At 42.4% G+C, this 60,948-nt stretch overlaps 1 protein-coding gene across 6 annotated transcripts; it reads right to left on the bottom strand.

The window, feature by feature from the left end:
• Positions 1–9,940: 9,940 nt before the first annotated feature.
• On the bottom strand, positions 9,941–60,268 carry NPNT (nephronectin). Of its 6 annotated transcripts, none has more exons than XM_086464187.1 (14): positions 60,198–60,268; positions 58,686–58,786; positions 44,099–44,191; positions 41,078–41,170; positions 36,013–36,132; positions 35,051–35,170; positions 29,766–29,900; positions 28,408–28,530; positions 26,422–26,631; positions 26,146–26,334; positions 16,585–16,680; positions 16,108–16,206; positions 12,379–12,635; positions 9,941–10,036 (listed from the first exon to the last, which is right to left on the bottom strand). In XM_086464187.1, the coding sequence occupies exons 1-14, from the start codon at positions 60,266–60,268 to the stop codon at positions 9,941–9,943; spliced, it is 1,803 nt and encodes a 600-aa protein (XP_086320313.1). The 6 variants fall into 6 exon arrangements, with proteins under 6 accessions (XP_086320313.1, XP_086320315.1, XP_086320316.1 ...); XM_086464189.1 differs by lacking the exon at positions 41,078–41,170 and adding an exon at positions 50,579–50,629; XM_086464190.1 differs by lacking the exon at positions 41,078–41,170.
• Positions 60,269–60,948: the final 680 nt, after the last annotated feature.

A 60,948-nucleotide genomic window follows, 5' to 3' on the forward strand; every position in this document is an offset into this window, starting at 1 on the left:
TAACAAAGGATCAGATCTTGAGCCACAGAAGCCAAAGGCAGCTGGGACCGAAGTGTCTTCAGGACCTTGCCTATCTGTGGCGGTGGCAAAAGGGCCAAGTCAGAGGTCCAGACCTCTGAAAGTTATACACAAATTAAACTTCCCCCATTCAGTAATGGATGCTGAATAATGGAGACTTTTAATTGTGCTGCTGCCTTTAACTATCTGCTGTTGCAGGTTAGGCTAGTTGACCTCTCTCTGTGTATCAAGAGGACAGTGTGTAGCAGTAGGATTTGTGAGTAAGTTCAAGTAAATGGTGTTTACCTACCTCTGGGTGCACAATGTAAGCTTCTGCCCACTTCTCTTATCTGCCACGTGGGTGGGTTTACTCACCTTACTTGTAGCAGTATAAATAGGGGTGTGGAGAGGTGCAAACAGAATATTCCTATCGGTTCCTTGAACATGTTTGGGAAGGCAGCTTCACCCCTCGGCCGAGAGGCTGGTGGGCAAAGCCTGAGACCACTGGAGCAGCCTGTGCCTGTTCTGCTGCAGCTCTGTACAGTTCCCTCACGGGTGCAAGACATTTGTCTTCCCAAAAGCACAGTCATCAAAGGGTAGAGCTCCATTGTGTAGTCCGTACTCATCTCCTAAGGGACTTGTGCCCTGTCACTGAGATGTGAAGCATGGGTTGTCCATGCTGAGTGTGGGGATGCAGCCATCAATCCAAGGATGTTTTTAATAGTAAGGTTTGAAAATTCCCCTTGTGTATTGTTTTGCATGCCACAAGATTACCTTGCAGTCACTGTTGGCAGCCTCGTGTGGTTTGGAGATGCTGTGTTCCTGGGCTGTCTCAGGCAGACCAGTCATTGGAAAACTCACCAGTTGAAGTGGGAGTCAGTGCCTTTCAGGGCCAGAAATGGAGTCCAGTTGTTTTGCAGCCCCGTACTGACGAGTGCAGATGCAGGACTGCTTGCGTTCCCCATTTGTGCCTCCTGTGGTTTCACCTGTAGTTGCCTCATGAAGGGTCATGGTTCAGATCCGTTTGCCAAACGCTCAGGATATTGCCCTCTTTGGGTTTTTTGTGGAGTTTGCTACCTGTGCGCTAGGACCTAGTTGCAGCACGCAGGGGATTTCAGTTGGAGCAGGTGCTGCAGAGGGTGGTACTGAATGGGTCTCCTCTGTTGAGGGTCCCTCATGAGGAAGGAAGCAGACTTGCATGTCAGGGAGGGAAAATCTCCTCCTTACCTTCATCAGGGAACATGAAAGTTTGAATTTGCCCAACGTCTTTCGCAGCACAGCTCATACCTCTGACAGCTCATACCTCTGACAAAACTTGAGAGGAAAATTAAGAGAGTTGCACACATTAGGGATCACCCAGTCCCAGCCAGCCACAGAGGGTTAGTCATCGTTCATGTGTTTGCTGCGATGCCAAACACACTCTTCAGACTAAGTGGTGTCCTGGGAGGGGTGGCTGAGTAGAAGATGAGGAAGTGTTACGAAGAGCCTGAGTGAGAGGCCTGTGGACTGGAGCTCTGTGCCTGAGCCATGTTTGAACTCTTTCAATTTTTGTCTAGCTCTCTAACTGCCTGTGTGAGCTGCTCAAAGGCCATGTGGTGATGAAGGCATCCCTTGATGTACCATGTACTTTCTCTGCCTATTTTTCATATCAATGAAATGTTCTTTTTAAGCCCTGGTCACATATCTTTATTTGGCAAACAGATTACTCCAATGAAAACTGGCAGGAGTAGCTCACAGTGAGTTTCCCAGCAAGTGTGTGAGCATGCCAGGGCTGCTTGCTGATATGTAGCTGAGCTGCCAAAATGCCGAGGTCTCCTAACACCCCACAAAACTGCCTGATGTACCTTGTGGGTCATTAAACCTCACTCGATTTTAGCAGTCAGCCTTTGGTAATGGATTTCAGCCAATTAAAATATCTTTTTATAAGCAGGATAGAACCAGTGGCGTATGCCAGGAGGGTGACTGTATTGCTCACAGTTTAATGACACCTCTAACTACTCAATAAAGGTGCCTAGTTTCTGTGTAAATTGGTGTACGCTATAGAGCTGTGGGGTTTAGTATTGGTGAGCAGTTTCAGTGTCTTTGAGCCCTGTTTATTCACTCCAAGGCACGATGACTAAAGGGGTCCCCTAGACTGTTAACAAGAATCACGTGTATTTGGTATTTAAGACAGAGCACTAAAAGTCCAGTCTGGGCATGGAAACTTTGAAAAGTCCCATGGGATCACAACTTCTTCTGTCCTCCAACTGGTCCAAGAAACTGAGGTAAGATGATAGTATTTCCCGAGCTAACTCAGAACTTCAGAGGGATGGAAGTCAAAAGTGTCTCTCTTGGACACTCCTCTGAATCCTACTAATCAGATTTATTGCCTTGGACAGTCTACCTGTTCTTGTCCTCATTTAAAAGCATAACTGGCACTGCTTGGTGCTTATTTGTGTTTAGTTCTCTGCTCACATCAGGCTGGATGCCAAGATGGTCTTTGCTGAGAACTCTGGTGTTGTCATCGCCAGCTGAGGTGGCACACATCGCGTGAGCTCCCGGATGAGGAGCTCTTGCTCTTGTGCTAGGAGTGTAAAAGTGCATTTCACTGTGCCGCTTTCAATATTTATATCTAGATGGAAAGGTCTGGGAAAAGGGGGGAAACTTTACTTGCACTTGGCGTCCCAAAATACTGGTATTAAAATGCAATGAGTAAGTTCCAACATTTGCTGAAGTAAAATAATAGGCAAGAGACTTGTTCTTTTAAGTCAGCCAGCTTTTATTTTCTTAATTTAAAGTCTGGATGCTGCCTTTGATCTGTTACCGATCCCCTGTCAGGGTATACTTTTGGCTGCTTACCTTTTTCTCTGGGCACTTGCGCTACTTGTGTATTATTGTGCTCAGCTGGGAATAGAATTGTGTAAAAAACATACTTTAAATTGGCAGTGGTTCCTTTTTTTGGCAGAACCACTGTGGAGCAGCTGTGTGACAACTTGAGACACAGGATCTGAGGAAAACATGATTTAGGAGTGGACTGTGCAGCTGTTTCAGCAGGAGTGTCCATGGGGCTTCCTGTCGTGCTGCCTCTGTGGATGGGGAACGTGCCATAAGAGGGAAGACTGATAAGATGCCGTTCAAGGGCAGGAGGGGGACCAAGGACAACTCTTCCTTCTTCCATGTCGGGCTGTTGCGTGGGCCCAGAGCACCTTAGAGGTACAGCCAAGAAACACAGCTGTTTGTCCCCCTGTTGATTTCACTAGCTTGCAGGACCTGAGGGTTGTAGCCACTGTCAGTGTGTTTTCCCAGGGCTGTGATCACATTTGAGGACACCAGTCACAACCCCTGCTAGGGACCAGACCCTGGTGCAGGGGTGGTAGATCCAAGCATTCTTGGGATTTTTGTCACTGTCCCACAGCTGCATCTCAGCATCTGTGGTGTCTGTGTAGAAAGAGGTAGTGCACGGGGCGGCGAGTTGGGGGGACAGCAACTTCTCTCTGTCCCCTGTGCCCACTCCTCTTGCTCTGATGCCACCTGCCCTTGCTCTGGCCTTTTATGACTGGTTTCTTTTTTGCTGCCTCTGTTGTATACGTAGGTCTGCCAAGTACTTTTTGCAAAGCAGCCACGCTAAGAGCAGGCCAGCTCTTGAAGAGCTGAGGCCAGCTGAGCAAACTGAGAGGTAAACTGCGTGCGTTTGTGTCGAGGGGTTGGCAGAGCATTTCTGAAGGAAAGGATGTGTTTTACTATTCCTGTCACACTGCTATGTCCTCAGAAAGCGCTCTCTTCACCTGCCTACAGTGCCCAGGGTGCACCTCATGGCTTCGTGGGGCTGTGGCTGGGTGGGTTTGGGACTGTTTCTGCAGGTGCCGCTCTGGGGAGTCAGGACCTGCAGCCCCGCAGGCTCCAGCTCTCCCAGCAAGCGCTGGCACAGCGTCAGCCCTCACCAGCCCGCTCTGCTCCAAAAGGCTCCTGGTGTGGCTGGCAGTCAGCTCACTCTGGGCTCAGCTGTCTACAGAGTGCACATCAATGCCCCACTGGGGAGAAGGGGATTTAATAGCATGGATGCATGGACAGAGATGTAAAAGTATGGATACAGGCATGACATGCTGTCTAACCCCCAGGCCAGAGGGCAGTCCCAGGCATGTTTAATTGACTGAGAAAGCAGTGGCCTCTCTGGAGTTCAGGGAGACTTAATTTCTAAGTTGATATTGTTACAAACTGAGCCATTTTGAAAGAAGAATCTTTCTTAAACCAAGTGGAATATTATGTGACTACGCCACTAGATTCAAGAGGTTTTGCATTGTCTGTGGAAGCTTTACATTATCAGCTTCCTTGCAGAGGAGAAAGATGGCCACTCGCTAAGATACACACCTGGTCCTTTTGTTGTTTCAAAGGCAATTTTCTTGGAAAGGGTTTTTTTTGTTGTTTGCAGTAAGAAGCCACAGGCAGTGAAGCGGAGTGCATGCGTGCCACAGTAATCCTGCTTCATACATGGGGGGATTCTGTGTTGGACCATCTTGGCAGGGCCAAAAATCTGGTGAGTCCATTCTTTTGAGTTTTTGACCTAAAGGGGAGGCAGGGGCAGAAGGCAAGGGAAAAGGTGATGTGGTTCCCCCCGACTCCTGCTGGGGCACCAATGGTATCAGAGCAATGATGGTGTCTCCCTAAAACCCCATGTAAGTGGCAATCCCAAACTTCGGTGCTACTGTTGCATGCAGATGCAGTAAAATCATTCTCTGAGCACACACTGTACCTTGTCTTTCCAGGCGTTTGCCAAACTCAGGACTATAAAAAGAATTCTGGATGAGAGTCTGGGATGAGAACATGGGCTGTTGAAATGCATGACAAGGAAAAACCTGGGAGAAGAGCGTGAAAGAGGACTGTTCCTGACCTGAACAGAAGGTAGAAAGTCACAAAGTAGAAGGCTAACAAAAATTACTGGCAAAGTACTGTAGTACCTTGTGTGGTCAGAGGCAGGCAGGGTTTGGCTGTGTCGCAGAGAGAGGAGCGTCCTTATTCTGTGGCCTAGGTAACTACTGGGCTTCCTTGCCCAAACACCTAATACTGGCCTCAGCCTGTCGGCTGCAGTACGCACGTGTGCGCACAGAGTACACGCAGTCACACGCAGGGTTTCCTGGTACACAGAGTGCAGAGGTGCTGTGCAGGCGGCCCTTTTGCTCTCAGGATGCGGTGTCTGTGGCACCTGTGGAAGAGCAGTTTGATGGCTTGTTCCTGGGGAGTCCTTTAATAGCTGGATTACAGGAAAAGTGGCAAAGATCTGCCCGTGTACTACAGAATGAGGTTAAATATTACTAAGAGTAAAGAAAGAATTGGTTGATTCTTAACAGCTATTGGGAAGCTACCTGAGGAAAAATAATGATGGAGTGCCTGATCTATAGAGCAGGAAATTATTTCTGTCTTCATCCAGAAAATTCGGGTCAACTTTGCTTTGTTGTTTGACACGTTATTAAGAAAACAAGGGATAGATCTGTGCTTTTGACATGTATCAAGCATGTGTAAGCATGATGTCCCATCTGGTATGCTGGAGTTAAATCAGAGATTTCTTAGGACAAAAAAAGGCAACCTAACATCAACAGTCCAGTGAGCACGCACAGCCAGCAACTGGATCAACTATCCTGATCTCAGTAATGTTACCCAGGCTGTTTGTCAAGTTTAAGAAGAGAAACAAATAAAAAATAAACCATTTGGGGGTTGGGTTTTTTTGTTTGGTTGGTGGTTGTGGGGTTTTTTTTTTTAAAATAAGACTCTCAGCCCAAAGCAACCAGCAAGAGCACAATTTGTTTCGAATCAAAGCAACAGGGTTTGCGTTTGGAAGAGGTCGTACAAGTGCATGAGGAGAATTCGTAGAGCAGAACAGCTAGCGTGTGGTTTGGTTCGTTGTGAACTACTCAGTCCTGAAAACCTGCACGGAGCTGGTGTCTGACCTCTATAGGTGCTTCAGTCTGTCCTGTTAAAGTTATCTTTGACTGAAGGTCCTCAGTCCGTTGACATCTTCCTCTCAACCGAATAAACCATTACGGACATTCAAAATGGATTTCCTCACTTACCGCTGGGCCGGTTTGTTGCAGCAGGTGTGCTCTGGGAATGCGTTAACTTTCAGAGCTTGAGGAGGTGGCTGTGTTCTTTCAAACCACTATGGGAACTTAGCACTAAAATGTCTCCTATGGCTTTCTAAAGTTTCAGGTTTACACCAATGTGTCACTCATCTTGATTATTTTTTTTTTATTGGTGTGGAAAATCTGAAGTCATAAAACCTTGTGTGAATACAGGACAACGTTAAGATAAAACAGCAGGTAAGAAAGAGTTTTAACTACCAGGAAAATTTTGATAATTTGGTGTTTGAGAGAGAGATCTATAGAAATAAAAATTGCGCAGGATTTACCTGGGTCTCAGTTGCCAATTAAGGGCTCTATCTTTCTAAGGTTCACAAATAAAATTGTAAAGTCAGCCAGCCAGCTCTAAGTTTATCTTGTCTATCTTTAAATACGAACAGGTTTCAAGGTGACTGTCACAATGCACAGCTTGAGCCAAGGTCACTCGTTTTAGCAGTCTTTGTGCCATTGCTCTGCCTCCCTCACAGGGAGGAACAACCTACAATGGGGCATATATAGCGAGGCCTGGCACTTGGCTTGGAGGCGGGTGCTCCCGCTATGTCTTTTCTCCAGGAGGCCAGAGAAGAGGATGGGGGCTGCTGTCGTGAGCAGTCTTTTTCTCAGGGTTGTCTCCTCATGACTAATCTGACTTTCATTATTGGGGTTGTTATTGTAATCTCCAACTATATTAAAAGCAGTGTTTTGACCTCCAAGTCCAGGGTAAATTACAGAAGGAAACCTAGGGAAGCTTTTCTCCAGGCTGAATGGGCTCTACTGAAAGAGCTCACTAGTGACATCATGACATGGCTCTGAGGTGAGGTGACTGTATAGAATGGAACCTGGAAAATAAATGTTGTATTGGTCCCTTCCACTTTGATGTCAGCAAATGCAGTAAAGACACACTCCCACTGGTACCTGTAATTCATGAAGAATCTTTATTTTCCATCTTTTTTGGGGAAAAAAGCCTTTTAAAAGCATTAAATTGTAAGCTGGCAAGAGGCTGATCTAGTGCAATGTCTTCTGCTTGCCCAAGTATTTAAGCAGGAATCTCTTTTGGCACAGTTACCTATTTATTAAGCCCGCAGCAGGCAGGGCAGCTCTACCCTGCTTCACAGGACGGCCTCAGGCCCTGTTCCCATCTCCTTCTCGAGGCTCAGATGAACATGGCCGTATCTGCTTGGCCCTGGCTGAAGCGAGGGGCCGGCCGGAGCTGCCCCAAAGGGCAGGAGAAGGATCGTGACCACAGAACCACTGACCGACCTCACCTCGCCTCGTCAGAAACACCACGAGAGGGTGACACGCACAGCGTCGCGGCACAACTGGCCGCAGAGGTGAGCGACCTACAGCCCCAGCAGAGCCAGACCCACAGACCACTGCTGTGTCCACGGGGGCGATGAAATGCATTCATAAAACAGACAGACACACACCCACCCACACACACACCCCCCATCCTCCTCCTGTCACCTGAGTGCTTATTTCTGTTCACCTTCTGAATTCAGGCAAGTTCTAAGGGCCATTTCTAGAGGGGGAAAAACCTTCTTTCAGTCTTGCATAGACAGGAGGTGGATTTCTGTTTTCACCAGGGAGCCTCGATCCCAGAAAGCTCTAGTCCTGTGGGGTAAAGGCCATCTTCATCCACACCAAAACGTGTTAATCTTGCTAGCGGCCAAAGAATGTAACAGTTTGTGCAGGCTCAGTTCTGTGCGCAACTACAGTAGCTGCTGCTTCTTGTGAAATGACGTTTTCTACTGCAGAAGCTCTTAAATTACCTGTGAAACTGTTCTTTAAAAAAGCAAGGTTGAAAATTGTCATTCTTCCTTTTGAATAATACAGATAATGCTCTTGTCCTATTACAGTGAAATGTACTTTTATTTTTAAATCTGGTAACAAGAGCTACTTCACTGTGGTTTAATTGTCATCTTTTGGTTCATTTCACTGCAATAAAAATGAGATTTTAAATCTAGAAATGAAAACAAGATTCCTAATTAGTAGAGCAAGTAACAAGTTCCTTTACTGATTACTTTAAAATAAGGACTAGGTATTTCAACTATTCACAAATATTTCTGACATATTACAAAGTAACGTAAAAGATCATGATCATATCTGAAGCAAAACAGTTTAAAAATGTTTACAAATGCATTGGTTTTTCCTTTTCAAAATGTGAGTTGATACCATTTTGGAAGAGACTTCTGCCTGACACACTGCCCTTTGTCCTAGGGGACAAGTTGGAAAAAATATTTTCAAAACAGTACCTTGTCAGAATCAGGAGTTTGGAATATGACCTCTAATGGTCTCCCAATTTTGTCTCTGTGGCTTTGTACAAAGCTTAACATGATGATTTTTTTTTTTAATGATGGTTTTATAACATGATATGAAGCTGATATTTATTTTACATTGTATTTAAGTATCTAAAAGATCTGAGACTTATTTCTACTGTATATACATTTCTGAAGCTTTAAGGCTGCGCCACCAATAACATTTTTATCAATCTTTTGTCATTTTCTTAAATGTTGCAATTACTTTGACAAATTTAGAATTGCTAGCAGCGATGATGATGATGACGTTCCTCACTTTAAAAACCCCAAACCAAACAGAAAATTCCCTGGGAAACTGCACACCACATGCATGATACATAACTAAAAAATTAGTCCAAAGTTCTGGTAACTATTTAGTTCCAGCTCGAGCTAATAGTTGTTCTAAAGAATTAAATGTATATTGGATACAGAAGGGCTGGAGGGAATATGACACTTGACAAAGGTCACTCGAGGCATTTCAGGGTCCGAAGTGCCCGCCCAGCACTAACGCAGCTGCCCTTTCGCTTACACGTAGGCGGGTGCCACCCGCGGAAGGGAACAATCCGGGCGGCCTCAGCTCAGCCTCGCGAGGGACAAGTTGTCCTCTCCAGGCTGCTCCGTCTTCAGCTGAACCAGGGCTTCCCGGCAGGACGGAGAGCCCTTTGGGGCTGGCTCCTGAGCTACACACAAACCTGTACAGCACGATCAGATGCCAGTTTACGGCAGGTGAGGGTTTGGTCTTTCGCCTGCAGCGCGTTACAGCATGAAAAACTGCCCCAGCATTTGTCAATGAGCACCATTAACTGCCTTTGGTAACTGAACTATTGGCACGGCCAGCGGGATCAGAGAACAGGCTGAACTCCCGTCTTGTACCACAGGAAAGCAGAGCTGCCCCTTACCTTGCAACTAGAGCCTGTCAATACCGGAAACATCAATATGTTAACAACCCTACCCCTGCACACAACACGCAGCGGTAGCAATGCGCCAGGGTGCAGAGCCTACTCTACGTACCCGCTGGTTGTTAATACAGACGCAACACCAAACTAATGCTATTTAATGTGAAGCAAACCCTTCTTCAAAGGTCAGGGGCAGTAAGCCACAGCTCAGGCCCAGGCCCAGGCTCCCTGATCTGGAGGTGACCCTGAAGGTAGGTCAGTCCCACTGTCCATCAAATCTAATCAATGACAGAGTAGCACAATGGGAAGATAATGACTATCAGCTAACACTACAGCTTTCTGAGCTGGAGCTTTCTTTTGCCACCATCTGTAATTCTCCCTTTTTCACAAGCGGTCTCTGTGGGAGCGCTCACACCACATACCAAGCGTGACGTAGGGGTAAGGGTCAATAGAAACAACCAGCAGGGGACTGGAGTTCCTGAATCCTGGGAGGTGCTCTCCAGGTTTTTAAGCCAAGTTTCAGTGAGATTGCACTTAGCAGACCACTGAGACGTTGTCGCTCTCCAAATTTTTCTCTTTTTTCGTGCAGTTCTGTTTCAGAGCTCGGTAGGAATAGCACGAGAAGGGCTAGAGGAGATTGACTGTGCTGGTCCCACTGTCCCTGCTAATGCTCTTCAGAGCAGCGTCCTCTCCTCAAGATCACGTCATCTAGTCCAATATCCCCAGTTCTTCCTTTCCCTTTCTCCCCTCTGAAGATAACCTGGGAAGAGAAATAGAACGATTTGAGTGCAAAACTAAAGTAAAATGAAAGAAGCTTTGGCTGAGAGAGAGGTCTCAACAGTAAGAAAGCAAAAGCATAAGGAAGTTCAGGTAATCGTAACTGGCTCACAAACCCTATCTATTCTGCTCAGAGTTATGGCTGGTTTTCCTATTTCGGATCCTCTCCCTTCTTCACTTTGGCAGGAACTTTGTGAAGAACCAGCAGTTCAGGACAGAGTTGCTCCAGTTGCACCATCTGCTGAGGTGAGATGAACTTCCACCTAAAAGAATCTCTGGTGCTTTCTACATATCATCTCTGCACTGTTTTCATTGTCCCTCATGACAAACACATAAAATCCTCTGTATTCTGAAAAATATTGTCTAATAGAGGAGCTCTCCCTTGCTAAAGCACCTTGCAGCTGCCTTAGCTGTGTGAACTAGAAACACCCGTCTTTTATTTAACAAACTCTGGCTCCTGCAGACTCATGGTAACCTACAGAAGCGCTGGGTCCTCAAAAAATGGCAGCAGAAGTTTGGGCATGGATTTACACAGCTCATGGGCAGTCCAGCTTTAGCCCGAGTAGGAGAAATTCCACAACTACGAAGCTTGACTGGGAGTGGCAGGTAAATCAGATGATACACAGAATGGCCAGCTGACTTTTAAGAATCTCTTCCCGTAAATCAGTATTGCTCACCTGCGCTACTGCTGTGGATTCAGAAGCCTGAACTCTTTAGTATGGTCAGTTTTGGCCATGTCTTAAAAATTATTCAAAGCCTACAGCAAAACTTTGTAAGAGTCTCCTGTTATCACTGAGCTGGGAAGGGTTAAAACAGATTCAAGGATCAGAACTTCAGCTGTGTGGTTAAAAGTAATTTGGATGCTTCCTGACAGCACGCTTTTAAATAAGGTCAGAGAAACTATGTTGAACAGACTGAATTATTTTTTTTAGGAATGAATGATTTTGGGTGTACTTTAGAAATAATTTACACAGAGCTAATTCATTAAAAAGTGTGATGAAGAATTACGGTCTCCTCATGTTTCCAGCAGGCCCCCCTAAAATCCCTAGTGTTTAGTTGCTTTTGGTTTTTAATCGGCTAGAAAATAAAGCTTCCATATTTCCCCCTGATTTCTCTGTGGCCAAGGCCTTCCCTGCTTCCCTAGGGTTCTCCCTCCTTCCCTGATCCTTGGAATATCATCACAGTGGTTTAGGGCAGCAGCCCGGGCTCCCCGTGCTGGCTGGAAAAGATCCCAAACTCGACTGTTCCGTAAGGTGCCGTAAGGCAGCTCTGGTCCGTGGACCAGCGATGGTTGGCAAGGTGCTGCTGGGGTTGTCAAGAGAGGCACAAAGCGGAATGGCTGGTCCTGTTTGGGGTCTGTAAAATCCCCCTCATGTGCTTTTCTGCCAGCCAATGTGTTAATGACACACGCTTATTTAATGAACTGCTCTATCAGGTGAGACAGACCTGAGGACTGCTGGAAGTGTTAAACTTAGGGAAAAAGGGTAAGAATGTGGCAAATACATTGTTCGCCTGTTACAAATCTCCCCCTTCTCAGCATGACATTCATTTACAGCTAACAGAAGGTCAGGTGTCTTTGTTACTATCGCTGAGGTAAAGTTTTTACAATATTATCTGTGGTAATTACAGCCTCAATACTAATTTTAGAACTGTATACTGTGTGTGTGTTGTAGCCTGCTCCCACCATGAACATTATGATGTGTGAACTTGTTAGACCACCTGATATATGTTAGAGCAAAACAGGCCCTGAAGCACCCAAGTGCCTTCTTCAGCTCTGAAACGGAAACAACTACCTTCAAAGTGGAGCAGCTTTTGATACCAGTTTATCACCCAATGTTTCTAAGATTTCCAGGTATTAAAAGATTCTCCATGGCACTTCACAGGCAGCTGCTTTTCATTGCGCTCAACCACAGCTACATCCTCATTTACCTCCCTGGCCGGATCAGCTGCAGGTGGGCTGAAGACCATAAAACCACACGAGACTGCAAATGTAACCTCCCCGCGTTATCAAAAATGACGTGTTTTCAATATCCTTGCCCTGGTTTAGCCAGTTATTAACCCGCAGGGGATGACTCTTAAAACAGGCTGTGCAAGGTAGCTCAGTGCAGGCTACTTTGTCATTTCCTACGTGTCTATTGCTGCAGGTGGGAATATTTTTTGCATAAAACTGATTTGAAAAAATGCTCAGTGACTCTCGTATCCTTAACATGGTTCCACTGGCAGGGGTCAAAGTAGTAAAACACTGGCTGAAATCGGACCCCGAGGACAAACAGTCCAGTGCCACACCATCTAAATGTCTTCAGCAGCGCACGCATCGGTACTTACACTCTTGATGCCCAGTCCTCGCAGAGTTATGTGGGTCTGTCTCCAGCCGTGGCCACCCTTCCTTCTCCAAACGGCTGGTCCCTGAGCACCATTTTTTCTTACGAAGACTTGGAGGGCACCAGAATGGAGTGCGGGCACCTTATGCCTAAACGACAGGCACAAGTTGCCGGCCTGAGCCATGTGACCCAGCGGCAGGACAAGATGGGCTACTCCTCCTTCCTTGCCTTCGGGGTCAGAGATGGTAAGATACTGTCCTCCTGCGAAACAAAAAGCAGTTAGGTTTGGGGTTTCTTTTTAAATCGTACTATGTTGCAGGCCCAAAGGCACAAGAGTCGTTAAAAAAAAAAATTAAAAAAATAAGGAAGGGCTGCACAAGGTCCAGTGAGTCTTACATAAGGCACAGAGCTGCTGGCACAGGAACCAGAACTGGTGCATCTGCCTCCTCCAGGGCAAGAGCTACAGGGCTGCTCTGCTGTTTACATCAGTGCCAGGTTAGGTCTCGCCCATCTAAGTTCTTTTTTACCAAGCAAATAACCCTTCTTTTGAAAATGAAAATTTTATGTATCCATTTCTGACAACCCCTTCATGATTGCATGATTTTACACCATGGTGACATTAAAGCTACTGTGTACATTTGTGCACCTTGTAAGCTGCAGGTTTTTGCTACTCATAGATGAACGGGAAGGCCAGCATAAACGTTATCATGTGCTTGAGCTACAGTTCCGTCCCCTTCCTTGTGTCTGGAACAGCGTTAAGTCTCAAAGCGTATCCATGTGCAAACACGGACAACCTTTTCATTTAACCATAATTTAAACTCTTAATCTGGATTAGATACAGAAAGTGAGAAACAGTAGTGATTTCCAAATAGCTGTTTACTTGACAGGCTCCCTGAAGTCCTCCCTAACAGTAGTAAGTTGTCAGTGAACACCACACATACTTAATTCAAAACCCTATGATTATCTCTGATCATGTATGAAGTAAAGGTGCCTTCATAAAAACACCTAGAACATGAAAAGTAGAGAATCTCAGGTATGGCAACATCCACTACCCCTAAAAGAAAAAAAAAGGCACATACATCCTGAAGTCCCACGCACCCTTTCACACAGGCACACAAAACTGCACTAAATGAGACTTCATCAGCTTGGAGAAAACCCACCCCCTGCATTTTGTCTCTGTACTATTCATTAACACTTTTGCAAGGTGCATGATAACTTTAAAATTTGAAATTACCAAAGGGAGAAGGGTTCACTTTTAAAAATTAAAATTAAAACCCAAAAATTAAAACCGAGAATCATATCTTACCCTCAACCGGTGAACTCATTTTTTTTGAGTTCAGATTTTTAAAATCTTATTTTAATCAAAAAGTCCAAGTTTAACGAACCTAAGGTAAAGGTGGCATTTACGCTCCTTAATTGAAACTGATGATGTAGAAATACTGGGGGTTTGTAATCTTGTTGATATACAGAGTCTTTAATTATAGAATAGAAAAATATTTTTCATTTAAATTGTTGCCATGCTGCTACTCAACCAGAGCTTTATTTTTTGAAGGCCACAATGATTTCCCTCAAAAGAAGCCGTGCGATTTAATGGCAGTGAATCAGGGCTTGTCAAAGGCTCAGAAGGAAAGCCAACCTTGTCTCCAATTCACTACTTCTACAGAAGCTTTTAAGCTCTTTGCTCTCACTGAGCTTTAACAAAGCGAAGTATTATGCTGCTGTCTGGGGCCCCAGATCTGGGATCCGCTTGTCCAAGGATCTGTTAAAGATTTTTGGTTTAAGTTGTGTTTTTTTTTTAATGCATTGTGTTTGCAGCAAGGTCACTCCCTGCTAAAATAAGCATAATAGAGTTGAAATAACTGCACCTGCTTGTTGTAGATACAATTATATCCCAATAAAAGTACCGACTTGACTCATTAACTGCATCTGTTTCAGATAGTTACCGTGACTGAACCCAATCAATAGGAAACAGATTTAGGTAAGCACAAAGCCAGCGTATCTGTAGGCAAGCCCCTGCAGGAAAAGGTCCCCTGCCTCAAACCAGCATTTTCTGCATGCAAGACAGGGCTGATAAGGCTTCAGCACGGCACCTTTCAAAATGCAGATTCTGATAAACCAATAAATAGCAAACTTTGAAAGGTGAAAGCAAACACTCAGGAACAAGCTGTGAAAATAAATCCTCGCAACAAGGTATTCCAGACAGGAGGGAGTGGGTGGGTGACTTCAAGGGACCAGTTATAACAGGTTATGTCAACAGCAGCAGAACATAGACAGGAAACAAAATGCTGAGATTGTCCCTGACTGAGAAGCAACACAGGAGGAAAAAAAAAAAAGTTAAAAAAAAAAAGCCACTTTCAAATCATAGTTCTGGCTCTTAATATGTATTAACCACAGTTTTTGAGTACAGTTTTTTGAGCATAATGCATATGCTTTGAGTGACTTTTTCAGAAACAAAGCATTTTTAAATCCATTGTTTCAAGAAGATGTTTGAATTATGTGTGATCTTTCTTTAAATGCCAGTCTTCAAGCAGGAGACAGCTACCTGTTTTCTCATCTGCAGGAGGAAGGAGCTCTGCTCCCCGAGTCATCCACGAGACTTTTGAAGTGTCACGAGGAGCATGTGAAATACTGGAGCATGCCCTGGGTGGGGAGGGGGCCTGCCCAGCAAGTGGAGACAGCACTTCGACTGAGCCAGCCAAACAGCCTGAAAAAGGTGCCAGGCCACCCGCTGCGGTGGGAAATGACTGTCTCATCAGTGGCAGCGTAAGGACAGACAGCTGTGACGAGGTGGTGTGTAAGGAAAAGGGCTCTCGGTGCCCTCGCCCTCCCTCAGCGTAACCTACAACGTTTTACCGCCCGAGAGCCCATTTCCTTCGGAAGCCTGCCGTCCCCTCTCATAATGTAAGCGTTGTGCACTTCAAAGGCTGCTCTTCTGGGCCTGAAGTAATCCCGTCATTACAGGGAGCCAGCGATGTGTGTCTGATCCCCGGCACCGAGGGGGCAGGGTACAGCCAGCCCTCAGTGCCGCGCCGTAAAAATCAATGGGGCACAAGGCACCTCCAGCTTCCAGCAGCGCGGATGTGGGTTCTGCTGGGACCACAGGGCGGAGGTGGGCGAGTGGGAGGGCTGGCTGTTGTGGCCCAGGGCCAGTGCCAGTTGTCTCCTGCCCTGCAGGCCGCTGCTGCGCGCTCCTCTGTTCATATGCCCTGCGAGGTCACTTTAACCACCCAGACATCCCCACTCTGCGGGGGGAGTCTCTGCGTATGAGCACCTGCCCTCCTTCCGGTTACTTCACCGTTTTCCTCTACAAACTTGGAGAAGAGGTCAATAAAATCAAACTGAGAGGTTAAACTAGAACATTATATTTAGCAGCAGAACAAAGACTATTTCCAGCACTTTCTATACTTTTGCTAATAATACGGAAGTAATTATGTTTGTGGGGGGGTTTGGAAAACAAACTGTGTTTCACTGTAAGTGTTGTTCTCTAGTCCACATTTTGTTCTTTCCGATTCTTCTTCAGAGACGTTCCTATTGTAAAGGTACCAGCTATGATAAAAGTACAAATTCTCAACTGCTCTTTCAAGTTGGGAAATCCTCAGTTTTGATTTCTATACACGGAAGAGGTCTGGGCGCCTAATATGTCATATTAGTGCTCATAACATGAGCACTGTCACCAACATCAAGCCTGAGTGGTTCTTCAACGATGGGATGTGATTGTACACGGGTATCTCACCTGACGCGTCTCTCGCTGGTTCCCAGTGCAAGTCATCATCTTTGTCCTTGATCCACCCGCACAGCCCACTGTCGAAATTACAGCTGTGTACCAGCACACCTAAGCAGAACAAAGCAAAAGGTCAAAAAAAAAAAAGTGATTTGAATGGTTTTGGATGGGAAACTGCAGCTACTTCCCTTCTGGCTGACACTAGCAAGTAAATATGAAAATTAAATGCAGCAGAAGGTGCACTAGAAAAAGAATCTGCAAAAATACTAAAACAATGAAGAGGATGCTAGTGTTGGTATTGACAGTTCACACTATTTTTGTGCTAAATCTGTTAGGAAATAAAACTGCACGGGTTCATTTATTTCCTTTTAGAAAGCACAGTTTAAACAAAGGGCGTAAGATGTAGGAGTCCTGTAAAAATGTATAAAACCCCAAGAAATCTCAAAAAATCCTAAACCTGAGGCCCTGAACAGGAGGTGTGATCTTTACCTGGGTCATCGTTCGCTTCAAATTCATCGGCGGTAATCCCTCTTTCAATTTCAAGTATTTCAAACAGATTATTGCTCACTCCGGGCTGGCGTGGAACTGTGAGAAAAGTAGTTTTTCAGAAATGAATGAGATAAAGGTAGTTAGTGACCTACTTCCTTATCTTTAATAAAAAGTAGCAGAGCAGCTCTGGGCATTGTGCTTTTCTTGGAGAATTCAATGTATTTAATTATATTTGACACGAAGAGTCATAAACTTTATGCCTCTGTGATTTATGTTGTAACATTTATCTCAGCACTGAAAAAGGTGATTCCAAATCTGCTAAAGGCTCTTCAAATGAAAGCTCTTTTTTAACCAGAGGGAAAAAGAAAAAAAAAAAGAAAAAAGGTTTAACCTTGAAGCACACTATTCCCCTCCAAATGCACTTTTAAAGACAGTGCTTTCTCAATAAATAAAGCCACATTAAAGCTCTTGCACAAACTTTCCAGTCCACTCACCTTCCACAGCTGTTTACAGGAGAATCCCAACAGGAGGCAGCGGTAGGTGGAAGTGGCCCCACAGGCATGTAACCTTCGAAACGCAGCTGAGGGCACGTCCACCTGTCTGCCCGGGACTGGTGCTCCCTAAACGATTATGGGGATGGTGCTGAGGGCCGAGAAGGAGGAGTGCTAGTGGAAGCTGGAATTCAACTGCAATTGTACTTTTTGCTTTCCAACACAGACTGTCTCTCGGCTGCAAGAAGGAACGCTCTCGGTGATTAATGGGCCCAGAGATTGTTAGAACCTGAAACTTAAGAGGTCTCTGTGGGAACGATGGCTGCCAGAGTCAGGGGGCTAGGAAGGCTCCTGCTTACTGCTGACGACTCTGTGCCGGTCTGTGTTTAGTCTCCGGAAATAACACCCAGATGCCACGGCAGAGGGGCAGCTGTCAGCCAGAGATACACAGAGCGCACTGGCTAGAGCGCTCTTGGAAATCCCTCTTGTAGAGGCAGGTCTAGTGCATAATTAGTAATGGTAGTAATGTGTTTCAGACACGTCCTTGTTATAGACACCTCTGACACCTACGGTATTTGTAAGGGCCTGATCTATTAAAAACTTGACAAGTTTTCCATTTGCAGTGCTTAAATAAGTAACTTAATGTCTCTATAGGCTTCTTTGGCAAGTGAGAACAAGAGGAATTGAGATGATTTACAATTCTACGCTGTATTAAAGGACTGTTTTTTTCAAGAAATCAAAGCAAAGGTGAGAAAGAACTGCTTTTGCACTAGGACAACATGTAAATAGCATTGCTGCAAGAGCTCCTCTAAAGCCACAGGAAAACGAAAGCTAAGAATGAAGTAGTCTTCCCACTTTTTGGAATTAGGGTAAAATAATCAGCCTGATAGAAGGTCCACCAAGTGCTAATGTATTTTAAATGTAATATAACAGGCTACAGGTCTTGGATGGAATTTTTGTGTAATTACATAAATAAAAAGCTTGAAGCCTGTAGGAAACTGATTAATTCCTAAATATTACAGTCATTTTTGGAATCATTAAGTCTTTTTTTTTTTTTTTAATAATTTTTGGATTATGCCTGTTTGCAGTATAGGCCATTAATGCTCAGCCTTCATTGACTTTAGGTTGGCTTGGGTAATAAAGGCCTGTTCATTTTTCATGATACATTGTTTGTAATAATATTTTTGCTGCTATGTTTAATCTGGTTTTTTGCTTACATGACTAGAATTTTGAGATTTAACATGAAAGAAACCTTACAAATGTTCAGAGTCCACACCACCTAGGCCAATAATCACCCTGCAGTACATTTATGCACAAATACTATAATACTATATCCAATTATATAAAGAAAAGAAAAGAAAATCCGTTTACCTCAGGCAGTAAAAAAAAAAAAAAAAAAGAAAAAAAATAATCTCAACAGGAATGCTCGTTCACCCTGAATCCCTCCCAGCAGCGCACTGCTCTTTCCTAAGAGCTCACAGGTAGGCAGGACAAGGACCTCGCACAGCGGTGCAGAGCACAACACCCACTGTTACACTGCTCTAACGCGTTACCGTCACGGACGACCCCGAGCAGCAGCTTACGGAGTAGGTGTCCGCGGGAACTGGGCGTGCCTACAGCACCACCGCTGCCCTACACACAGCGGCGATCAGCACTGCTTAAATTCACCTGCAGCGGGTTTGCTCAGGGATGTTAAAAACTGTTAATTCCATTTCTTGGGGTTATTGTGGCCAGCCACTGGAGACAGCAAATTTTGCAGAAGCATGTACTTTCAAAGCCTGCTAAAGTAGCAGCATCCCATAAGTTACCTGCTGAGATTTCCAGCAGGACAGTGCTCTGACTGCAATTTCACCTTAAATAAGCCCTCAGTGGAGTTTCACCCCGCGTCACAGCCGTGCTGCCGGCTGCTGCTCCCCCGGGAATGCAGCAGTCCCCATACACGACACACATCTGTGCTGTGCCCCCAGGGACTATCACCTTTCCCCTTCTCGGGCTGCACCAAGGAAAAGAAGAAATTGTCGCTTCCTACGCTACGAAGAGCAAGTCAGCAGTGTGCTTCACCACTGCCGAGCGCAGCCCACGTACGTGCCGTCGCTGCTAGCCTGGAACTGACACACGCAGCCTCTTCTTGAAGCGCCTTTGCATCTGCCACATCCACAGGGCACAGGGACGGAATGAGGCCAGCCCACAGGAGCTGACGGAAAAGCAAGGTACCCTCTCCCTGAGCTGCAGGAGGACGCCAGCCTGCAAGGAACCTCACAGCGTGATCGCCCTCAGCCCCCTACGCCCACCAGTGACAGGATGCCCACGTCTTCTCACCTAGCTTAATGCTGAACTGAACGCTCCGCACCTCCTTCAGTTTTTCTTAGGGGCCAAAGGCACAGACTCACCGGCAGGCAGCTGTAGGGCTCTGACAGAACACTGTGGCAGAGAGCATTCAGGAAACCCACTGCCGTGCTCTAAGATTTGTAGGATACTCAGGGCTCGCAGTCTCGAGGTATGTGCTCGCCCTGTGGGTCCACTTCCCAGCCCCCATAGCTCTTGTTTATGGAAAATACTGCAGGAAGTATCAGGAATTTATTTTCCAAACTACTTCAGTTTACTTACTAAAATACCATTTGAAATGCACTGCTATTTCATACAAATCTGAGTTACGTCTGTGCACACATACAAGCATTCTCCAAATTAAAGGAGATATATTTGCCTGTAATTAAAGCTCTACAAAAAAATATTTCTTCCAAACTTTTCTCTGAAGTCCTCTCCAAACACTGTTGTTATGAACTCCCAGAAGAACGTGTTGCAGTGCTTTAAACCAGTCACTTCAGTGCTCAGACCTAACTGGAGGAACGTGCACTTGATAGGAGTTACCGTAAGAGACGCAGGACTCTAAATACGATCCATGTGTACACTGCTTTTGCTACGACGACTAAGACGTTGAGTGGCAATCGTGGGAGAAAGTATTTGGCACAATTATTTTCTGAAAGCTTTCCAAGCCCTTTCTGTGTACTTTATATAGCGTATCAGTGTCCTTTATGCTTAACTTCAATGGTTTGATAAAGCTTGTTAAATATAAACTTGGTTTCTTTTTCTTGGAGAATTTTATAAGCTCTGAGTGAGCCAACACATCAACACTACCATATTCTCAAAGTTCATGAGCTAAGTTCTTTGCTTGAATGGGGGGTTGGGGGAACGGACAATGGACATTTATAAACTGCATAAGACTGATTTCTCTTCTGCTTTTTAATCCTTTGGGAAAACAGTAGGACTTTTTTTTTCGTTAATTTGCTCATTGCTGAGTTTGGGAGTGTAAGAGACGGTGTGTACATAAGTCAGGTTATTTGTAATTACAGAGTAATCACTCGTTTGGTGTTACAAAACCAAAACAAACCATGGAGTGCAGCTTCATGTTATTAGTGTTATTGCTATTAATAATGCAGTGTTCTGCCTTACAACAAACACTGCGTTCTTATGCAATTCCATTCCACACAATAATCATGACCAAGCTTCCCATTTGTTAAAAACAACAACAAAAAAAGGACAAAGATTTTTTTGACTGAATAGTTACGATTGAAAGTTGTTAAATGCCACTCCCAAAAAGACCCACAAGCGATGAGATCTCATGCAGAACGCGTAGAAAATAGCTAAAAACTGAAACGTAGTACAGAGGTCAGTCAGACCTAATAAAGAAGAATCCGTCCTGTTTTCCTCCAGGGAAGACTGTGATACATGCTGGGCTAAAAAGAAGTGGCAACAGAGAGGTACACTTCACCCTTTTCTCTGGATACCTGCAGTGTTCAGGATATGTTGCCTAAAACTCTGCAGACTCAAATTCTGCAGCGAGAGTTACTTCAGGAAGGGCTTTCATGGATTGTGCCACCCTCTACAGCACCATTTGCATAAGAGGGGAGAGACAGTGCTAGTGTGTGACCACCCTGAAGTCCAAGTCTTGCATTTCTCAGGCAGTTACAAGGCTCATTAACTCTGACCTAAATCAAACTTCTTATTACAGTATCTTCCCAGAAGATTTTCTGAAAAGTAACCTGCTTGCTTTTCTATGAGCAGCTAATTAGGGAGGTGCGGCGTGACAACCGAGCTTCAGGGAAACACAGCTAAAATACATCGTCTACAGAAGCCTGCATGTCAGATCTGGGATAAAACTAGCTGGAAGACTGATGGAGGGTGTGATTGTAAGACTCCTAGATCTCACCATTTCGCTCCAAACAGGAACAAAGTGCCTATATTAAATGCTTAAACATTAATACAAATACATTTTAATAGGTGACAGACCAGTGAAGACAAATTAAATGCTACTGTAAAACGATGCTATTCTAATAGTATCAAGGAACAACAAAACCCACATTCTTTGCTTTTAGCATTTCCCTGTTTTCAACAGCTTCAAGGATCACATAACTGCATTTACTGCACTAAGAACTTCTCAGTCATTGAAAGGGGGAGCAGAAAGGATCAAGTTTTAATCTAATCTTTAATTTTTTTAATAGCTGTTATGAGAGAAGTCTCCTAATTCCAATCTTTTCAGCTCCACTAAGGGCTAAGAAGGAAAATTGCTGGGCTATCTTTTAACACAGATAAGGGGTTTTGTTCTTGCTCTGCTGATATCTAGTATTATGCTTTGTCTTTAAGTTTACACTTTTAACGCTCATCACCCAGACCCTGATGGCAGCAGAAATTCATAGTCTTATTGAGAAGTACGTTCTATTTGTTAGACTTCATGCACCCAGGTAATCAGAAAAGATTCCTCTGTACTTCACCATAGTTTGTATCAGTCCTGAAATAGTTAAATATTAAGCCATCATTGCATTCCTCCCTCATTGCCATTCCCCCCATATCCATATCAGGAGAAGATTATCCTTGGTGCCAGATTCCACTGTCTGCATCTGACTAAGTGGTTCAAAGGCCAAGTGTAGGAATTCCATTTGAAAAAATACTCATTTTCTTGTTCTCTGAAAAAGCAGCTCCCCAAAGTCACTGCAGGCATTTTTTAGAAATGGAGTAAAGCATCTAAGAAATGCAACAACCCAATTCCTTTGAAAAATTGCAAAGGTATTTAAATAACATTATCAGCACTATTATCATTTGTGCCCTCTGTCACTACTGAACAGACCAATTTCACCAGTCCCCAGCTGACTTCAAGTTGAGCAGCACGTTCAAGAGTGTTCTGAAGTGAAAGCGTAGGACAAGTTTACTCAGTGTGTGGGACAGCAGGTGGAATAACGGAGGGAGAAAATAGGGAGCAATGAGTCACTGAGGGTAAGCTGAGGAAAAGGTTAAATAATGAAAAATTAAAATTTGAGAGATGCTTGCAGAAAACAAGTACACCTTCCCAGGCAGGCTTCCTCTCCTGATGCAGACCAATCCTAGATCACCAGAATGCCTGCAGGATTTGGTCTAGTGCGCTAGGACATCTATCAGTCTACGGCGCACCAGCTACCCCTTTGCCATAGAGTGCCTAACAGAAGTACCATCTATTTGGATGGCTAAGCAAAGCAGCATTTACTGTCATGTTGCTTTGTCAAAGTCTGGCTAAGGCTTCAGAGCCTGAGGAGGGGGAAAAAGGAAAGAAAAAGTCCACACATCATAAGATAACCTAGTTTAAAACCACAGCTTTAAATACTGAGGTCTTCAGCAGATGCTAGGGGCTGGAAGATCAGGATGGCCAGTGGTGGCTAGCTACAGTGCTCTCTCTGTGCTGGGTTTTGCCCATCCTTGTGGGATAAACCACTGTTTCGTCACTCTGGGATACAACAGCCCTTGGTGACGCACAAGTAAGCAGCCATCTACAAAGACACAGTAACTCTTCTGAAGATTTTACAAAAATGAAGTCCTGCTTCATGACCTGAGCAGATCTAACATCATTTTCCTCCTGTTTTCCAAGACAATAAGTGTTATAAGATGACTGAATTGCTGCCTGCATTCTCCTGTGGGAAACAAATAAAGAAGGCAAGGGTGAGGCGCTCTCTTTTCAGGCAGACATATGGGGACCACAGTGCAAATTAATTTCTGAGTTTTGCTGTCTAACTGGAGGAGGCAGATGATGTGTGTACGAAATGAACCTAAAGAGGTTCAGTAAAAGTCAAATGAAATTAGCTCATATCCACAACCGAGGAATACTGCAAAGATGTCTGACTTAGATGAGATTAAAATAGCAATAATTTTAAAGAAGCTGAAGGAATTAGTTAAAAAAGCCCCTTCCCTGAGGAAACACAAAGGCAAGTGAAAAATCCACAAATGTTTTTGGAGGTGGTGGGGTGTTTGGCACATCTGCATGGCAGATACAAAGTACGTCAGAGGTCAGCTAAATGTTGCTAGTTACTTCTGTTTAAAATTCTGTCTTGTCTTAACATCGGGGTTGCTAACATCATGTTAAGCTGCAAGGAACGCTTTTGAGAGGTTTGTGCTTGGTGGAAGCGCTGCCGTCCTGAGCTTGCAGGGCCTCACACGGAGCAGCTGCAGCCTAACAGAGCCAGCGCTGCTCTCCCACGGGCCTGGAGCAGGGGCAGGGCTGGCGTGCAGCACGCCAGCAGGGACCTGAAGCTTGACCCACCCAGCAAATGCCACCTGTAAGCTAACATGAAAGGTGTCTGAGCTAACGCGCTGTATCTTGCATTTGCCACTGGCCAAGAGCCGCACACAGGCAGTTCTGCAGCCCTGCTAACACCCAGGAACTCGGCGCCTGTGGCAGCAACGCTCCCACGTTGCTGAGCCCCTGGTGTGATGACATCTGGGGATGATTGAGTATCTCTGTATTATCCTCAGAAGTGCAGGTCTCAGAGCAGACGAGGACAAACTGAGTCAGACCCTACACATCCTGTTGTAGCAATGTATGTGGCTATAACTTTTCTACCTGCTTTTCTAGATGTCCCACATGAGGAAATGCAATGTTTCCCCTTCCCCACAAACTCCTACAGTAACAGGATTCAATAGGTAAAGTAACACCTTACTCTACAGCAATGCTTTGCTTGACAAGGTAGCACATTCTTCTGGAACAGAACTGTTCTGCACCCCACTGGAGTTTTCAAATCCTAAACAAATGCTTTTGTGCACTCACTAAATGCATGCCTCTGGACAGAAAGAAGGTGGAAGGGACACCAGTGATGAGTACCTAGATGATACTTTCAAAGTAGTCGTGAAAGCCAGAAAGAAAAGAGACGGTATCAGCTTTGTTAAGGATTACGCTACTAGCACCATGCAAATTCCTACCATCTAGAGCAGAGGCCTTCAGTCACACAGTTAGGTCACACACATTTCTATCAAGTATATCTTTAGCAGGTGATAGAAGGAGAAATAATATGGAATTAAAGACATGTATCTATTGTCTTGATCTGAGGGGCTATCTGTCCCTGTATTACCTAATGAAGCCAGTAACAGTTGCTGGTGCTTGACCCGTTGGAATCCCGCTGTGTTGTGCACTGAAGCCTTTGAAGCTATGTATGTATATCACAGACCTCAAAGGGTGGCAGCTGACCTAAACAGTTGATAAACACTTAGCAGAGATCAACTTTCCCTGTGTTTGTTGTATGTACCATAACATAAGCTTACAGTCAGAAAACAAACACTTCTGCTTTCCTACTTTCCAAAACCCTGTGTCTGACACATACGAATTGAAAGCTTTAGCTTCAAAATCAAGTCTCCAAGGACAACACAGAAAGACTAATAGTAAATAATGAGCTTTATAGAGATGATTGTTATGACTTCACGAAAATAGCTGAAAACTACCCCCACTTCAGAAGTCCAGAGAACACATACAACACAAGACAGCCTGGGAATCGTGATGCTAGAGTTTAGAATAATTCCATTAAATTCTGTATTCTTAATTATTGGTTCCCATTCTATTAAGCTATGGGAGTCCCTACTATATTTCTTTTTAGAATTTTATATAAAAATATTTTCCTATTTTAACTGAATGTAGATTGCTTTAAAAATAACCTTGAAAAAGCCAAAAGCTTACTCTTCTGAGTAGTACCAGGATTTATCTTCCCAAATTCTAAGTCAGCTTTTGTCTCCATTTTAAATTTATCAAACTGTCTACAACAGATAACATGTCAACAGGGAAAACAAACCAGGTTTTGGACAAAATATTTCACCATGTAATGACCTAAGAGAATACAGCCCAAGAAGTTACCACACAGATGCCAAAGCAACTGCAAAAACACTCCCACGTTGCTTGTACACCTGCTCTATGACAGCCAACTTCTCCTCCTACTGCATTGCTTCAGCAGCTTTCTTGTACATCAAACTGAAGGAAAAGGGCTGATCCAGCACACCCTCCCCGTCTCTAAACTTAGCAGCAGAACTAAAGATGAAATGGGGTGTTGAGTATTTCTTGGCAGATATGCGTAACTCTGCATGTGCCAGCAATGTCTTCTGCGGGACACGCTAAAGCTGACGTAGAAATGGTGCTGTAGCTTTCAGAGCAGCTCTTAAAATGACATGAGTTCATGCTATGAAAATCTTTACTATTCTCAGCTTTTCACGTATCCATTTTCATAGATGCAGTCCATAAAATTAGCCTCTGTTATTTTTACACAATTTTGCCATTGCTTAGTCATAAACATCCAAAATTATTTGAATTCACACAGTAAGGCGACATAACAGAGTCTTTAGGTAATGAGACATGGTCCCATTTCTTTCCATTCTTAAAGCTAAGGAAATATCGTGGCTAAGAGTGACTAACTCCCTGAATTTGAATCCATTAACTATTTATGAATTACGTTGCATTGCAGTGTTTTTCAATAAAACATGTTTCATTCTTCAAAACTTTCATCTGAAAGTGTAATTACGTTAAGCACTTACAGAGGATGATATATTCACAAATAATTTCAGGAAGAAAAAGTGAAAATTTTGGTTGAATTGATCCAGAACCACCTCCCCACATTTTTGTTAGGTCATAAAATCAATTATTTGTGCAGCTTTACCATGTGAACACTTTCAGTTTCATGTCTTTGTTCTCACTGATAAAAGTGCTCCAACAAACCCCAAACAGTACAGTGCACACTTTCACCTCACTGCATCTACAATTCTGATAAACAAAAGGATATGTAAAATTACTTACTGAACACATCTCCTCGGGGTTTCTGAGGATCTATCTGGATCCTGTTGTCATCTGTAATTCCTTGGGAAGATGTAGTTTCAATGGGAACATGTGAAGGCTCTTCATTTGGTATCATAGTAGTTCTTTGTGGTGTTAGCGTAGGTCTTAACGTTGTAGGTTGAGGTGGTGGTGGAGATGGAGGCCTTGTCACTGGCCTCGTTACGGGCCTTGTTGTCACTGGCACATACCTAGTGGTTGGCTTCGGTGTCAGTCGAGTTGTTGGCCTGGGTGTAGGACGAATCGTTGGCCCAGGTGTAGGTCGAGTCGTTGGCCTGGTCATTGGCCTTTCTGTAACAACAGCAGGTACATATGGTGGTCTGAGGGGTTGCCTTGTGCCTCCAACATCAGGAATCCTATTGGTTATACCACTGCCTCCCTTAGGGAGCGTGCTGTTGCCCTTGAATATATGATATGGACCAGGTGGTTCAATCATAACATTAGGAATAACTGCAAAGAGAATCAAAATGGGACCAAAATGGACATCTGAGTCTCTTGCTCCAGAAACTTAACAATGTATTGCATTATGACACAGACAGTCTTTCCTGAAATAATTTCTCTTCTTCTGAATGTTTCCACTAATTAGAAACATACTTCAGCATCAGCACTGCTGAATTACCACATCCCTTTAGATAGTAGTTCTCATTACAGCGGTTTAGAGATGATTTAGAATGACTGAAGGCCAAGAGACTTCTTGGTCCCACCTCCTCCCAAGCACCAACTCTCTTTCAGAGGTGGTAAAACTTACCCAAAAGCACTGTCAGTAAATAAGCATGGAGAGGAAGATGTGTGTTAAGCAGCTCTCTAAACTGGACAAGTTTGTACTCAGGAGCGGAGGCAAGTTTAGTTAAGACTTCAAAGTTACAACCATTTTGGTCATGGCTGGGCAGACACCTTTGGCTTAAGAAAGTTATCTCCTAGACCTCTCCACTTCCAAACTTTTCTCCTAGTCAATAAGCATTAATAATTTTACAGAGATTGAACCTAAGCCTTCATGTAGATCTTTACCTTTGCTACACACCAGGAAACTAAGTATATGGCATTTTTCTTCAACCTCCACAAAAAGAAGGTGAATGGAACACAGCTACACCACAGTGACAGTGCCTACAGTACTGTCTCTTCCAATACTTCATAAAGAAAGGACAATAAATTTTAACTTGGTTTCACAAGGGCAGTTTCTGAAGACGAGAAATGCAAGAACATCTGTTTTGCTATTTATAATTTTATATTTGTTAATAAGCCTTTTATATCTCACCGGAGATCTTAAAAGCCCCAGTAAGAACTCTAGGCACATATTTTGCGTACAAGTGTTTGAAGTATAACACACAGTTAAAATGAGAACTACTGTTTGTTAAACAGTGAATTGTTTGATGACAGCAGGTAAAAAGGTTTTCTCTCTGGACACCTGTTTATTACTATTCTTTTGAATACCCTGTGGTTTTTACATTATGGTCTATCAAAATATAAAATGCACCTTAGGACTATGTCCCAGTAACACGTGTGAAGTGTGTCCACATATAAGTGCAAGCACTTGGGTTGTGCAAGATCCAGATCACATCACCATGACCGCTACAGCCAAAGGAAACCAGTCTGCAATGTTACTGCTCTTTAAAGAGGTCGGTGAGTCACCAAAGACCAGAACCCACGTATGAACACAGAGTCCTCGACAAGATTCAGCAGATATCACAGAGCTGCACAGTACTGAGGCATGTAAATGTGGGAGAGCTCCAATGGCCTATTCTGTACCAAGTGGGGCAGCTGCTTTTCCCAAGAGAGAGTTGAGGAAGGGAATTCTCCAACAGGGAATTCTTCCAGAGAAATCCTCCCTCTCAGCTCTGCTCACATCTGGGGAGCAGTGGGGAGCGGATGGGGTGAGCTGCTGAAGCAGGCCAGTGGCAGAGCGTCCATATAACAGGGTATGACTAACACGTAATGTTTGACCAGACCTACCCTGCTTACTCAGTTGTTCTCATCCTGAAGCAATCTCTAGAATGAAGGTGTGAACAGGGAGAGGTGAATTTCTTTCTAATTATGAAAATGTCTCAGGGAAAGGTATTTTTACCAAGGCATGCTAAGGCTCAGAAAACTCTGACTACAGTCCTTGGCCTCTTATTAAGTATTAAAAATAGTTAAGAGAAACTGAGCTTGGTCGTGCTGTATCTCAAAATTCACAACATGGGACACATTTACTTTCAGAATTCCTTTTTTAAAGGGAGCATTACATACGTATGCAGTTTGTTCCGTTGTCTCTGTACCCTTCTTTACACTTGCATTTGTAGGATCCTGGCGTATTGTAACATCGTGAAAAACTACCACACTGATGGTGGCCAAGGGAACATTCATCTATATCTGCAACAGAAAGTTACATTAAAAAATTGTTTACATCAAAGAAACTTCATTTTCTGCTTATCCCTGAAAAAAGGAAACAGTAGTATGGTCATTAGGAAAATATTATGAATTTTGAAAAGTTTAATAAAACTGAATTGCCAGTGGGAAAATGAAGATAGACAGTCACAAATCAATGTGGTGATACAATCGTCGAGGTAAAAGGGACTATTGTGCAACTCTGGTATTGCTCAGCTTATACCTTAGCAACAGCTTCAGTGATGTGCTGCCAGTAGACTGCAGTTGAGATCATACAGATCACAATTTTAACAACCACTTCTTAAAGGTGACATGATAAGAAAAGAAAAACTGAGTGTAGGAATATGCATGTTCTTAATCACACAGGTATTAAACTGTTCTTTCATAAAATGCTTCCTCTAGTATACATTTGTATAGATGTTTCTACATCAAGTAGAAAATGCTTCAAACACCTTATATGGCATTTCCACGTTTGTTGTTAGTGATGTAAGCAAAAATCTCCAAATTCCAGTGCTCTGCACAGAGATTTCTCTCTCAAAAATATACTTAAACAAATATAACACAATGCCTTAGTATCTCTGCATGATCCTTTTTTTTTTTAGTGAAAGGATCGTAACCAGTTGAAGCCCTGTCAAACTAAGACAGTGGGACCTGGGAACATCTTTGTGGAAGGGCATACACCAGCTGCATTCCAGTCTCATGTCCAGACAAAGACAGGTTATTTCCCAACCCCTGCCTTTTCCCCACCCGTCTTCAGGAGAAGGAAAGCTGGGCAGCCTGGATTGGAAAGAGGTGGGGTGTGCTCTAGCCACATTTTCTTATCTTGGATCTTGGGGCACGCTACAGAGCTCACCTCTGTTACACCTCAGACATAGCCTAAGCTCATATGCTGCTCCAAACCTACAACCGTCTGTGCACAGTGAAACCTGTGAGGACAAAGGCTTTGGAAAGGAATTCCTGGGGTTGTCAGCTCTGATCTCCCACTAGCTTCCACAGGAGAACCAGTTACCAGAATGGGAGGCAAAAATATGCTGTTGTTTTCACAGTCTATTTCTATATTTCTATAATCCACTCTTTCCTAAAATAGAGATGCAGTGCAACCTAAAACAACTTGCTTCAACTTTTCAGCCATAATAAGCAAACATTCCTCTTTAAACCATTACTATCAGTTTAGAATATGCAGCTCTATCACATGCACATAAGAAATAAGTTGTTATTACCATGGCATTGGTATTTGCCTCCAATGTACATTAGATCAAAGCCTTTATGACACCTGCAAATGTAGCTTCCAAAAGTATTGACGCAGTGCCTAAATCGTGGACAGGTAACTCTCCCAGTAGCACATTCATCAATATCTGTGGAAACAAAGTAACTGTATTATTCTTAATAGCAGTTAAAATACAATCTAGACAATCTAAATTAAACTGGTTTCACATAAAGAAAAACTACAGAAGAATAGCCAAAGTGTTTTTGATAAGGTCCTTTTGGCTACAAGCCGGTCAGCCAGCAGTAATACTTCAGCACTTCCGACTGTGCCATCTCAGTTCAGCTCTCGGTGACAGGCCCAAATTTTTATGCCTCCTGTGCCAGAAGCCTTTACAAATACTGTGAGTGCCAAGAGATGCACCGGCATAATGAGCATTGCTGCTGAATTTGGAACGCTTCCTCTATGTTCTTGCCATCCCGGTACCCTTCCCTTTGGAGAGGAAATGTTCTCTACTTCCCCACAGAACGCACGACAACAACTTCAAAGCTTCAAAACACTCATCCTTAAAACTGTAATGGTATTTGTCTGAAGAAAAGCTATTTCGTGTTATTTGTATAACTTTCATCCCACTAAGCCCTGCCTGGTTATAAAGACAGCACCAGGATTCACAGACAAGGAACAATAATAAAAACTACCCCAGTAATTCTTTTTCTGAAACATGCATCAAATATTGTTCCTGTAGCACAGGTCATATGTGCATATTCAAAAGCATACCACCCCGCAGTAGGAAGAGGTTTGTTTTTTAAAAATCTCAGGTTTCCCTAATCCATGACAGGCCCATTGAGCCTATCAGGAAATCTCCATCTGTTCAGGACTTGCTCTAAACCAAGATAGTTCAAGCTAACGCCAGAGGTGCGGTATTTCTGGGTCTCCTAGCTACCACAGGCCAAATGCTTTCCGAGTACCTGCTCTTTGCAATCTCTTACCCTGCACAGTGCCTGCGCTGTAACCGACCCCTCTTTCACAGAGAAGTTGCTTACCTAAGCGACCTTAAAATATCTCCAAGGTGCTGAGATATACGGCTCTCGTTTGCCCTGCCAGGGGCTCCTGGCAGGACCTGAAGCAGCACTTCAGCAAGCGACATCCAGGCAAGGACAGAGCGGGAAGACACAGGCAATGCTCAGTAAATGTCTGACACCCCTCATCTCCCAGAAGCTCCTGTTCTTCAGGCTGACTAACAAAGCAGGCAGAGGCCCAGGGAGCAGCTGATGCTCACCCAGCGCTGCTTTCACTCTCAGGGAAACTCTCAGATGAGGTCAGGCTGATGCACAAAAGCTGCTTGCACTACCACTCACTCCGTAGCCCTTGGACACCACGCTGAAGCCTGCTGAGTGCTTGAACCCTAATTCTTCACTGAGGTAGAGACATGCCATGCATGGCTGCCTCTGACGCATGCCACTCCTGACGCTTGTTCCTTATCTACAGGGCACAGTTCAAGCCTTTGCTCTACAGCTCTATCAGGCTCTCGATCTATAGGAAAGCAAGATTTTGTTCTCCATGCAATTCTTTTCCCAAAAGGAGCACTTCAGCTGCAGGTGTCAAGAGTGCAAAACAAAGCCGAGTGATTGATGCCCTGCCGCTCACGAAAGAGGCCTGAACAAGGCAAAAGAAGCCAGAGTCTCTTGCACGGCACAGAGAAAACGTTACACAAAACTGCTGGTTAGTTAGGGCAGCTACCTGAGGCAGGGGAGATGGAGCTTCAAATTCTCCATGCTGTGTTTCCCATAGCCAAACAAGTGACAAAGCCATGAATTACTGGCTGGCTGGGCTCTCCCAGTAGCTGCTGCTGGCACTGTCCCACTCTGCATAAAGAATTACTGAGGATAGCAAAGATTCGGCCCCTCAGCTCCCACACTCCTGGCATGTCAGACCACTCCAAAGCAACAGCTCTCCTTTACTCTCAGATGGGAGCACTTCTGCAATGCCACGGTAAAGGCCTGAATGAGAAAGAAAATGAGGCCAATACTGGGTACCTGTCCACATGGCTGAAGCTCCCTATAAATCTGCCTCTTGGTTTGAATCTATTATTAAAGTTTTAAGCTTTGAGTACATTATTGATTTATATATTCCACCATGTTCCTTACCATTACTGAATTTACAAGCCACAATTTTCTTCCCTTCATTAAAGTATTATTTCAACGCTGCAAATTTCAGGCTCTTGATTACTACGAGTCAGTCAGGGTTCTTTGTCGGTTTTTATCTTTAAACCACAACTTCAAAAAGCAATTCAGTAAGAAAAAGATTAGTCACTGAATACACCTCATCATGGCATGGCTTATGCTCTTTAAAACCTAAGGTAGCTTGTCTTGCCTTTCCCTCTGTACATATTCATGGTTTTGCAAATTCCCATACGGCAACAAGTATGTTAGATGATAAGAGCACTGTAGCGATACTGTTCCATTTTCTAGGCAGTTATACATCCTAAAGATACAGGACTGAACTGTTAATCAATACACTGTTGAAAACTGACACAAAAATAATGGAAAAAAAGTAAGTCTACTGCTTGCATTTAATAAGAGAGGTGGGTGGATGCTCGTTACTGGTGGGAAAACCACTTTTCGATCATCAGCTAGAAGATGGTCTGCAAGTGCTGATGATTAGGTCCCTGCAGTTCTCAAACAGTATAGTGACTGTGGCTTCTTTCAAGTCCAGGGGCCCATGCCAATTCACACCTGGGCCCAAGAGGTGTGTGTAAGGCTGTTCCCCTTTGCCTGCTGCAACATACTGCCGCTCATGCCTGCTTCCTCGAAAACCAGAGCATGATGGGGTGATTTCTATTCTGATCTCAGCCTGCTCTGCCACGGAGATGCATGCCCCGACTGAGTGCCAGGGAGCTGCTCCAAAGGCACATAACACAGACAGCACCTAATGCCTGTGATGGTCAGTGTTCAACAGAGGAGCAGAATTACAAAGTCTTGCTTCTCTCCTGCTGTGAGTACGACCGTATTACCAGCTCAAGCACTAAACAACTATGAGACTGATTTTAAAATAGCATGATTTTTAAGTTTACAAGGCCAGATTTTCAAGTTTTTACACACAACCAAAACAACTAGAAAGAATTTATTTTACAGTGAAAATAATTATTTGCTGTCCTCAAATAATTTCAGATCTTCTGAAGCTGAAATGTGTATACTGCTAATTTCATTAAACGAAAATCCCAATCTAAAAAGCTGGCAACACTGATCGATTTATTGATTCAAGACTCATTAAACAATTAGTCAATCCATATTTTCACGGAATACTTTGCTGAATTCTTTTTCATTTCATTGTTGTTTAGTTTATATGATTTACCTTCATAAACAAATTGTTTGATGGCTCTTTACGGATTGTCTGGAAGGAATGTTTTAACGAAAGAATGATCAGCATGGGTTAAACTAAGAATAGAATAGTGCCTAGAGGAATTTCCACCTGTGCTAAAAATAAGCATTGCATTCCCAGCTGTCTTTCAAACTCTCCTCAAACAAGGATTTCAGGAGCTGCAGCCAATGCATAGTTCAGTTTTTTTACCATCATCTACACTTCTATTTGTTCTGCAGCAATACCCAGACCCTCAATGGAGCTGACAACCTCCCCCACAGTGGCTGGCTTGTACACATGTGAGGAAAAGGCACGGTGTTAGCCTCAAATAGCTTCAATTCTTGTAGGTATTTACTGGTTTTAGTACAACTCAAACCTGATAGAGAAATAACACAGTAACACAAAAAGGGGTGCATGTCACAATCACTCCTTACCAAAAAAGGGGAGCAGATCATGTTATGACCCCTGAAGAACAGGTATCTCTTGCTATGACTACTCTTTCTGTATTGTACAAGACTGCTCTGAAATTTTTGTATAAAATTTTGAAAATAGGTTTTGAGATCAATCTGAATGATGTACACTCAACTGAAATGCGGGTACGTATTTCTTCACTTTTCTGAGAGAAAAAAAAAGTGTTTTTTTGCAAACTACACCGAAGAACTGAAAGAGCTTCATCTAACTGGTTTGAGCACTAGTCTTTGGCATTAAAAGTACACTCTGTTTATTTCAAAGTATGAAGTTTGCTGGAATAAAAAAAACACACACAGAGGCATCTAGCAAGTATTTTTCTAGCAAATTTCTATACTTTGTGTAACTTCCTTGAATTCATACTTAAAATCACTCAGCTCACTACGGCATGGGACAAGTCTCTTCTAAAGATCTCTGTCTGCTGTAACATCCACAGTGTGATTAATCACAATTCAATCTCTTCAGCGTGTGACAATGGTGGAGGTTTTTCCTCCTGTTCTACCCATTCTTTTGCAGACATAGACATGCCCATCATGCACTTCAGAAAGCCTCCGACTTAGAGCTGAGCCTGCTCCTCACATCAGAAGATCTAGAATCTGTCCCTTGCTCTGCCAACAAATTCTTGGTCAGAATGGGTCAGCCACTTGGAGAACCACCTCCCCTGTGGACAGCCATGACACTCAAACGGATAATTAGGGCATCCACATTCTTTCAGTGCAAGTGTTGTTAGTGGTTATGGAACTGTAGCACTGCATAGAATATAAATAATAAAATCACCAGAGCATCATATCCACTCAGGATGTATAGTTAATGACTAATGAAATCACATGTCACTCTGTTCTTCAGACTGTAGTAGAGTGTGGCACAATACAGCTTGATTAACCATAAGCACCTTTTCCATGTTCACAAATGTGGGAACAAAACAATTCACTCCTATACAGTCTGAATTCCTGAGTTTATTTTAACTTGGATTTTTCACAGTATGGAAGAAAGACACCAACTTCAATCCTGTTAATACTGGGAGCGTGCACAGGCCTTCACCTTGTCCCAGAATAATCTCAATGATTTGCACAAATTATCCCTCTGTTCCTGAGCCTAGGCACCACCTTGTCAGGTATAAGGAAAAGCTGACCTCCCCATTCCTCTACTTTATGTATGCAGGTATTTTGGAGTCTCTGTTAGCAACAGTTTAAAATGATCCAGTAACAGTAATAGGAAGGGCCGAGGGCTTGGATGCCAAGGAGCCTGTGCAAGTTTTAAGCAGTCAACTTAACTTGCAGGACTGGAGGAAAACATCAGTGACCTCTGACACAGACATGAGCAACATGCCTATCCCAATTCTCATTAGTAACATCTTCAAATTGCACGTATGATGCGCTCCAAATGCATCTGATAAACTCTCTTGAACTGCATTCAGCGTAAGGATAAAAACATTCTGGAGAAAAAAAATTAAATCTATATTTGATCACCTACCTACGCAAGTCCTACCATCAGGCCCTAGCTGCAGTCCTGGAGAAGGACAACGACAGCGTACTTCCCCTTTCAGTACATCACAGCCATACTGACAGTTTGCCATCGAGCAAGAAAGGGCATCTAAGGAAAAATAATTGAACATATTTAGATAAGGACACCAATCAGTACCAGAAAATTACTAAAAACTTTGGAGAATTAAAACATCATGTAATTATGACAGCAGTGGAAAAATGCTTTTTGAATTTGACAGGTATCCATTCAGGCTTTAAAGAGCAAATGCATATGCAGTAAATTTTTCCTTTCCACAAATTGCATCTCTAAGGGGTGGAGGGAAAAAAAAAAAAAAAAAAGAAAACCACCACAACTGGAGGAAGCTGTGTCATGGAATGCAGCCTCCATGAGGAATATAAAGTCCAGTAGGTAGTATAAACCCTCTTGGACAGTACTGCCATTTTAAACTAGAAGCATCTTTAATTAAAGTTAATTTCTCTCCCCTTCTCTCTGTCCAGACACTCAAAATATCCACTTTAATGGGAGCAGGTAGGAACTGATCTCCGGAGAGATGGCAGTATAATTTTATACCAGTCAAACAACCAACATCTGCAGCTTTAATGATTTTACATTCATAAGGACATAATACAGACATAAGCAGAACTGCAGGTGTCTTGCTGCAATGGAAACTGCAAGCACTTGTCCTTGAAGGCCAGTTAACAGTGATTTATAGCACTGAAGAATGCTTCTGGGGAAACTTGTATTAAAGCTAATAAAAACCAAAATATTTGCTCTTGTTTTGTGTTCAGCCTAATTCCATTAGAAAAAAGCAGGTCATCCTGTGCAACTGCCTAATTTCCAGCAGGATTAAACTTTTACTTTAAGACTCTTCATTTCATAAGTTTTCCAGGGAAATCCAAGCTGGGATCTTGAGGAGCTTGAAAAAAAGCAACGAACAAGCCTTGCCATACTCGAGCATGTTCCATCTGGCATAAGCATGTAGCCGTTCAGACAGTAGCACTTGTAGCTGCCATAGGTATTCATACAACGGTGTTTGCACGGCCGTGGTTTCAGTCCACACTCGTTTAGATCTGAAACGAAGGATACAGGGGAAGTGGGTGGGAAAAGAAAACATACAAAGTACATGTGAAAAAAATACTAGTTCAAATTCCTGGAGAAAGAAGCAAAAATGCAGCAATTAGCTTTTTATATGCAGTCCAGCTGAAAGCAAGTGTCCAGAACATCCTGCATGAAGCACTGTTCACCCCTCCTGCCAAGTGGCATATTTTCCTCTGTTTCACAGGCATCCTTTCAGAAATGACAGTATTAGCATTAGATTGCCAACAGAAATTTCATTAGGGAATGCACAAGCTCAGTCTGCCCACATCTTGCCACTGTTCATGTCGATGCCATGTCCAGGACCAGCCAGAACTCTGGAGAAGGGAGAAAGCAAATGTCACTGCCGCAATCACTATCAGTGATTCTGATAGCAATTCAGTGATTCACTATCATGCTTCAAAATTAGTCGCAGAGAAAGGTACGTAAGCTGATGTCAACCTACTTTACACAATCGCACAGAGAAACTGTATTCCTTACCATCTAGAAAATACTGAAAAAAAAAAGTACCTGACATCAGTGATATTTGTCAAGTACTATCCATGAAGGCTACTATTTCAGATTTACAATTTAATACAGAATCAATGAGTTAAACTGAAAATATTCAGCCTATAATTTTCGTATTAGTAGACAAGGCTTCTAACAAGTAAAGGCTGAGTGAGCATTTCCTTCAGAATTCTCTTTCAAGAACATGTGTTGGTTTTATTTGGGTAAACCAGGATAATTTGTTACTTAATTATTTGTGTACTGCTAAGTGAAGATGACAATAAAGGTGAAAATAAGAAATCTATTCAGAAATCTAGGCAGAAAGTACTTAAATAACCGAGTTACCAACCCTCACCTCTAATACTGCACAACGCTGTCTGGAGGTCTGTTACAGTAAGAGAGTCAGTGCTATTTCCAGGAACTTTTCCAAGAGCCATCTCCACCATGAAACACGTTCTCAGCAAAAGTCAGTCCCTAGTTCACGTAGCAGAAAAGTAAGTTTTGGGGCTCCTACTGTGTGGTAGACACACGAACACAGAGGACACTTTATAAAAGGCCGTCTAAGAAGGAGACGCATGCTTTCTACGGACTAGATGTGAAGGCTTAGAGTTAAGACATTAAAACAGAAAGACAAATATACTTCTGGTTAGAATGAAGTCAGTAATTCTTAACAGTGTTTATGTGTATCATTAAATCTGTTGTCTTCTGACCTACTTTGCTTTCATCTTCATGGGGTCAAGGAGGAGCAAGCATCATCAGACACGTACTTGCCCCTCCTCACCAGCCTTCCCCTAACTGATGGATATGACCTTTTCTACTTCATCTTCCAAGGCCTCAGGAAAAGCAGCAGGTTTAGGGATAAGAATGCAAAAGGGCAGTGGTAAGGGACCCAATTTTCCCTTTCTTCCCACACAAGTCTGAACAAGATGTTTCTAGTAAGCCTGAAGTGAAACATCTACTTCTAGAGAGACAACGAAGACCAGGTGAGCGTAGGCAGGACTTCAGTGAGGAAAAGTTGCCAAAATAAGGGCTGGACCTGTGCCTGACAAACAAGGAGTGACCACCATCTCCACAGTCTTCCTGCACATCAGGCATCCCTTTTCAGCTCTCACTCTGTGGGAATTTGAAAACATTTCTGGAGTCGGTAAGAGAACATACTTCTCCCAGCAGGCACCAATGCCACAATCACCAGAGCGCACCCGCTGGGTTTGAGAGAAAGAAGAGGTAGTAGCTGTAGAAGCAGTGTGCATTTGCTACTGTGAAACCAGGATCTTCAGCTACGAGTTGTGACTATTGACAGTGTATTTGCACAGGTCAATTGGAAAAGCAGCAGATGATTATGCTGGAGAAGGGCAAGTTTTGATTGTAAAAATCTTTGTGTAAAAAAACCCCACTTTACTTAAAAATGCTCAATAATGAACAGATGAAAGCTCGCATTTTGGGATGCAGACTTCTCTGGGCAGCACAAAAAGCTGCTTTTTTCTTTCTCCTTGCTACAGTTAGGCAGCTCCTGACAGACATTATAGCTGTATTAACATATTTATTACACACGCAACAGATCTGTTAAAAGAGTTGCCGTTAAATTCAAAGAGTCTGTTATCAAGTTTGACTTCAATTCAAGTATCCCCGCAGAGCCCACACTATCGACTATTCTGAGATTCATGAACAACAATCATTTCAAAGTAAGAGAAAGAAAAGTTCTACGAGTCCTCTTTTGTACAAAAAGCATCACTTTACAAAATAAATGCATAACAGAGCTAAGTATAAAATACTTAGCTAGAGGTAGGGACAGAATGAGGAAAGGCAATGCTGAAATTAAGCTGACAGGGCAGGATTTTAACAGTGCCTGTGTTAACTTCTAGTGCTTACATCCCACTGCACTTCAGCTCCTAAGTTCAAAACCTCCTGAAGACTTTACCCTTAAGAACTATCTCGCATTTATTTCCAGAGCTACAATCACAGATCCAAAGTTGAAAATCGTAAGAATTTATGGCTGTTCTCGGTTTATCATCTTGCATAAAGTATAGATTACATTATGAGCCTTAAATAATTGGATCTGTCTATAGGCCTCTGAATACTACACCACCATTTGGTACAAAATATTCCTAGCACAGAAATGAAAGCTTTGGTATCAACAAATTGACAGCTATTAGTAACATACTCTGAGAGTAACATGATCTTAAAAAGTATGTGCAATCAGCTGTATAAGGATATCATATCACACGCTTTTCATTTGTGAAATTTTGACTAAATTATTTCTCTTGTCTTTGCTTCATTCTATTTCTGCCTTTGAACAACTGCTGTCAACATCAGCTTTTGATTCACATCTTAAAAAACATGCTGAAAGTAAAATGCCTGTGCCTTGAAAAAGTTCAAATTTTTTAACCTTGGCTGACGTAACAGAAAGCTAAGGTCACAAGGCAGCAGAAATAGGCTGTTAGCACAATTCCACTTAAATCTAAGCCTCAAGTGTCAAGGGTTTTCACTTTTGCCTTTGAAATTAGCTATTGAAAGAAAGATGTTTTTAACCTTGTGGAGTCCGAATGAATGCTATTGTTTAGGAAAACAAGTGCTGGCAGTGCTGTGGCTGCTTAAGAGAGAATCCAGCCTGTGAACAGGCTAGGTGTGTTAGAGCATACCGCTTAGCCCATCTTATTTTCCCCAAAATGCAACTGTTCTTTTCACCAGCGCAGACGGGCACATACTTGGAAACTGTACAAGCACCACTCAGTTTCCTAGGAGGCACATCGTACATCACCAGCAGGTCCCAGGGGTCCTACATAAAGGCCTGTATGAATACGCTGACAGCTGTTGTGATCCATCTCCATGCACCCAGGACCTGTAACAGCGTGATTCCCTAAGAAGGGTCTGGATGCACTACACATGGACAGGGGGAGCACTAAAACATTCCTGCTATTTATATACTCTCTCTGTTTGTGTGTTTCTTGTTCCTTAAGCAAGGTCTACTTTTTTTTCAAGAACAGGTTCAGGCTAATGCTAGCAGTCAAAAACTCAGCCGTAGCAACAAACCTCTTGAACAATTGCTGGTTATTTATCAGTTGTGTACTCCAAGCAAAATCGATAAAGACACTTCAGTATAAATGTCTCTGCATCAAAAGAGGAAATAAGAAATCAGCGGAAGTTTCTTTTAAAAAATTGAAAGCTAAAATGTATAAATTCAAAGGGTAATAACATTTTTGCATTGTTTTTCTTTTTAATAGAATATAATTTCCTTTAGTCACTTATAATCTCACATTGGAATTTAAAATATAAAGCCCAACACTACTAAAAAGTTTAACAAATCCCTTTAATTTCTGTTCTGGAATGCCCACTTACTGTGCTGCACTTGAGAATTTGATTGTGCAGCCACTTAAACTCCCACATTGCCTACAGTCATACAGTCAATGCAAAACCAGCATTCTTAATTCCAAAATAACATAAGACAGTACTTATGCAGTCTGACTAAAGCAGACTGACAGCTTTGGACACCATGAAAAGCAGGTCTATAACACAAGCACAGGCTGCTAAGCACAAGTATTTCCTTTTTAAAGAAAAGATGTGAAAATGTGAATGCAAGGAAAGGACAAGAGTGCTATCCTGGCAAATCCGGATGTGACTTCTTTGACTGCTGTGTGGCACCACACAGGACCTTGGATAATGACCGACTTCAGTGCACACTTAACAATGGGGCGCTTATTCCTAGGAAGATGCAATAGGCTCTGCTATTTTCTTTAACCAGCTTCTGCGGAAGACTCCACCAGTCAGACCTTTTCTGCCTATTAACTAAATTGGGTCAGGGAACACAAAGGTCAAATATTCAATACTAAATTTACTCAGACTTTGAAAAAAGAAAACCAGGGACCAGAAACTAAGTAAAAAATTAAACTGTTATCACCATACTATAAACAGTAGATCAGCTTTCATTTCCAGCAATTATCATCAAACTACCATGTCAAACTTATGATAGGAGATTTGTATCACCCTAAGAGATTTTTGATCACATCACTTAGTCTGATTAATCAACAGCTGCCAAATGCAGAAGTCAATAACCCTCATTTTCTTCAATTTCCACCTTTACATAAATCACAGTTTCGTCTTTATCTACCCTGATAAACAATTTCTATCACTCTCACTTTACAAAAGGAACTCAGAAACAAACAAAAAGTGCAGGGCCTGAAAGGACAGCAGAGGAAAAACAAAAGCAAGTTACAACCATGAACATGGTGGAGAGTCAAGCCTTTTCAGAACACAGGCACGCAGCATCGAAGAAATACAATCAGTTATTCGCTCTGCATGCTAATGACACTGCAGGTTCAGCTTTTGCATCCCAGCCGTCGGTCCATTAGCCTCCAACCCCTTTGCAAGAAATTGTATTACTGTTTCAAGCCGTGCAGGTAGAAGGAGCACGCCACTTGAAATACAGGACCATCTCACCCCTTGATGCTATATTTCTTGCACGATGATCCAGGGGGCGAAATAGAAGTGCTTCACTGCTCTGACCAGGTGGACTTGTATACAGCTGCTCATCTTCACAGGATGGAAAGAAGGCATAGTAAAAATGAAATTACCAGATATTTGTAATATGCATTACTTCATAATTTTTAAAAAATATAATTAAATAATATATATTTTTATTTTTATATATATATATAAATCCTGTGCTAACAAGAATTGCATTACAAAACGAGAAAGTAGCAAACTTTGCATCACATTCCTGGAATAAGCAGGGTAAGGAGATAGTAAGTTACAGAAAAGGGGCTTTACATTCTTTGCATACAGACAACCTTTCTCAGCCACACAAAGTTAACCTGCATATGCTTTAGATTGCTAGTAAAAACCACAAGTTTTCAACTATTTGTATTTGTCTGTGAACACAGGTCTTATTGAAGAGCAGGTATCAATCTTCTGGTGAACACATTTTGAATGAAGTATTAGTGCCGTTATCATCACTATAAATTAGAGATCTTCCACAAGGAATTTTCTTTCAAGTTGCTCAGCTTTCTTCTTAACTGGTTACAGCTGGCAACCTGGGATCAAAAAGCTAGAAGGGAAACACTAAAGCTGCTCAGGAGATCTGAATGCTGTGGGGAAAGCACATGGCTAGCTCTTGTGTAAAGTCACTGCAATGTAATTGCTGACAATAGCAACACAATAAAAGTACCACCAGCTAATCCTAACTTCCGAGTGACCTAAAGCAAGGTCTAGATTGCCACAGCAGCTGCAGTGCCACTGGAAAAGAACAAGCACACAGGCATCATCACACTGTCAGAGTTCAACAGCTCTGCTGTGAGGCTAGTTTCTTCTCTTGGATTGGTCCCTGGAGTACGGCTTGATCCATGAGGTCCACGAACAGATGAGATGAAAAGCTTTATCCGTGCTTGTACCCAAAGAATGCTGTTCACCAAGAGCCTGAGTCTACTTCACAGCCCAGCACTATTCACACATCCTAGAAAGACTTCCACCTCTGCAGGGGAACTCCACCATTTCTTCTGTCGATATCATTACTTCCTGTTGTTACCAGTTATTATTCTAGACCAGAAATGAGAAAGATGGCCCATGGACTAAACAGGACAGGTGCTATATTAAGGTATAAGAAGGTATAACATGTCACACTTATCCTGGGCTATTTGAATTTCCTCCCAGCAAAAGCAGCCCCTGCATCCACTATGCACTTTCAGGTCTCACCCTAACATGGAACTGGCACATGGCAAGAATGCATACCCTGACCCCAGGAACAGATCAAGGGTCTCACCATATAACAGAATAAATACAGGCTGTAGTCACCTGAACTGGTGTACATTTGTGACACTGCAGTCAGCAGGCACCTCAGAAACCTCACGTACATCTGCCACGGCCACTTTGCCACCAATACCGTGCAAGAATAAAAGGAGGTTGTAGGGAGGCTGGTGTTGGTCTCTCCTCCCCGGTAACTAATGACAGCACAAGAGGGAATGGCCTCAAGCTGCACCAGGGGAGATTTAGGTTGGATATTAGGAAAAATTGCATTGCTGAAAGAGTGATCAAACACTGGAACAGGCTGCCCAGGGAAGTGGTGGAGTCACCACCCCTGGGGGTGTTCAAAAGATGTGTAGATGTGCTGCTTAGGGACATGGTTTAGTGGTGGGCTTGGTAGTGTTAGGGTAATTGTTGGACCTGATGATCTTAAAGGTCTTTTTCCAACCAAAATGATTCTATGATTTGATTCTATTCTATGATTTGAAGAATATTTGATCAATATTCCCTAAAAGGTTTCCTTTAATCATTTATCACTGTATTTTTTTCCCTTCCCTAGCTTTTAGTGGAAAGCAAATTGCTGCAGCCTCCAGCAATTTGCACAGCATTCTTTTGATATTGTTAAAGTAATTAGTACATATAAAAACTGTTACACATACATATAACAACTGTTAGCTCACTACACTGTTTTCTAAAAAGTTTCAGACTGACCAAAACACTTGTAGAATAAAATCGTAACAACCCATCCTTTAAAATATCAGCCCAGAGTAAAGGGAAAAGGAGAGGATAATTTGAGAGATAACAGAATAAATGAAAATTAAAACAAAACTGAAAAATACAACACTCATTTCCACATCAGTTTGGGAGAGATTAGCACATCTGAAAATAAATATGCATCTATTTTTAAAGAATATAATTCACTTTAAAATCAACATGTCAAAAGAAGGTTAGCAAACATCAGGGTAAATTTCTGAACAACTACATAGTTCTAAACATCACACTTTTCTAGCATACTTCCTCAGCACTCTCAGAAGACATACGAACTTTTTCTGCAGGCTGAGACAACAGAAAAAGAACAGTCTTATTGAGGTATCTTTGTATGTCAACATGTCTCAGGCATCAAAATCTAATAAATCATGTGTTACAATTCTGTTTTATACTCCATGATCTTTATACCGTCACGTGCTTTGGAGATCATCTCTGGCACAAAACCCACAATGAAACTACATTGATAATTCAGTAAGAGAACACTTCATGTTTCCAGCTCTTAAGTATGCACTACGGTTTATTGCTACCTAGGTTGTTCAGGATTAGAAACACAAAGTGAGAATGCATAAATGATTTTTTTTTTAATTAAACAAGTATTATTTCACTATCAAAACCTGCAAATTGTGACTTCATGAAATAACAATCCTGACCCCAAGATTTAAATAATTTGATTCTGATTCAGGAGAGTATGTAAATACATACTTTACATTAATCTCAGTGATTTCACCTGAAGGAAAGCCATTTTTACCCTGTGTTATCCCACTGCAGATCCACTCTACAAATGTAAGTCCCAGTATCAGAACACCTACAGCAGTAACACCTACAGCAGTAACAGTATACAAGTTCATTACCCTACAAACACAGGTGACACACACCACATTTGGGGAGAGAGGGATCAACAATGCTTCTGTGATTTAAGAAGAAATTCTTTTTTCTTGGACTTCACTTTCTTACCGTGGTTGCAGGTTTTTCCAGTGTATCCCGGGTGGCACTTACACTTGTTTGGCCCAATGCATTCACCATGTTTGCATCCTGGCTGGCATATAGCTGCAAATAGAGGAATACTCATTATTCTTCCACTCCAGTCACAGCTGACAGTGCTCTACTTTGAAACTGGCAACAATCCAACAAGTAGCATCATTTATGTTCCTCCCTTCAGCATTATGATATACTTCAAACACCACTGTTCAAACATCAGGTGCACTTTCAAAAATAACCACCACCCCAACACATGTGGGAAGAGTGAGACACTTGTTAGTAGTCTATTTTTGTAGGACACTATATTATGCTGTTTCTGGGATATTAAACCCCTTTAATACCTAATTAGCAAGCAGGCACTGTGCCTTCATTTGCTCTCTCTACATATTAATGTACGTACTGATTCATGCCATTAATTTGGTAAACCTGGAACACACCCCAGCTATACAGAAAATGCGTACACCGGTGTCACAGGCAACGTACAATCAAGCTGTAGTTCAGTCACTGACAGACAGTAGCACAGATCCCAGCATTCACCATTTTCCTCTATGATACAAGGCAACACTCTTTACCCCCTTATTAAGTAACATTTTGCCTGAATCGCTCCTTTTCAGTTGTTTGGATTCTTGCAAGGGAATTACTTTTTTTATTTCCTTTTGGAGGAAAAAAGAACTGTGTAAAAGCAAAAGGAACACTGACTGTAATATGCTGCTTTATCACTGCACACATCCAAGTAACTTCTACTCAAAACATTTCAAGCATTTATTACTCAACCTGCTCTACAGATACAGTCTTGGAATGTGAAGTTACGGTCTATTCTGCTTTCAGAGTAAAATTTGCCAGATAATTTCTAATTCCCCAAATGGAGCATAAGTACAGAACTCCAAGAACTAATAGTTAGGAAGCCATTTTTTGGTACCTTTCTCAATATAGCACAAATAAAACTCATAAACCAAACTTTTAAAACTTCGATATTAAAACAAGCATTGCTTTTGAAGAAATATAAGAATTCGTGCACAAATGTATTTCTATTGATGCAGGATTAGCTAACAGGAATATTTCCAGAGTGCATGACTCTGGAAACCATTTTACAGCTGAAGATTTTTAACAACATTTCAAAGTTTCTTATTAGAAATGACTATTAGTAAAAATACTTTTTCAACCTACTGGAAAATTAAAGTATTTACTATGCTCTAAAATATTGTTTATCATTATATAACAAAATGCAGATGCAAAATTCTGGTGAGCTTACTATTTAAGCAAGATGGACAGAAATTAAGACAGAAATTAGAGGGTGGCATAACCTGAATACCCTGTAATCAGGATTTATTATTTACTCTGGCTTTAAGTTCATTTTCTAAACTAACAGTATCATTTGGAATTTGCAAAGTAACTTATTAGATCCAGCTGTAATATTAATTAATCTGAGAACAGGCTGTATTGAAAAACTGGATGTATTAAGGATGTAATTTAACAGAAATCTGTCAAAAGGCACTCAGAAATGTAGCTTGCATTCTAGCCAAGCTGTTCAACAGAGGTGAACTAAACAAAATTAAAACAGACAAGAAATTAGTTTTGGTTGTGGAAAAACTATGCAAATGCATCTCTGATGCTCTAAAATCTTTTCCATAGGACTCAGAGCATCCAGAATCAGCAATTCCCACAAATGCATCCACAGAAGCAACTGCTAGCGTAGAAGGAGCTTGCTCCAGTTTTAGGACTGCATTTGCCCTTTATTAGCATGGCCTTTTTTTGTTTAAACATTTTATATATTTATATATATATATATATATATATACACACAGTAAGAACATAAAACCTTGTTTTAAATCTACAGCACTGCTCTTGACAGATCTTTCTAACACGATGGTGCAGTCTCCTTCTGAAAACTGTCTTAAGGATTATCTTAAAAGGCAACAGAGAGGGATGTTTCTAGTTAATGCAAGGTGCTTTATTCCCCAATAAACACTGTGCAGAACCAAAGATATGGAATTCAGATTCAGAAACACCTCTCAAAGATACACTCACTGACTCCCAAAGGGTTCTGTCTCAGCAGGGTCAACAATGAGATGCAGGTATAAAAGAAAAAGCTTAAGCTCGACTTTTCGCATTTCTTTTCACAGCAGGCAATTATTTCAGCTGTTTGGTGTAAGTCTAGGCATACGTTATGTATGCCGATGTGACTGCATTTTTTCTTTGAATTTTCCATTCTACTTATTTTCTTGCAAAATTCCAGATAGAATAGACTAGACTAGAATATTTCAGTTGCTCTGCTCACACACAAACATGTTTATCCACTTTTCTAACACAGTTAGACTCGTAAGAAGTGTGAGGGGGAGTCTCCCTGCTGATATTCCTTGCACCTCGACAATTAAAAAATTCCCCCACAACAACAAACAGAACATCATTTCCCTCTGATCAACTCATATTTACAATGAGTGAATTAAGCCATGACCATGGACCTGAGTCTGCTACGTAACACTCGCTTCCCTACTAGACAAGGAGGAAATAAAGACAGTGGAGAGTTACACCAGGCTGAGAAAGTCGCTCTCTTACACACTTCAGGCAATGAAGTCCAGAAGATAAAGAGTCAGAAAAGGTTGACAAAAAGAAGCAAAAAACTTTCTAATCTTTATAATAGTAATTGTTTTAAACAAAATTAAAAGTACACTTGTATAGACAAGTGCCACTAAAACCAAGACTGCTAATTTATTGTTGAACCAGTATCAATAATGACCTACCATTTCTCCAAGGATTCCTCTCTGAAAGCATTTAAACTCCCATTGGGCGGTAATGTGGACTGAGACAAACAGAAAGAAATCCTAAGCACAGCTAGTTTCATCTTTAGTCAACTGCTGCTTATTTATCTAGGCCATAGAATAAACTACAACTAAACTTTCCATTTCATTTTGTTGCTCAATTCATTCAAGAGATACCAGAACAATCTCACAATTACTCACTTCAGTTTGATCATTTTAAAATATTTTTTGGTGCCAGATGTGAAGACTTGCTCTGTTTCAGTTCCCACCGACTTCAATGGAGTCAAGGAGGTATCTTAAAGCCTTTTATTTGGCCATAAATCTAACACAGTACCTATTTTAAATATTGGCAAGAACTATCTTTTCCTCCAAAATAAGATGATAATCAACACCACATTTTAAGTCTCACTTAAACTTCATGACAAACTAAACTTCCTGTAACAATAACACAAGAAATTGAAACACGAATGAGTGGTTTGGGTTTTGGGCTGGGGTGTTTTTTTCAATGTGGGAGAGAGGGAGAAAGAATTTCTGGTGAAATGCACGTGCTGTTAGCATGTTATGTTTGTGTAAAAGCCAGAAGCCACCAATCTTCCCAGCCACTACTAGCTGCTGGTAGTGTCTGAGCATGACTCAATCATTCTGAACTATTATTTTTCAATTGTTGCATAAACTTAATAAATGAAAAACACATTCAATCAATTCATTATGGGTTTACAATGTTGGGGGGGGGGGGTAATTTCATCTGTATTTTCTCCCTGCAGAACTGCTTTGGAAGTCCCCCTCAAGTTTTGTCAGTTCCTCTCCATTAAGCTGCTCACCTTTTGAGGGCATGGGTGACTACCACATACTGTCAGCTCTGTTCCTTCTCATCTAGAATTTTAAGGTTAATGATTTCTTTCTAGATTACAAAACACTGTTTGGTGGAGTCCCAACGAGACAGTTGCACTGCCTGGTTCCTACCTGCTTAACTCCACCTCTTCATTTGTGGCAAACAATGGAAACCCCTGAGTATCTCTCCTTAACCCTTCTTTGGTTTTCAAACACTCCTATAGCTACGTCTTTCATCAAAACAGCCTTGAGTATAATTCTGTGTATAATTCTTACATTCTTTTTCTTTGCCTCTTAATTTCTGTTCCTTAATAGTTATTTCTTACTCCTTGCATTTTCTTTCTTGCAACAAGTGGGTTTCATTGACAGAAGTCGCCTTCAGTCTTTGACTGCTTTCTGCATTCCTCCACCCAAATCTGCCTCAAAATGCCACGCTGCAGATGTCCAACCTGTCCTTGAACTTCTACTTTCACCTCTCTGAAGTCTAAAAATATGCCTAAGAATACCTGCATCTAAAACAAGCTATGCTGACCATCTGCATGAACGGCCTTGCTTCTGTCCTGTCTTCCCAAGTAACATATAACACCTTATTTATTCTGACTCTAAATCCCAGCTCCTTAAAACTCAGTTTGCCTAAACACAAAGTAATTTGTACATCAGCCCAGAGATGATTACATACTATTCAGCTTCACAAACCTTTATTGGATCCTCTTACAATGCAGAACAGACTTCCAATCTTAAGATCATTACTTATGTTCCCCCCATGCCAACTTTATAACAAGATTTGCATGTTGGTGAAACGAGCTTTCCTCTCTGCTTCCTCCTTCATTTGAAACTGGCTCTTTTTCCTGTGGTGCTAACAGACCACAACCTCAAGTTCTATACTTCTCTTCCTGAGAGCCAGCTTCAGCTCGTGTCTTTCTGTTTACTTTTTGCAATTCTTTGCAAATTATGCAATTGCATAAACACACCGGAAAATAAATCTGCCTTATTCACAGTAATTTGGATCTAGAATCCCAAAAGTATTAACTAATTTATAAAATAAATCACTGCAGCTCTTTCAGAGTCACATATTGCTTTCTCTTTCAACTACATCCAAACGCAGGAGAATGCATAAAGCTTAACCTACCACACAGTCACCAGTAGGTGGTAAAAACACATCATACCCATAATTCACATTACAGAATTACTTCTGAAAAAATAACTGTGCTTCCCAAGTAAGTGTACTAGCAGTCACAACGTGCATCTCTGCAGAGCTTAACAAGCCTGACTAGGGCAACTGGGTATTAATTTTCAGATAATTTCATATGCAAAACATTCCTTACTCTATTTTTTTTTTGAAACCTAGTAAATGTCCTTGACTAACTTCTGTAACTAGAGACTGATAATATCATCAGATAAAATGGTAGTAATCTAATGCCTCAATATTTTTTCACAAGTTACTTGCACTTATTTGTAACATTTCCTGACAACAGATATTGTCAAAATGCATGCTTAAGCTCCCATCTAAGACATATAGTTCCATTAAGCAAGTGGCTCCTAATTTTTCATGCAGAACTACTACGTTTGCCTGGGTAAATCAGTTACTCAGTTTGCACATATGATTCTGGTAACAGCACATTAATATGACGAACTGCAACCAGCATGGGCTGTTCATTGCAGTGAATTCTTTGCTTGGCTACGACTGTTGCCAAATGCGTTCCTAAACTGCACAGACAAATCCAGACCCTGGTTCATGAATGCCTTGCTATTCAGAACAGCACTTAAAAGCATGCATAACTTAAGCATAGGTAACACTGAAATCAACAGGATTTAATGAAGTCAGTGAAAGTTAATCCAATGCTTATGCACCTAAATACTCTTTTCAAAAATCAGTGAAACTTTGATCTAACACAACGCAAAAATTAGCAAAGCAAGAAATATTTCATGATTTGTCAATCTTTTCATGTTTGCATTTCAAGTGGCTCACAATAACTGCTCAAAGAATGGTGCTCTATCATCTCAAACGCCTGTTTGCTACCTGAATCCTTCTCTGTGGACTGAATTCTGGCAGGCAGAAGCAGGCTAGCATGAACGTTCCCATGTGTGGAGGCAGAAAACAACCAGGGACGTACCAATGTTTTGTTATTAGAATATAACACCCATCGGCTTTAGCAAACTTCTGTACCACAGTAAAAAGCTGACTTTCAGGGACAGATGGAGAGCTGATCGCTTTGCTCCCCTTTCTAGAGACTGGTACTCCCACCACAGGGATAAACAAACACGACACATCAACTCCTAAGCAGCAGTGGACTACAGCCCTGGGTACCAGTGTAAGTAGTGTTGATTTCACTGTGCTCTGACATGCCAGGTAGAGTAGTGGCTCTAAAGTTTCCCTGTTGTGGGAATGACAGCCTGTAGTGGAGGTGCAAAGCAGGCAACGGGGGGCAATAAGTGCTTCGGCCATCCCAAACTAACCTCTGACTGCACATGACTGAATACTGCGAAAGCAAATTACACCTCCTAAGTCTGACAGCTTGTAAATATGGTGCTGGGATATAAACAATTTACAGGAAAGAAAAAATACTGCCTGGGGTTTGAGGGTAAAACAAAGGAAAAAGGAAAAGAGTGAAAAGGGGAAAGTGCAACAGTTTAGAAAATAAGCATTTCAGAGAACAGGTGACTAGGATAAAACAGCCCTGTTAATTTCCTTCCCCTCTCATCTTCCCCAGATCAAATACTTAAAAAAAAGAAAAAAAAATAAAAGAAAAGAACATCTACATCTTTTTGTCACGTATTACAGTTTTCATGTAAAATTATGACTTAGAGGCCATAACTCCATGTCATAACCTTGCCAAAATTATTTCAAGAAATATGTTCAGCTAACCTTTGGGCTGGCACCTTAGGCTGGCTATTCTCTGCCTTAAGACGTAGAAAGCTGCAAAACAAATATTCAAAAAAAGAAATTCCAGCTTTTTTTTTTTTTTGTCTGTAAGGAGGATGGACTTGGCTGGGGTTTTTATCAACTTGTTACATTCCTGGAGACTTACACACATTCAACATTCAGAGCTCTTCTGAAATAAAAAAAAATTCTGGTACACATTTAAAAATGGAAATACCTTACATCAGTACTTCATTATGAGATTTAACAAACATTCTGATACATAAAAGTAAGTAAATATAATGACGTGATGCTATTCTTATTCAATCAACTGAGGAGCTACACTTTGTCATGTTTCATATGGTACATAGTTGTAAAAATTCTCATGTTTCATGGTTTAGGTTTAATGTTTCCATCAACAGAACATAAATGCTTTCCTTAAAGAGACAGTATCCTTTCATCTAAATATAGAATATATTTTTAATGTTGCATCTCCACAGAGAAAACAAAGGGTTAGCACCTGGATGCTAATTTGAGAGTAATTAAAATAATACTCATTTTTAAGTGTCTGAACATCTGCAACCAATAAACATGCTGGTACATAAATTTACTGGCCATTTTTATAATGTTTAAATTTTTAATGTCATCTAAATCAAAACTAATGCTTAGAGACCTTTTTAGCTCTTACTACCATATGAAACTAGATATGCTACAAAAATTAAATAAGATGGAAACAGATTTATGGTTTGGGCTTATTTTAAATCAATTTATTTGCCAATAAAATTAATGTTAGCAGTATAGCTTGTTAGGCTACACAGCCTTATTGTAAAAGACTGGGACTTAAAATACAAAGAGCTGTTGTTGCTTAAGTAGTATGTGACCAACACTTAAGGGTTTGCTATGATTGCAACTTACATTGGTTTAAATTAGTTTTAACCAGAAAATCCTTCGGCATGCGTTACAGTGGAGGGAAACTCCCCAGGTTGTTGCTGGGCTTTGAGAGAAGCTCCAAATACAAATATACTACAGTTGGAAATGGTCAAACCATGTTACTGTTGAGATTTCCTTGGGAAAAACTGGACTGCAAAACTATTATTCTACACGTGAAGTACAGGAGAGATGCAGTGGGGAAATGGAAAAGGATACTGTATCTTTAACATAGTAAAGTCATAACTGCTTTAAAAGCATGAAGCTTCTAAACAAAAAAACCAAACAAACAAACCAACCACAAAACCTGAATAAAAATAGCAAAACCTCATTTTGTCTTGCATAGCAGTATTAAAGCAGTATTGCAATTCTGTATAAAATGTCTTTTCTTTGAAAAGTACCAGGGATGCACAAAAAATATTGGTCCTTTTTATACGAAGCAGACATGCTGCATATCAATATTAATGAAACATTGCCAACACAATGCATTCATATAAACTGTATTCTTGGAACCACAAATTCAGTATCAAAACTCTTACTGAATTTAAGGAGGTTTCTGCTAGTGGGTCTGTCTCCTGGAAGCCAGTATTTTCATGTCTCATTACTTACAAAATCATGGTTTTATTTTTGTGCATCTTGGACTATACAGAATTGCCATTTCGACCAAAAGCATTGTTATGTGCAAGAAACAGAAGTCCTAAGCAGTTCATGGCCTCTTCTCCCATTGATGTATGAGATCATTTATATGGGTAAACTCCCATCAACATTATCATTGGTTATACAAATCTCCTTCTAGGCATCAATGAGACCACAGCCACCTCTCTTCCACCCCCTCCCACCACCTTGCAACTCTGTAAATAGATTGCACAGTGCAGGCACACAGACTTTAAGCTCATTAGGACAGGAGCAGCAGCATAGACACTGTAAATTTCTTCACAACTGTTGTAAGAAGGCAGCAGCATGCACAGTTCTCAGCAAAGCATTTGGTTATGCCTGCATCTGCTACATCAGCTTGTACAAGCTCCCCTCTCTCTCTTGCAGGTTCTCTTAAGAACCTCCTGAAAGAGTACGCTTTCTGCTAGGTTTGCCTATATCTAAATGCTAACCTGGCATCCTTCAACTAACATTTTTTAATGATGCAATGCTAAGGGGAGGTGTAAACTGATGGCTCGACTCATACTTTTACTCATGGGCTAATTTTACTGTATACCTTGATTGCTCTGTCCCTAGGCTTTTAAGGTTTTAGTGTAAGCTGGTGGGAAACTACTTTGCTGACCTATTCCGGCTTTGCTCCCTAGATAGAACACTCAAACCTCAGCACATGGAGATGGAGTTACAACAGATGGATGCTCTGAAAGAGCACACTCATCTTCACAACCCCTTCTCAAGACAGACTTTATAGACTCTGTTATCATTTAAGGAGAATTCGTCACTGAAATGAGCAAAGTAATCAAATAATATCACTGCTTGTAAAATCCATGTTCAGTGGGATCTTACTCCTGCAAAGCATCAGAAGACAGTTGGTTAAACTTTCTGTCCACCAGACAAAATCTCCGAGTACTCTCTGCTGACTGACAATCACGCAGACTCCTGTGAACAGAGGATCTGACAGTAGGTCTGCATCTGTTTACAGAAGCTGCAGACTCAACCTTCTATTTTGTACATATGTGAACACAGCAAAAGGAACCATTTTTGCCATCACCTCTAGCAAAGGAGTTGTCCAAACTGTAACCCAGAATAAGAATGCAAGCAGTTTTATATTGCTTTTCATAAAAAAAAACAAATAAAAATTAAAAAATCTTACTTAACCTTTTAAATCTATGTTGAAGTAGTATCGACAGTTCTTGGCTGCTAAACTGCAGCTAAAATTTTGAAGCAAAAGGCAGCCTACATCTTTAGTGTACCTTGACTACATATAACTAGCATACAAATCAATTACAAACAGACATGCAGCCAAGGACACAGCAAGTGTATTTTGCTCATGAAAGACACACACATATGGAAACCATTTTTATAGCTTTTGAAAGAACTACAGAAATACTTGTAAGGCAGCTGAAAGCAAGGCAGGGAGACCATTAGTTCTAAGAATAACTTTCAGGAAACCAAAATGGATTAGTGGTGAAAACGTCCACAAAGAACTATTTTTCAGATAACCCCTAGCATGGCCTGTTGGAAACTGAAGGGAAGAACTTCCACTTTCATACTGAAGAATAAAAAGCATCACACTAGTTCTCACAGGAGTCTCTGCATGAAGTAAGTGCATCTCTTATCCCATATTTTAGTTTTCTGATAGGCTAACCAGGTTCCAGAGCTCAGTATGTGAGTTTATATTCACTGTTGATTCCTGCACACCAGATTACCAGCAAGGGTCAGTCAGCAGCGATTCCAAGGACCTTCCTCCTTCTCGGCCTACCTCTGGCCAAGGCCCAGATTATCCTTTCCTTGAGATACGCTCGGGAAGACAGCCATCCCTGCAGAATACTGTCACAGACATCTTATTAGGGGGATGACATGACAGGCTTCAGCAGGTCTCCTACACTACAGTAGCTAGAACACAGGAATGGACAAGACTGTTTTCTATACCGCAGTTAACTTTTCTCACCCAGCTCAAAGAGCTGAGCTCCAGCCCTACCACTGCTGGAAATTCTCTTCCTGAGATAACTCAAACCATGAAAATTAATGTTGGATAAAACATTCGAAAGAAAAAAAAGTTGAATCAACTTCCTGAGGCAATTTTTTTTTTTTTTGCTGGCAAACAGAAAAGTGTGTTTGTGCAAGATGTGTGCAATAATGCCCTGACTTGGTTCTCCCTGTGTGCTTTAAAACCCATTGAATGGATTCTGGGTTAGGACAACACACTCAGTACCACAGATGCAGTTGCCTTATAATGCAAAGGAAGTTATGAATTAAAAACCTACTGCTGATAACTGCTCTCACCAAAAACGCTCTGTCTCAAGAAGTCAAAACCCCTTACTCTGAAAGAAGAAATCCAGAAGAAACTCCTCCTACCCTCACTTATGCTCTGAGTTATAGTTTTGCTGTGTGCACAACAAGAACACACAAAAATACAAGACAACAGCCCTAATTTTGCAGATATCTCATCAGGTCCTTTATCAGCATACCATTTTTCACAGAAGTAGGCTTTTGTGTGATTACTCCCACTTACAGCTATTACTCCCACTACTGCTTATTAAGGTGCAAGTAAATCCCACAGGCTGGGTGACAACATGGGATTTGTGGACTAATTTCAACTGGGATATTTAACACCTAACTCTAAAGCACTGATGCTATGAGTCCATCAGTATAAAGGATCAGCTCTACTGATGTTGAGGTTACTTCACACGAACTAAGAGCACATTTCCGCTGCTTCCAAATTAGCCCTTCTACACACCAGGTTTAACCAATAAACCTCGTTTATATACCAGATTAAAACCTCAGAAAAGCTACTTAGTTATGTTAGCGATGGAATAGATCCACAGCTCTAAATCTAAAGTAGGCCACTAAATAAGTGTGGATGGATTTTCAATTTACAAGGAACCAAGAAATGCCTGTGAATTTGAGTTGTGTTTGTTCAGCCCCTTTGAAAATCTCAAAATGATCTAGTTACCTAAACATGGATCTCACTTTGACAACAAAAAAAATCCAACCTGTTTCAAAGTTCTTTATTATTTCAGTTGGAGAGACACCTCCTAAGTGCATCTGCTGGAACTGGGAAGGGCACTTGGGAAGGCAATTTCATGTCACTGAAGAGAGACTATTTCTACTAGCTGAGATGTTACAGCTGATACTGACAGGCTTTGGAAGCAAGTTTACAAACAGATCAGACCTACATGCGCTTCCTTACATGTACAAGTCTTGATTGGTGCAATTTATTATCAGGAGACAGAGGATGTTTTAAAGGAAGAGCGTAAATTAAAGGAGGGGCCTGATTTCAACTTCTTCCTACATGTTTATAAGACTGAAAAAGACAGCTGAGTTATGCTGACTTGCATTACTAAGCAGCAGTAAGCACGATTATGCTTTACATGTGCTCCTTTGCCAGCCAAAGGGACATAAAAGGAATTACTCCACACTTCACAAAAGCAAGTTTAGCTAACACAGTTCAGTTTCCATTTGCAACTCTACGGATGGATTATGGATGGAAGATCAGGAGCACTCAGTTACCATGGCTTAATGTGTTACTGCCTCAGCCATGCCACACTCCTGCCCTGTTAGAGCTGGCATACACAGGCTTAAACAACTGTCACAATTAAACCATTACCTTAAATCACATAGTTGGTTTAAACTAACACACTTTTTTCTCAATAACCATGGGCAGAAGGCATGCCCACACGTGTCTGCTGGACAGCAGAAAACATATCCAGGTATGTTAGTGCTCACTTGCCCATGGCTCACTGCGGTTCAGAGAGCTCTGCAAACTGGGACAATCCTGTCATGTATTGGAGCCTACATTCTTGCCACACTCTGACTCCAGCACAGCTCTCACCTTACATTTGTTGTCAGAAAGGGTAAATTCACAGGTAATTAGTGCTTACATAGTAAGTTATGCAGGAGTAAGCAGGCGAGAGTCCAAAGGTGCTGTAGCACTTGAAGGCATACCAAGGATGGCTCAAACTAGTTTGAGAAAAGCAGTTCAAGCTCACTAATAGAGCTCAGCATTACTGCCTGAATATTTGCAGCTTCTTTTTGGGACTTATTTGTAAATTGGGTGTCACTAAGCCTGACTCTATACTCGTTTTCATTGTGCAAATACAATTTATTCTAGAAATGGCAAAGAAAATGTACATCTAGTAGAGAAAGTCTGACACGTATTTATGCCACTCATTTTAGGGACAGGACTAAAAGATTTGCCTTTCTCCATAGAGAAAGCAGGAGAAATAATTGTCCACTTGGCTTTTTGGAAATTTTTCAGTGATACCTCTTTGTACAGTAAAACACTCAAGTTTTCCTTTGAGGCCAGGAATGCTGCCTTCTGTGCCAAGTTAATCCTTCATACTGAATGCCACGTTCCCAAGGTGGAGAGCTGACTACAAATTTTCTGTTTGGCTGCAAGCACTAGAAAGATTCACTTTCATTTAGCATCATCTCCCACTCTATGATATGGCTGGAATTTTCACAACTGGGGCAGATTTTCTTGCTTTATTTTGCTAAAAGCTGGGCTCCTATTTAAAATCTAGAAAAAGCCGCTAAGTTTTTGATAAGGTCTTCACCCAAATATCTAACACTCTTCTGAATCAGTGATTCAAAAATTATCAGCACCCAGGGGGTGGGAAAAAAATGCATTTAGGCACCTAAGTGATAATTGCATTCTTTTGAAAGTCAGCTCCCAACTACTGGAGATCACCACATAAAACCCATCTCTGCACTTGTTGGAAATGTACATGGAGAACAAATCTGTGAATAACAGACTAAAATGCAGTGGAAGGAGGTGGGAATTCACCTAGCTTTAGCCTTAAAAAAGAGCATTTATTGTATCTGGTAAAGTTGGCACTACAAATGACCTTACTGACAAAATTCAAGGAGTAAAAAATACTTTCTGTGTATTATTACTTTTGTCTCGTTTTCAACTTTTAGTTTTGAATCTTTTGGTAGTATTCACTTTGCGCTATTCCTGTCTCCCAAGATCATAAAAATGCAACCACAAAACAGAGTTGGTAATAGTGAGAAATTGACTTCCACCTAAACATGAGCTGCAATTTATAGTCACAACACAGGAGACAACTTGTCTAAGAATAGGTCCACAGTAAGAGCCTTTTAGTGTTTTGGGTTTGTTTTGTTTTGTTTTGTTCTTGGTTTGTTTTTCAGTTTTGGTTTGTGGGGGTTTTTTTAAACAGTGCAAACTATTGATAGTTGCCAGTTAAGCCTTCATAGTCTCAAACATTTAAATGCTCAACGATTTTCAAATAAAACTGCATTATGAAAGATGGGCATAGACTCTATCATCTCTGGAGTAGCCTCAATCAACCTACTTCACATTCTCCTTCCTTCTCTATAAACATTCATCCCAAGGAAAGGGCTACTTGTTACCAATTTATCAAATGGTTCATGGTACGGCCTGAAAGATATCAACCCGAGAACTCTGCGTCAAAAAACCGTACCAGGGATGTTATGTTCCTGAAGTACTTTACATAGCTTTTTTACCAGTCATCTATAAAGACCTATTAAACATTGTGGGCTTTTAACACACCTGGGAAGCAAGAAGCCAGTCTTGTTGTTTACAGATTTGAACAAAACCTTTGCTGAGAGTCTACAGTTGCATTGCCAATGCCAACTCTATCTTTTGTCTGGTATCTGCCACCTACAGTCACTGCCCTGAAGACTAAGCAACTTACAGTATTTAATACATGTTTTCCTTTAAAAAAGGCTTGGCAGAAAATGATTCAGTTTGCAGACATTTGCATCTAAACAAAAAAAAATGAGGACCAGTATTTATAGGTTCAGTCCTACAAAAACTTAGGGGATATCACTCATGTATGCACTGTTAAACATATGAGCGAGCGCTCCCAGTATCAAAGGCTGTAATTTTAACAAGCTGAGGTCTCCGTGAAATACCTAACAATTTTAACTTCTCCACAGTGCTAGCTGCTACCACAGGATACCTTTTGAAGGTGTAGTTAATGATGAAGACTTATCTACTTGGTTATCCTGCAATTATATCAAAGATTCTAGATAGATGTGAGAATCTCAGAGATTTTTCTCTTCACGTGTGACCCAGTAAAAGGATGTTGTCAGGCAGATTTATTCCCTTAGTTTGAGGCTACTGAAGAGAATGTTTGAACTTAATACTAGCTGGAACATTTCCATTGACTTTCTAAGTGAAATATCAATAATTTGGTTTTCATTCTTGGACACAAACACTCTCGCCCTGCAGTGCTTGTAACATGACACAGTGTAATGTTACGTCAGGCTATTAGACCAGAGCATGAAATGAAGCGGAAACCAAACAGAAATTCCCAAATTCTCATTGCCCTAACTGAAGTTTACCTTACTTGATTGTAATCAATTTTAGTACTGTTAATAACAGACAGAATTTTAACATGACAACATCCTTCTAAGTCAGACTCACACGTGCAAAAGCCTAAGCCCTGCACTGTAAAGAATGTGTGTGAACATGTAAAAGATGTGACTAGGTGTGTACAAGCCTCTTCTACAAGTGACTAGAAGCCCCAGCAGAGATGATACTCACGTTGGCACTGTCCCCAGGACAATCGGGCCCAGCCCCAGCAGCAGTCAATTCGACTTCCAAACCGACACAGTCCCGTGGAGGAGACTAACTGTCTGGGCCACCTGAACAAGACAGTTCAAAAAAGTCTGGTTAAACATTTTGAAAGTAGCTGAAATTATTCTGGATTAAGAAAACCAAAAGGCAAAGACCAGCAAAAACCTCTCCTGCATAGAGATGTATGTCTTTTTTTTTTTTTTCTTTTTTGCAAACAGTAACTGCTCTCAGCTGAGTCTATTACATTTCTATCATTAATACTTTGTTTAGTTCAGAAAATGTAAATTACTACAGGCGAAGAGGGGAAAGGATAATTAGGGTAACTATGTAAAACCTGAAAAACTGATACAGTTCGCAATATGCTCGCTGCTGCCACTCCCAGGCTGGTATTGAATAATTTCAAAAGTCTGACACATAGAATTTATAACGTGGAATAAACCACCATCGTAAAGTTTCAGCACTGGTTTTTTTCAAAGTATATGGCCAAAATTTTCTCACTGAAACATTAAGGGGCGGGTGGGGGGGGGGGGGGGGGGGGGGGGGGGGGTGTCAACCCAAAATCTTCCTGAACTGTTAAATACAACACAAAAGGAGAGCTATAGTCTTCCCTCGCTCCACGGAACAGTCTTTTACAGCAAAGTATTGACGAAAATCGCTAATGTTTTTAATGACAAGCTGAAATCCCCTGAACGCTGCATTTGAACAAACCCCGAAAAGAAACCCTGGGGGAGGGGGTCACGCTGGCCGACTCGCCCGCCCGCAGACGCGCGCCGCGGGGCGCCCCCCGACCCGCCGTGCAGCCGCCCGCTACACCTGACGCGGCCCGGCGCAGCCCACCAGGCACGCGCTCGCCAAGCCTTCGTTTTCACCTCGCTTCATGTCAAAACTTGAGTCGCAAGCTTCACCGGATTCTGTTTCAAGTGCCTCGAGGCGTCAATAAACTGATTTTATTTTTACAGCACGCAAAGGGCTTTGTTTTTAATTCTGGCTGGACGCGACCCTGCCAGAGCAATGAACTTCTTGCACCCAAGCGCGCTGCCGAGCGATGGGCAGCACTCGCTTCGGGCAGGGGGCACGGCGCCGAGCGAGCCCGTCCCGGGGAAGCCCGGGAACGGCACCGGGTCCCGCCGGCCCCGCGCCTCCACCTGCGCCGCCCGCCAGGACGGGGCACCCGGCCCGCCCTGCCCCTCGGCCAGCCGGCTGTGCCTGCGGCCACCTCCTCTCGTCCGGGGGGGGGGGGGGGGCGGGAGCACCCAGACAAACCCCGCCGAGGGCCCCCGCCGCCATTTCGCGCCCCGGCGGTCGGGTGGCACTTCGGAGCCCGCGGGCCGTTACAGGCGCCGAAGCCCCCGACCCGCCCGGGGCAGAGCCCGGGCTTCCTCCGCTCTCCCCGCGGGGGCTCGCTCTGCCCGAGGCAACACCAACTTCCCTGCCCGGCTGGCCCCCGACCACCGTCCCCCCGCGGCAGCCGGCGCCTACCTTCTGTCAAACTCCCCGGCCGCCCCCAGGGAGAGGTAGGACGCCAGGAGCAGCCTCAGGGAGAGCTCCATGGCCGGCGGGGCTCTCCCGCCGCGCGGACTGACCGCCCAGGCGGCCCGGAGTGGGCAGCGGTGGCCGAGGCGCTCCCCACCGCCGCGCTGCACGCTGCAAGGCGGGCTGCGGGGCTGAGGCGGGGGGTCCGGCTGCCGCCGACGCCGGCTGCGCTGCGATAGCTCCGGAGCGGCAGCGAGCCCCCCCCCTCTCTGCCCGCCCGCTTCGCGCCGGGCGGAGGCGGCGCTGCGCGGGGAGCAGCAGCGCCGCCCGCCCCCGGCAGAGGCGCCCGCGGCCGGGCCGCCCGCCTCCCCGCTGAGGGGCACCTGGCGGCCCGCGGCGCGGCCCCCCCGGCAGGGCGCGGCCCCTTGGCGTGTGCCGGCCGTACGGCACACCTGGCGCCGGAGCGAATGGGAACGAGCCCCCAGTGCCCTCCGACAGCGGCCGAGCGAGGCAAAAACCGCAGCCTGAGGACACCAAGAAGGGTGGGCTTTGGTTTTGGACGCTTTTCTAGCTTGAACTCCCTGAAGCAGGACGGCCACCCACTCCTCTCTGTGAGCAAAGTCCACATCTAAAGCCAAGAGGGTTAAGATTTGGCCTGTGCCAACCAAACTTCCCCCAGAACAAAGCCTTTCAAAAGAATTACAAGGTGTATGTGATTTTTCTGGCTCAAACACTCCTATTAATAGCTCTCAGATGC

The sequence above is a fragment of the Leptosomus discolor genome, chromosome 4, assembly GCF_034619465.1.
Source record: "Leptosomus discolor isolate bLepDis1 chromosome 4, bLepDis1.hap2, whole genome shotgun sequence".
NCBI classification, from domain to species: domain Eukaryota; kingdom Metazoa; phylum Chordata; class Aves; order Leptosomiformes; family Leptosomidae; genus Leptosomus; species Leptosomus discolor.

Coding starts and splice junctions, on each gene's coding strand:
- NPNT (XM_086464186.1), bottom strand. CDS start 60,268: ATGGAGCTCTCCCTGAGGCTGCTCCTGGCGTCCTACCTCTCCCTGGGG. Junction 58,787..60,197: donor GCCGGGGAGTTTGACAGAAG/GTAGGCGCCGGC, acceptor TGTCTTGTTCAG/GTGGCCCAGACAGTTAGTCT. Junction 26,632..28,407: donor CAACGGAACAAACTGCATAC/GTATGTAATGCT, acceptor TTCTCTTTGCAG/TTATTCCTAATGTTATGATT.